Source organism: Erpetoichthys calabaricus, chromosome 5 (assembly GCF_900747795.2).
Source record: "Erpetoichthys calabaricus chromosome 5, fErpCal1.3, whole genome shotgun sequence".
NCBI lineage: Eukaryota > Metazoa > Chordata > Cladistia > Polypteriformes > Polypteridae > Erpetoichthys > Erpetoichthys calabaricus.
The window spans coordinates 19,588,423-19,644,533 of NC_041398.2; the positions used below are offsets into that span (position 1 = coordinate 19,588,423).

At 41.5% G+C, this 56,111-nt stretch overlaps 2 protein-coding genes across 3 annotated transcripts; both read left to right on the forward strand.

The window, feature by feature from the left end:
• Positions 1–4,729: 4,729 nt before the first annotated feature.
• LOC114641684 (zinc finger protein OZF-like) lies at positions 4,730–25,462 on the forward strand. 2 transcript variants are annotated; one of them, XM_028790709.2, is made up of 4 exons: positions 4,730–4,824; positions 8,809–8,930; positions 15,413–15,965; positions 22,851–25,462. In XM_028790709.2, exons 3-4 carry the CDS (start codon positions 15,560–15,562, stop codon positions 24,026–24,028), a joined length of 1,584 nt encoding a protein of 527 aa, XP_028646542.1. In that variant the 5' UTR covers positions 4,730–4,824; positions 8,809–8,930; positions 15,413–15,559; the 3' UTR covers positions 24,029–25,462. The 2 variants fall into 2 exon arrangements, with proteins under 2 accessions (XP_028646542.1, XP_028646543.1); XM_028790710.2 differs by having other exon boundaries at positions 8,809–8,917.
• Positions 25,463–39,540: 14,078 nt separating this feature from the next.
• LOC114644892 (gastrula zinc finger protein XlCGF57.1-like) lies at positions 39,541–51,102 on the forward strand. Its single transcript, XM_051927478.1, has 3 exons — positions 39,541–39,680; positions 43,798–44,368; positions 46,337–51,102. The coding sequence occupies exons 2-3, from the start codon at positions 43,966–43,968 to the stop codon at positions 47,527–47,529; spliced, it is 1,596 nt and encodes a 531-aa protein (XP_051783438.1). The 5' UTR covers positions 39,541–39,680; positions 43,798–43,965; the 3' UTR covers positions 47,530–51,102.
• Positions 51,103–56,111: the final 5,009 nt, after the last annotated feature.

Sequence of the window (56,111 nt, forward strand, 5' to 3'; positions counted from 1 at the left end):
GTTATCTCCAGTGTCCTTGAAGGCTGCAAGTTTGTCTTTGTCCCCGGGCATTTGACCAGGCAGTGCATTTATTACAAAGGACAAGGACCCCTCCATTTGCTTCTTATTTACTTTTATAATATCTTCAGTTTTCTTTGTAACTGTATATTTTTGTGGAGCAATTTGAGCAACACTTGTAAGCAAAGGTGATATAAAAATATTATCAGTGAACAAATATTAAAGGACAGATAAGGAAAAATGTCAGTTTAAATAGAACATATTTTTTATGGAATATTGCTCTGTAACTCTGAGTAGCATCCTGTTCATAAAGCTAAAATAGCATTTTTCCTTTTTTGACAAATTTAATGATTCACTTTTATTGTGTTCAAAACCTTGACTAACATTTTTTTTTTAAATACTAAGGTAAAAATCTGTAAATATATTTGTGTTCTCCTTCCCTAATAGTTTCTAACACCTCCCCTAGTTGGCCATTTTCATTGTAGTTCTGTTCTAGTTAAATGCATTTACCATTTATACATCTTTATGATTACTGAATTTTCAACTCATAATATATATACAGTATATATACATATAAATATGGATGTGTGTATAATTTTTTTTTTGAGAAACATTGTTCACAGATCTTTCACTTTTATTTTTAAACATACCATTTATTTCTTCAATGTATTCAAAAATGTATGAATAAGTGTATTGTATTTCGTTTTTTTTAAGTTATAAAAATGAACTGGCTCTGTATCAATATGGGTGAATAAAACCATTGACATGAGACGAGTCTGCATACAAACAGTGGTGTGTTATGTTGATTAAACTTGTAAGACAGAAAATCACTGCCCTCTGTCCACATGGTGTTCATCATAAACTGAACTATTTCATGCTGTTTAAATTCTGCTCAGTGGAGAATATTTTATTTTACAGCTGTTAAATTCAGTTTTATTATATTAATAGGTAAGTTGGTTTCTCAGCGGGTTTTACAGAGACACCTTGAAATAACATTAAAAACACATCACTAAGAACAAATGTATTACAAGTATGAACGATAGCAGCAAGCACTTACTGTAAAAAAAAAAAAAAAGATCAAATAGATTGATTCAAGTGATAACAGCTCACTTCCTTAATTTAAGTCTGTGGATATAAAGTTAAACTTCTCTGTAAGATTAATAGCCATTGGAATAAATGAGGATTTAAACCAGTGGCGTTATACTCCTGATTTCTTCAGCATCTGACCTGATTGCACGACTGACAATGAATTTTAACAAGTGGACAGTAACAGTTAATACTAAGAGGGACAGTCCGCACAAAGCAATGCAACGCAACGCAGTGTTAATTCTTTTCTTTTTTTGAAAAAGGACCATATATTTCTATAAAACTGGTTGGATACATTAGGTTTTGTAAACCTGATGCCTTAAGACAAATGGCAATTGTATTAATAATAATTGATGTCTAAAGATATTTTTAAACAAACACAATTTGTTCATAAGAGGGAAATTGCAACAATAGATCAAAACGGAAAGGAAATTTTATATGATTTATTACGTGAGTGGGAAAATAAAAACACTACATACTTTATATAACATATATATAGTACATGCCAAATAATACAAAGAGTACACAGCATGTGTTTCAGTTGTGCACACCTAAGCTTCCTCTTATGGCGATCGAACATTGGACATCAACGTTACGATGCAAAGGCTGCTTCGTTTATTTTGCAGGATGAATATTTTCATTATGGTCAACTAATGTGGAAATAAAATGAATAAACCGTAATGTCTAGTGCCCAGAGGGGACTGGGCGGTCTCGTGGCCTGGAACCCCTACAGATTTTATTTTTTTTCTCCAGCCTTCTGGAGTTTTTTTTTTTCTTTTTTCTGTCCACCCTGGCCATCGGACCTTACTCCTTTCTATGTTAATGAATATTGTCTTATTTTAATTTCTTATTTTGTCTTTTATTTTTCTTCTCTTCATTATGTAAAGCACTTTGAGCTACTTTTTGTATGAAAATGTGCTATATAAATAAATGTTGTTGTTGTTGTTGTTGTAGTTGTACTGCATGCACAGTTCCGATCGGGCCGTGCCGTAAAGTGGATTTTTTTGTTTTTAACGTTTTTTTCATTTAGCGCATGCGGTGTGTGTCACTACCTGGTTCCCGTTGCCAGCCCGATCTGTGTTCGTATTGAAAGGCTACATCATCACACACTTTACAGTGCTGCCTAACGGCATGTTAGGCTTTCAATACGCCTGTGCGCGCAAATCGGGTAGGCACGCAGATTGGGTAGCGACACACTCATTAGTCTGCTAAAGTGCTTTGACTCAAAGCGTAAAAACGGTTGTCCCTACTACAGCGGTAAGGTGTGCTGACACGAGTTCAAAACCTAATTGGGGCTCGCATATGGTTCTTGCCTAAAGTTACAATAAGGACTTTGTAAAAAACAGTTATGTAGTACTTGTCTGTAAGTTAACAAATATATTTTGGAGACACCTTTTTCCTTGGTGTGGAATCGTGTCCACGTAGAATCTGTAACAGATAGATAGATGGATAGAGTCATATGAAAAAGTTTGGGAATCCCACTCAGCCTGCATAATAATTGACTATTTTCAACAATAAAGATAAGAGTGGTCTGTCTTTCATTTCCTAGGAACATCGGAGTCCTGGGGTGATTTTTAGTGAAGCAGTATTTAGTTGTATGAAATTAAATCAAATGTGAAAAACTGGCTGGGCACAAATGTGGGTCTCCTTGTCATTGTGCTGATTTGAATGCCTGTCACTGCTCAGTGCTGATTACTTGGTGTGACGAGCTTGTTAACCCTTCATAGACCGGTGTGTCCATCATGAGATATAAAGGTATTTAAGGAGGTCAATTACAAGTTGTGCTTCCCTTTGACTCTCCTCTGAAGAGGGACAGCAGGGGATCCTCAAAGCAACTCTCAAAAGATCTGAAAACAAAGATTGTTGAGTCTCCTGGTTTAGAGGAAGGCTACAAAAAGCCATCTCAGAGGTTTAAACTGTCAGTTTCAAGTGGAAGGAATGGAATCAGGAAATGGAAGGCCACAGGCACAGTTGCTGTTAAACACAGCAGGTCTGGAAGGCCAAGAAAAATACAGGAGCGGCATATGAGCAGGATTGTGAGAATGGTTACAGACAACCCACAGATCACCTCCAAAGACCTGCAAGAACATCTGGCTGCAGTTGGTGTATCTGTACATTGTTTTACAATTCAGTGCAATTTGCACAAAGAACATCTGTATGGCAGGGTGATGAGAAAGAAGCCCTTTCTGCACTCACACCACAAACAGAGTCACTTGTTGTATGCCAATGCTCATTTAAACAAGCAAGCTTCATTTTGGAACAAAGTGCTTTGGACTGAAGAGACACAAATGGAGTTATTTGGTTAGAACAAAGAGCGCTTAGCATGGCAGAAGAAGAACACCACATTCCATGAAAAACACCTGCTACCTCCTGTCAAATTTGGTGGAGGTTCCATCATGCTGTGGGGCTGTGTGGCTAGTTCAGGGACTGGGGCCCTTGTTAAAGTCGAGGGTCGGATGAATTCAACCCAATATCAAGAAATTCTTCAGGATAATGTTCAAGCATCAGTCACAAAGTTGAAGTTATGCAGGGGTTGGATATTCCAACAAGACAATGACCCAAAACACGGTTTGAAATTTACAAAGGCAGTCAGGCAGAGGGAGAAGTACAATGTTCTGGAATGGCCGTCACAGTCCCCTGACTTGAATATCATCGAAAAATCTATGGGATGATTTGAAGCAAGCCGTCCGTCAAATTGAACTGAACTGGAGAGATTTTGTATGAAGAATGGTCAACAATACCTCCATCCAGAATCAGACACTCATCAGAGGCTACAGGAGGACAGCATCTATAGGCTGTTATACTTACAGAAGGAGGCTCATCTGAGTATTGATGTCAAATCTCTGTTGGGGTGCCCACATTTACTGTATGCACCTGTCTAATTTTGTTATGATGTATATTGCATATTTTCTGTTAATCCAATAAACTAAAAGTAACTGCTGAAATCCTACTGTTTCCATAAGGCATGTCATATATTAAAAGGAAGTTCAGCCAATGAGAAACAAAAATCCAAAGAATTAAGAGGGGTTCCCAAACTTTTTCATATGACTGTAGATAGATAGATAGATAGATAGATAGATAGATAGATAGATAGATAGATAGATAGATAGATAGATAGATAGATAGATAGATACAGTCATATGAAAAAGTTTGGAAACCCCTCTCAGCCTGCATAATAATTGGCTCTACTTTCAACAAAAAAGATAACAGTGGTATGTCTTTCATTTCCCAGGATCATCTGATTGATCTGTTTTCCGAAGAAAGATTTGACATGTTTTGAGACTCTAAGGTACTTTAAAACACACTATTAAGAGAAATACTGTCATTTACTGTCCCCAGTTTGGGGTGGGTTCCTTTATTAGTGCTCCTGTACATCCTGCATGAAGAAGGGGCCTGAGTTGCCTCGAAAGCTTGTATATTGTAATCTTTTTAGTTAGCCAATAAAAGGTGTAATTTTGCTTGGCTTTTCTCTACATTCATAATGGCTAACACGGTACAACACCCTAGTACTGTACTACTAATCGAGAAAACCGAGGCGCTTATTAGCAATCTCCCCTCCAGACAGTAGATGGCAGTGTTGATCCAATAACCATCGCTGTTCCCTCTGGTCGCTCGCTGCTTATTTGTTTTTGTTTCTCGTTGTTTATTTCCGTCCTCAGACCGCTTTGATTGCTGTTCGCTTCTTGTGTTGGCGCTTTACAGACAAAAGCAAGAAAGGAGTGAGAGAAAAGACAAGCAGTGGTGAGTAGAAGTGTTGGTGAGCTACGGAAGCATCGGGCGGGAGACGAGCGAAGTAGAAAATGGAGCGGGACGAGGGCAGCTTGGGGAGGTGACAGAAAGGCGAGGGCTCCCTTGGGCATGACGAAAGCGGACAAACTGAGACTACGCCGTGTTCTCATCGCGCTGTCTACAGACTGGAGAATATTCGAGTTCCCGTATCGGAAATTCCAGGTGAACGCCTTACGAAATCAGAGGTACAAATCGAGCAAATTGGAGAAAACAATGCTGCTCGAATTCTCCGAGTTGTGACGTAACGCTGACCGCTCAGCTTAGTCCACTGTGTAAAATACGAAATGTCACCTGTGTGTGGTTGAATTACATTTGGAGCAAATTGATGCACACTTAATGTTGGCAGTGCTTATTTTCACTAGAAAATGTTTTTTTCTTTTTGTTTCTATGAATAGCTGTGAGGGAAACTTTTCATATGTCCTGCACGTCTAGAATCTTCCATTGTATGTCATCTAGTGCCTTCCGTTATCTGTCTGCTGTGAGGGGAACTTACATACTCACATTTTGTTTTGCTCGTACAATTAATGCTACGTCCCTGCCAGAATCAGATTATATGGATTTTATTACCTTGATGTATTACCTTTATGTAACTTAACATTCTTTAATACTATTAGCTAAGCACCTCTTAAGCCGTTGACACACTCTGTAAATGGCACTTGTGTCCAGTCGTGAGTTAAAATGATAAAACTGTCATCGCCATGTTAGGAACCACACACGTCTTTATTTAAATGCAACACACAGTACAAGGGCACTAAATAAATAAAATGTATTATTATTATTAAGGATTGACCCAGTTTTCCAAGACAGAAGACCAAGAGAAGTGTAACTCATGTGTCTGCTTTCTTCTCCACAGCACTGTGCTACTATTTCCACTCAGTCCATAAGTATTTGGATGGCGATACAATATTCATAATCATTTCTCTCTGTACGCCACTACAATGGATTTGAAATAAAGCAACCATTATGTGACTGAAGTGTAGACTTTCAGCTTTAATTTAAGGCATTTACCAAAAATGTCGCATGAGCCATTTAGGAATGACAGCCATTTTTATACATGGTCCCCCCATTCCCAAGGACTCCAAATTACATGTATATTTGACTGACCAGCTGCCCCATAGCCAGGTGTCAGCAGGTTCCTCATTATTTCATTAAGCAGGTTGAAGGTCTGCAGTTGATTCCATGTGTTGAATTTGCATTTGAAGCTGTCGCTGTGAACTTTCAATATGAGCTGCCCATACAGGGAAAAAACAGGCCATCATTAGGCTGAGAAAACAAAACAAACAAACAAACACATCAGAGAGACAGCAGAAACACCAGGAGTGGTCAACTCAACCTTCTGGTAGATTCTTAAAGAGAAGGAACACACTGGTGAGCTCACCAACGCCAGAAGGTTTGGACAACCACAGAAGATGACTGTGCTGGATGGTCACATGGTGAAGAAGAACCCCTTCATGACATTTAGCCAAACCAAGACCACTCTCCAGGAGGTAGACCTGTCACTGGTAAAGTCTACAATCAGGAGAAAACTTCAGGAAAGTAAAGACAGAGGAGAGGGTTTACCACAAGGTGCAAACCACTGGTAAGCCTCAATGATAGGAAGGGGAGATTAGGCTTTGATAGAAAACATTACAAAAAATAATAACAGTCCAGTTCTGGAACAATATTCTTTGAACACATTAAATTAAGATCAATATGTACCAGAATAAAGGAAAGAGAAGAGTATGGAGGAGAGAAGAAATGGCTCACAATCTGATGAGCACCACATCACCTGTGAGACATGGCGGAGGCCGTGTTATGACCTGATCATGCATGACTGCCAATGGAAGTCGCTCACTGGTATTTATTGATCATGTGACTGCTGGCAGAAGTCGCAGGATGAATTCTGAAGTGTAGAGGGCGCTATACTGTCTGCTTAAATTGAGACAAATGCTACAAAACTGACAGGACGACACTTCACAGTACAGATGGACAAGGAGATAAAACACACTGGGACAGCAAATCAGGGGCTTTACAACACAAAGTAGTGGAATATTCATCAATGGCCAAGTCAGTCAACTGACCTCAACACAACTGGACATGCAGATCACTTACTGAAGACAAAACTGAAGGCAGAAGTCCAACAAACAAACAGCACCTGAAGACAGCGGGCAGTAAAGGCCTGGCAGAGCATCAGCACTGGAGATGTCCAGGGGTTCAGACTTCAGGTGGCCATTGACTGGAAAGGACTTTCAACCAAATATTGACAGTGAGCGTTATATTTAGGATTCGTTTAGTATGTCCAAATACTTTTGAGCCCCTGAAAATAAAAGGACGTCTATAAAAATGGCTGTCTTTTCTGAACATGTCATACAATATTTTTGTTAAACCTTTCAAATTAAAGCTGAAAGTCTACACTTCAGTAACATCTTGATTGCTTTGTTTCAAATCCAGTTTGGTGGCACACACAACAGAAATTATGAAAATTGTATTATTGTCCAAGTACCAAGCTGGCACAGGGAGAACATGCACACTCTATGCAGATAGCAAATGGGAATGCTATTCAAGGCAACGACAAGGGGCTATTAAGCATTTAAGAGTAATTATTCTTCGTCTATACAGAAGATGGCAGAATTTCTCCTAACCTCTATGCCACTGTGCAATTTCACAATTATTTTAATAGCTAGATACTTTATTAATCCCCAAGGGGAAATTCACATACTCCAGCAGCAACATACTGATAAAGAACAATATTAAATTAAAGAGTGATAAAAACACAGTGCAAGGTGGAGACTGCGAGGCAGGTATACAGAGCAGACAATAACTTTGTATAATGTTAATGTTTACCCCCCCAGGGTGGAATTGAAGAGTCGCATAGTTTGGGGGAGGAACGATCTCCTCAGTATGTCAGTGGAGCAGGACGGTGACAGCAGTCTGTTGCTGAAGCTGCTTCTCTGTCTGGAGATGATCCTGTTCAGTGGATGCAGTGGATTCTCCATGATGGACAGGAGCCTGCTCAGCGCCCGTCGCTCTGCCACTGATGTTAAACTGTCCAGCTCCATGCCTACAATAGAGCCTGCCTTCCTCACCAGTTTGTCCAGGCGTGAGACGTCCCTCTTCTTTATGCTGTCTCCCCAGCACACCACCGCGTAGAAGAGGGCACTCATCACAACCGTCTGATAGAACATCTGCAGCATCTTATTGCAGTTGTTGAAGGACGCCAGCCTTCTAAGGAAGTATAGTCAGCTCTGTCCTCTTTTACACAGAGCATCAGTATTGGCAGTCCAGTCTAATTTATCATCCAGCTGCACTCCCAGGTATTTATAGGTCTGCACCCTCTGCACACAGTCACCTCTGATGATCACGGGGTCCATGATGGGTCTGGTCCTCCTAAAATCCACCACCAGCTCCTTGGTTTTGCTGGTGTTCAGTTGTAGGTGGTTTGAGTCGCACCATTTAACAAAGTCCTTGATGAGGTTCCTATACTCCTCCTCCTGCCCACTCCTGATGGAGCCCACTATAGCAGTGTCATTAGCGGACTTTTGCACGTGGCAGGACTCCGAGTTGTATTGGAAGTCTGATGTATATAGGCTGAACAGGACTGGAGAAAGTACAGTCCCCTGCGGCTCTCCTGTGCTGCTGACCACAATGTCAGACCCGCAGATCCCGAGATGCACATACTGAGGTCTGTCTGTAAGATAGTCCATAATCCATGCCACCAGGTATGAGTCTACTCCCATCTCTGTCAGCTTGTCCCTAAGGAGCAGAGGTTGGATGGTGTTGAAGGTGCTAGAGAAGTCCAGAAACGTAATTCTTACAGCACCACTGCCTCTGTCCAAGTGGGAGAGGGATCGGTGTAGCATGTAGATGATGGCATCCTCCATATTTTGATATGTTAATGACTTTTTTTTTTTTCTACTCGGTGAACAATAACTCTAACCCTTTATTTTTTCCTACCAGTATCATAAACTGACACGTGTTAGACTGAACATCCAGAAGAGTAAGGTGCAAGAGAAGTGATGAAGTGTTAGGACGTCGTCTTGCATATGGCAGGAGGGATGCCAAGAAGGTCAGTAAACATGGTGGGTATTAACATAGCAAGGTCAGCTACGGTCCTGTAGGCACCAAGCAATTAGTTTATGAACTGCTAGACGTCCCTCCATTATGAGCGACTCTCGATTCTGTTCAGGGTTACTCTGGACACAGACAGATTGGGGTGCAAGGCAGGAACCAACCCTGGCAGGGATGCCCATCCAACACAGGACACGTGTAGCTGTCGATGGACTGGACACACATGTGTTTGAGATGGAAGAGGAGAACTGCAGGACTGAAAGAAGAAACCTCAAACCATGAGTGACCAGGCCAGTGTTAGAAATGGGACATCTTGTAGATGTGAGGAGAATAAAGTGTGAGTGGGATAAACCTGTGGGATGTAAAATGTGTTTTGAGTGAGAGTGTTGGGTTATCGGCTGCAGCCAGAGGGAGCTCAGTCCATGGGTCTGTAGAGCAAAAACAGGGCCGCCTCTGATTCAGAGAAGCCACTTTGGGGTTAGCTGAAAGTGACTTCTTTGGGGATATTATAGCCGTCTGCAGGTGTATCCAACAGGGGGGCATGTGCTTTAGTCAAATTGTTGCTCATGCTGGATCCTGTACAAATCCCTTGCCAGAAACCATGGTGGAGATTTTAAGCCAAGAGAAATGGGGTACAAAAGTAAGGAGAGATTGAACTTGCTTTCAAATACAGTTTTCATTCCTAGTATACGTTACAGTGTGCCATATAATAAATACGAGGGGCAGTCAAAAATTTCCTGGAATTGTGATACAGTGGGAGAGTGAGAGATCATTGTTGTCGCTGGCTTGGGGGGAGTGCAGCACGTCTGAAGACCGGTTACGACAGGTCTGGATTGGGTTCGGTGGGTGGCATCGTTTGAATTACCGTTTTGAGTTAGATGTGTGCGTTGTCATTCGCCGCAGTATCACAGTTTGAACAACGTGCTAACATCAAGTTCACGTGCAAATTGGGGACTCCTAAGTTTGCACGTGAACTCGATGTTAGCACATTGTTTTACCGTTTTACCAATTTTGAACATCCAGTGAGCCCTTAGCAGGTTCTGCTAACCAATGACTAGGGTTCCGTCCACCAGCATAACACACTAGCTGGGTAAGCCCGTACTGTAAAAGGCCCGGGCTCCTTGAAACTATTGAAATTGTCAGGAAAAAAAAAAACTGAAATGCAGAGTCGGCGGTTTCATTTAGCGGCTGTGCTCACACCCCCTTGTCTGTCAGTGGCTAAGTGAGTTTCTCTCTCCTCGAAGGTTTTGTTTTGCCGATGTGCTCGCCTCGCTCATGTATTACAATACAATACAATACAATTTATTTTTGTATAGCCCAAAATCACACAAGAAGTGTCGCAATGGGCTTTAACAGGCCCTGCCTCTTAACAGCCCCCCAGCCTTGACTCTCTAAGAAGGCAAGGAAAAAACTCCCCCCCCCCAAAAAAAAACCTTGTAGGGAAAAAATGGAAGAAACCTCCGGAAAGGCAGTTCAAAGAGAGACCCCTTTCCAGGTAGGTTGGGCGTGCAGTGGGTGTCAAAAAGAAGGGGATTAATACAATACAATACAATACACAGAACAGAACAAATCCTCAATACAGTATAAAAATTAAAAATTTAGGAGTACGGAGCAGAATTTAACAGTAGATGATATCACATAATATGATTTGGATTTGTTTAGAGTCCTGGAGACCTCATTCATCAAGCTGTCTCCCTCATTTAGTCAGTGCTGGGCCAGCCAATCCGATGAAAGGACCCTTCTTTCCCATGCTTCCTGCGATCCTCCATCAGGGATGACTTTACCTTAGGCAGGCAAAACAACTTGACAGGTGGGCTGTGGCACCAAGTGCCACATTTGAGTACCAAGAAAAGAAACAGAATAGGTGAGGGTTAGTATCCAATTCTAACTCTCATGTTACTTATGTTTTAGTGCTAATGACTAACAACAGAGATGCAGTCTGTAAAGTTAATCAGCAGCTCTAGTCAGGGTGTGCTAAACTGAAGTTGTGAGATTTAAAAGCTGAGACCGAAGGAGCATCTCTTATAGTAGCAGGCAGACCATTCCACAGTTTAGGGGCCCTGTAACTAAAAGCTCGACCTTCCACTGCTATTTTATTAATTCTTGGAATCATAAGCAGACCGGCATCTTGAGATCTTAATGTGCGCTCTGGTTTGTAAGTCATGATAAGTTCAGTCAAGTAAGCCGGGCCTTGGCCATTTAATGCTTTATATGTTAAAAGGAGGATTTTGATATCTGCCCTAAACTTAACCGGGAGCCAGTATAAGGATTTAAGAACTGGAGTTATGTGTTCGTATTTTCTAGTTCTTGTAATAATTCTTGCAGCAGCATTTTGGATTAACTGGAGGCTGTATAAAGAGCAGTTTGAACATCCAGTGAACACTGCATTGCAGTAGTCAATCCTACTAGAAATAAATGCATTAATTAATTTCTCAGAATCCTGTTTATTAGCGGCTGAGCGAGTTTCTCTCTCCTCAGAGGTGTCATTTTGCCAATGTGCTCACTGCGCTCATATATTAGCGGCTAAGCAAGTTTCTCTCTCCTCAGAGGTTTCGTTTTGCCAATGTGCTCACTGCGCTCATGTATTAGCGGCTAAGCGAGTTTCTCTCTCCTCATTGGTTTCCTTTTGCCGATGTGCTCGCCCACTTCGTCTGTCAGCAGCTAAGTGAGTTTCTCCCTCTTTGGTAGTGTCACTTTGGCTACAGAATCGCTTTCTTTCAGCTTCATGCTGTAGTCTCATACTTCTTTCTTCTTCCGACTCGTTAACTTGGGGCCAACGCGCTAGCTCTCTGAGCTTCATGCTGTAGTAGCCTCGCACTTCCGGGCCAGACAGACAGATGCAGACACTTCCATGTGTAGACGTTTAGTTTTCTGTTTCCTCTGAGGTGGAGCCCTTACCCCGGCTCCACCTCGCACTTCCGGGCCGGACAGACAGACGCACACACTTCTACACGTAGACATTTTTATATAAGATGCCATCATTATCTGTGGGGGAATGCAACTGCTCGAATCACAAAATGTCTCTCCATCTCCCAGTCCTCACATTGCCAGTGAAGATTCTTCACATTTTAGCAACTGCAGATTACCGTTGAAAAGTTTTAGAACACCTCCGTTTTTATGGAAGTGCATGCAATTTAATGTTTTCATCTTTCATGAAATCAAGGCATAGAACAAATAAACAAATGCAAATAAAAAAAAATAATACGTCAAGGAAATTTATGAAGTGTGCAAAATTGTATTCATTCATCAAAGTAGCCCACACCTGTTGCTGATATAACAGCCAAACTGTGGTAACCCTTTTCATTCAGAATGCTAGTCACTCTATGCAAGCCACCAACTCTGCCCTCCAGCAAATACCCCCAGACCATCACACTTCCTCCTGCATGTTTGACAGCTGGTGTCACACACTGAGGGACCATCCTGTCACTAACTCGACAAACACCCTGCGTGATGAACCGACAAGTTCAAATTTGGTTTCATCAGTCCATAAGACTTACTTCCAGTCTGCAGTAGTCCCCAGCTGGTATTTCAAGGCCCCTATTGTGTCCTTTAAGGAATGGCTCTCTTCCTGCCACTCGCTCTGTCTCCTCTTCACAGTCCAAACTGACACTTGCTTTTGTCGACGTGAAGTGTTGTGCTGAGAGGCGCCCTGTGATCACGCAAGCCGCTGACCCTCAGAAATGCGTCTTCTTCTTTCAGTTTCCAATGGCCTTTGGATCATGTAGGAGACCACTGGACTCACTGGCACTTGGATTTTTTCTTTTTTTTTTTTTGCAATTTCTCTAAATGAAAGGCCTAGAGTTGGGAGAGTAAAGGTTGCTCAGACCCATTACATTTGTTCATGTTAGCCAAAGAAGCGCTCAGCAGATTTGGAGTAAAAATCTACTTGATATGGACGCAAAGCCTAGCTGGTTGAAAAAAGCCAAGAACAGGAAAAAGGGGAAAAAATTATTTTTATTCACTATTTTATAAACCATTTTATACTTGTACTACTTGTCCAGGTAGTACTTCTCAGGGTGTAGTGACATAGACAGAGTGTTTTTAAGTAATCAACACAAGTTGGGACACCTGAGCAAACTGTTTGTTTCCACTTGCAAGGCGTCCATTACTTTAATGGCTGCAGAACATTTGCAGGTTGTGACCTATTACTTGTTACCTGCAGAAGGCCCATATGTAATTTTCTGAAATTTCTGTTTTTTCCGTTTTTGTTAACCTAAAACTCAAATTTAAACCACTGGCAGTTTACTGCTTGCCCTTTCAGCATTCTAGGCTATTCATTGCATTTACCGTATATACTCGTGTCTTGAAACCCAAAAAATGGATCATAAAATCAGACCCCAACTTATACGCCCGTTCAAAAATACGACACTTAATTTTGTTGTTTTTTTTTTTTTTACATCTTCTTGCCTCCTCCAATCTCACACCAGTTTCTCAGACACATTGAATTTTGTTGCAGCAGCGCAGTTACTGATTTCTTTTGCCACTTCAACGACTTTTCATTTAAAACCAGCTTCATATTTTCTTCTGATTGAAGATCTTACAATAAAGGTGTGTGAGATACCAAAAAAAACACAAATCAGTGCAAGCATCGCTTTGGAATAGTTCAAGTATTACCGTTGTCACGTAGGCACAATACATAGAAACAAAAAGGCCGTGTACTCCGTGGTGATTCTCTCAGGTGGGGAGTTAGCATATCATAATCTCTGGGACCAATAGTGTGAGATTTCAGCATTCGACTTATATGACCAACATTATAAAATACTGGAAATTATATGGGAAAATTAAGCCCGTGGGAGAACTTAAACGCGAGTATATACAGTAAATTGAAGAAAAACTAAGGTGTTTTAAAACTTTTGACCAGTAGTACTCTAAACATACAGTACGTATATTAAGCTCGCAAGTCACTGTATAGTTATTTCTTAGCTCTGGATGCACCATTCCTGAAGAATTTAGTTTTCAGACTGGAGAGGTAAGTTGCAGTGCAGGGTCAACAGACAAAGAATAAGAGAGAGAGAGAGAAAAGAAGAGGAGTGACAGGAGGGGCTGCATTGGTAGAGAAGCGGGTGGAAGAGCCGCCTCCGTCATAACAGATGGAGATCATCTGCTGTTCAAACAGGCCCACCGAGGCGGTAAACTGGCTTGTTTGTAGTGCTAATGGCTGTCTAACAGGACCCAATATGTGTTTGTGCTTAACGTGTTTTGTTCCACTGGTATCTTTGTTGGTTTCACTGTAATTGACGTGTGGCCTAATCAAGACGTTCCAGGCAGAGTCTCTTTGTGAATTTCCCCTTGGGGATTAATAAAGTTAGGACTATTCTGTCTGTCTGTCTGTCTGTCTGTCTGTCTGTCTGTCTGTCTCTCTGTCTCTCTGTCTCTCTCTCTCTCTCTCTCTCTCTCTCTCTCTCTCTCTCTCTCTCTCTCTCTCTCTATCTATCTATCTATCTATCTATCTATGCTTTGTGAAATACAGCCAGAGACGCCACAAAAAGGTTTGGGATAGCCACTCCCATATACTTGACAAAGGGTTGGTCTGTCTTTACAGACTTGAGTCCAGAACAGAACTGGTTGTTGACACAAAATGGCGTCTTTTTTTAAAGCCAGTCAGAGGAAGTGATGTCATCTGGCCCAGAACTGGAATTTCCTGTATAGGGTCTGCAGAAGAAAGATAGAAAGGGTTAGCGCGCTCTGCCATCCCATGGCCCAGCATGGAATTACCCTCTTTCGGGCCCTTTAGCTGCACGTGTGTGACCAGCTTTTGTTTTAGTTTAAATGCAGCTTTGGGTCTTCCACTATTCCACTTGAGTCAGCTTTGACATATACTGCCAGTTGTGAAGCCACCGGGGCGCATACAGCCACCCTAACCCGGACACAGACAGGTAGGAGACAGATTTTGCCACACAACACACGTTAATTTTCAGTTGGGGAGCGTTTCACCCTGCTCCCCACAGCACAGTGCACCAATCAACAGACAACGCACCACAACAGTCCCTTCCTTGCCACCAGTCCATCCACCTCCACTCCTCCTCAGGCTTTGTCCTCTTCCTTACGACTCTGGCCCCTTTTTATAGGGCACCCGAAAGGACACCAGGTGCCCAATGAACTTCTTCTGGCCACACTTCTGAAATGAGGCCTTGGAAAGGTCCAGGTGCCACATGCTGGAACGCAACGGGGATGCCCTCTGTTGGCCTAGGGGAGAAACTGTCCCAAAAACACTCTCTCCTTTGGTCCTTCCACAATCTGGGTGTCCCGGTATGGCAAGAATTCCAGTCACACAGTATAATATTGTTTAAAATGATTAAAAAAAAGAAACAACACCAAGAGGGTTTTCACTCCAAATGTGCTGGGAGCTTATGAGGATGGTTCACAACATTTGAAATCTCCCATAAAAACTTTATTTTTTCCTCCCTCTGTGTGTGTGTTCAGTTAACCCTGGGATGTGCCGATGTTTTTTCAAAGACTTTATGAAGTCATTCTGTCACTTTTATTCTGACAGATTAAAAGAAGCCTCCTTTCCTGTTCACATGTGCATGCAGTGAGGTGTCTAATGGCCTGCAGGCTCAGTCTGCCCATGTGAGAAGGGAATCTTAGATGAGAAGAGCAAACACTTAAGGGGAGAGAGAGAAGAGTTTTACACGGAACAATGGCCTCAGCCAAAGAGGATGACGTGAATGAAAAGCTGGCACACATGAAGCAAGAGATTTGTGATTGGACTGCGGCAGACGATTTGTGTGTGAAGCTGGATGATCACGAAAGAAGAATGACAGGCATTAAAGAGGAGGAGTGCAAGGGGGAGATTGTTGAAGTTAAAGTGGAGGATTCGGAAGATTTCTCAGTTATCCTTGAACTGCCAAACCCTGAAAGTGCGACTGTTTTTAAACAAGAGATTTGTGAAGACTCTCAGCCCTGGGTCACGAATACAGGACAACTCCCTACCCAGCAGAATTGTGTGGAGCTGAAATCGGAGTTTTCCGAGTCTAAAGAGAAAATGAATGAAGGAGATGGGAGAGAAGTAGAGGAGCAGCAGTCATCTGAGAGTGCTGGAATAAGTAAGTAATGTGATGAAATGTAAGAGAAAGTACAACTGGTAACATTTTACAGTTTCTACCTGTGCGTTTGTCTTGGTGTTTCTAATAGGTAGAAATGAGAGTGAGATACTCAAATAGAGAGACAAGGTGCTCAAGTGTATAATGACTAACAATAGATAAGCAGATAATTAATAAGAGGTAAACATTTCTGCAAAGTCCAAAAAGCTTTACACATCCAGCAAATGATATTCACATGTAAAGCTCTTATTTTAGCAATATTTTAACAATGTTGTGTTTCATGAAATTAAACAATGGTATCTTCTTAAAATTATGTATTCTGTCAACTTTGCTCCAGGTAGGAAACAAATGTGCACACAAAAAACTCTGTACAGTTAAATGTGTAGGAGCGATTCTAGTTAAAAGGCTTCTGTCATGTTGTAACACTGTCCCCAGTGTTGTTCAGATGGAGTGACTTGTGTGTGCTGATCTTGTCCACAGACAGACGTTGACTCTGAATGTGGATTGCTGAAACTTGATAAGTCCATTAAGAATTTCCTTGGACCATAGCACTAATCTTACACCGGTTATTATACAGTGGGGGCAAAAAAGTATTTAGTCAGCCACCAATTGTGCAAGTTCTCCCACTTAAATAGATGAGAGAGGCCTGTAATTTTCATCATACGTATACCTCAACTATGAGAGACAAAAATGAGAAAAAAAAAATCCAGAAAATCACATTGTCTGATTTTTGAAGAATTTATTTGCAAATTATGGTGGCAAATAAGTATTTGGTAAATAACAAAAGTTCATCTCAATACTTTGTTATATACCCTTTGTTGGCAATGACAGAGGTTTCTGTAAGTCTTCACAAGGTTTTCACACACTGTTGCTGGTATTTTGGCCCATTCCTCCATGCAGATCTCCTCTAGAGCAGTGATGTTTTGGGGCTGTTGCTGGGCAACGCGGACTTTCAACTCCCTCCAAAGATTTACTATGGGGTTGAGATGTGGAGACTGGCTAGGCCACTCCAGGACCTTGAAATGCTTCTTACGAAGCCACTCCTTCATTACCTGGGCGGTGTGTTTGGGATCATTGTCATGCTGAAAGACCCAGCCACGTTTCATCTTCAATGCCCTTGCTGATGGAAGGAGATTTTCACTCCAAATCTGACGATACATGGCCACATTCATTCTTTCCTTTACACGGATCAGTCGTCCTGGTCCCTTTGCAGAAAAACAGCCCCAAAGCATGATGTTTCCACCCCCATGCTTTACAGTAGGTATGGTGTTCTTTGGATGCAACTCACAACGAGTAGAGTTTTTACCAAAAAGTTCTATTTTGGTTTCATCTGACCATATGACATTCTCCCAATCCTCTTCTGGATCATCCAAATGCTTTCTAGCAAACTTCAGACGGGCCTGCACATGTCCTGGCTTAAGCAGGGGGACACGTCTGGCACTGCAGGATTTGAGTCCCTGGTGGCGTAGTGTGTTACTGATGGTAGCCTTTGTTACTTTTGTCCCAGCTCTCTGCAGGTCATTCACTAGGTCCCCCCGTGTGGTTCTGGGATTTTTGCTCACCGTTCTTGTGATCATTTTGACCCCACAGGGTGAGATCTTGCGTGGAGCCCCAGATTGAGGGAGATTATCAGTGGTCTTGTATGTCTTCCATTTTCTAATAATTGCTCCCACAGTTGATTTCTTCACACCAAGCTGCTTACCTATTGCAGATTCAGTCTTCCCAGCCTGGTGCAGGTCTACAATTTTGCTTCTGGTGTCCTTTGACAGCTCTTTGGTCTTTGGCCATAGTGGAGTTTGGAGTCTGACTGTTTGAGGTTGTGGACAGGTGTCTTTTATATTGATGACGAGTTCAAACAGGTGCCATTAATACAGGTGACGAATGGAGGACAGAGGAGCCTCTTACAGAAGAAGTTACAGGGCTGTTAGAGCCAGAAATCTTGCTTGTTTGTAGGTGACCAAATACTTACTTTCCACCATAATTTGCAAATAAATTCTTTAAAAATCAGACAATGTGATTTTCTGGATTTTTTTTTCTCATTTTGTCTCTCATAATTGAGGTAGACCTATGATGAAAATTACAGGCCTCTCTCATCTTTTTAAGTGGGAGAACTTGCACAATTGGTGGCTGACTAAATACTTTTTTGCCCCACTGTATAACTAGCTGTTGTGACAGGTAGGGGGCGCTATCACTCCCTTGAACCCTCAGATCAGACGCCAGACACCAGATAAAAGTCCAATATGTTGACTTTTTATTATAATAATGTGCACCAAGCACCCTCCACTCCACAATACTCATACAATAATCACAATACAATTCTCAATAAACAATCCTCCACTCCCAGACGCTTAGTCACCTTGCCTCCCAACTCCGCTCATTTGTCTGGGATTTCCCAGAGTCCTTTATAGTCCTTGACCCGGAAGTGCTGCTGAACCCTCAGTCCATGTGACTTCCGGGTCAGATCAAAAGCTCTTCTTTTCATCCCGGAAGCACGTCATTTCCTCTGTCCCTGTGACCAGGATGTATTTCCGGGTTATAGGGCAAATACAAGTCTCTGAGCCTCCCCTTGCGGCCCCCATGGTATCCAGCAGGGCTGTGAAGGAAAACTCCAATATCTATGATGGCCCTGCTGGAATTCGGGGCACCTCCATGCTGCCAGAAGGGCTCCATCTAGCGGTGTTGGGGTATTGGCCGGGATGAATGGCCGGCCATATCTCACACTGTGTAAGACTATGCTGTAAAAAGCCCGGGGTCCTAGAAATTACTGAAATCGTCAGGAAAAAAAAAAAATAGAAATGTAGAGATGTCAGGTAATTGAAATTAACTACTCTGAGCGTCTCTCACTCCTAGGTTTCCTTTTGCTTGTGTGCTCACCTCACTTATGTATTAGCGGCGGGAGGAAAAGTAAAAGGGATACCGGTTGGCTGATGTGCTCGCCTCTCTTCTGTATTGGCGGCTAAGCGATTGACTCTTTCTTCGGAGGTGGAGCCCTTACCCCGACTCCACCTCTCACTTCTGATATGTCTGCCTTATTCAGCCTTGAACACGCCCCTCCACGCCGCTCGTCCAATCGTCACTCCTGCTGCGCTCATCCGCTCTCCGTCACACCATGTGACACTCTCAGTGCTGCTAACTCGCCCTTCAGCGCAGTCGGTTATAATGGCAGGGCAGAAAAGCAAGATGATCTACTCAAGAGCGTCGTATTTTAGATCGCGATAGAAAAACAGTGCCAAGAGTTGACCGTTCGTTTAAAATGAAACATATCCTGAATTACATTGGAACTCGCTGTTCAGCAGCGCTACAGATAAAATAATGTTTGGATTTTTGTTTTTAGTATTGAGTTTAAGCTGTATTTTTCAGTTACTGCAGAGAAAATGTCAGAGAATAAACTTGGAATGTGCTTGTGGACAGATAAGTCGGGTATACCATGATGATATCATCCTTTATAAGCCTGCAGATCCCACCAAATTATAACATTCCTGCCACTTTTTTTACACTGAAGGAATCCCCATGACCATCACGTATTAAAATTCAACCCCTGCATTGTAGTTTGATATTTATGATAATACCAATCCAGGTAATGACTTGATGGGTATAGAGTGGCTGGGAGCATACTCCTGGATTGGGACCCAAGTGCAGTGGGTGACACCTCAGCACCACACTAGAACAGTCCTGCCACCAACCTCCAAGTGTTCCCTGTTAGTTGGGGGACCTGCTTGCATGGCTGGATACAGATTAACGTCACATCCAAGACAAAGCAATTGCAGGTTAAGGGTCTTGCTCCAAAGCCCAATGGGGTAGAGTCACTCCTGCCATTTATGTAATTTGAACTGGCAACCTTCCAATTGTCGGCGCAGATCCCTAGCCTCAGAGCCACCACTCCGCCTTCTCTGGGTATAGCACTATTTTAAAATTGCTGTCATTGTTAAAATTTATGTATTGTACATCAGGCATGTCAAACTCACTGCCATTGGTGGGCTGCTTCGACTGCCATACGTGCGTCAGCGGGCCGCACTGTAACATACTGAAAACTTAAAATGTAACACTTAAGTTTAAAGAAAAGCAATTTATTTCCATACAATCTCCGTACAACAGTGTACAATTAGAGTCTTAGCCTCTTAGCTAGGTCCTTATATTATATTATTATATTCATTGCTTATATAGGAGCCTTACAGTGTGAGATTTATTTCTTTTGTCCCGACACTTGGCATCTCTTGTTAGTAACCAGTCCATCAATATCAGGCTTGAAATCTTGTGCAGCTGCAACTTTTATGAGGGGTGAACGGTGCTCGACGGTAAGTCTAGAGCGATGTGGGGTTTTGGTAGCTTTCATTAATGAAAACAATTGCTCATAAAGGTAAGTGCTTCAGAACTTAGACAGTACTCTTGATGCCAACTTACGCATCTGCACATACAAGGGTGGCAGGTAAGCATACAAGCCTGGCACACCAACTTTGTTGTATTTTCCCTTTAGAATAGACTCTGACTGCAGTTCAATCAACTCCATTTGGATATTCTCAGGCGCATTCTCAACGCTGTAAGAGTACGGTGATGTAAACGGCGCAAAGTCCTGTTCGTGTGAACTGAAATCACGAAAACGCTCACTGAATTCATTGCTCAGTAATTCAAGTTGGAAAACAAATCCTCCAAAAATCTCATTTTAATTTACTAAGTTTACTTCAAAGTTTATATTGTAAAATCAGCTGACATGCAAAAAGCCCCCTGACCTACACTAATTTTACAAACTCAAAATCACAACAATTTGTTAATAAACAACTCACCAACTTCTCGCGTCAACTTCAGATCTTGTAGTCTGCACTAACTGTTTGTTACAATACTGGCACAAAATTACATAAAACTAGAGCAAACAAAACGTGAAAATATGCAAGCTATTACTACTCGTGATGGTCAGTTCTGCCCAGTGGCCAGTCTCAGCAGCCCAGCCAGTAGTGTAGCCTGCCAGGGGCGGCTGTAGGCTCGTGGCGACCCTGGGCAGAGAAAGAATCGGTGGCCCCTTCGCCCACCAGTGTCAATATGGTATCTTACGCACGGCGGATGGCCACGTCCGTTGCGGACACTGCATAGCCGCCTCGTGCTCATGACACGCTTCTATATGTGCGTGTCTGTAACTTGAAAACCAAGTGGCGGCCCGTGATATTCTCATTACGGCAGAACGGTATAATACTACATATAGCTTACTGCTCCGACTCGAGTGACATTAGTAAATACAGCGTACTAATTAACAAGAAACACAAGGTTATCAGCCACATTGCTGTCAGCTGTGTCGTTATTCTCTCTTTCTGTTTTATATTCAATATATATATTGGCGTGGCGGCCCTGTGCAGCTGCACAGTTTGTAGATGCCTAAGGCCGCCCGCTGCTGCAGCCTAGCACTTCAGTTGCGACGTCGCGGCTCATTAACTTTGGACAAGGCTCGTGGCTATACTAGCAGATGATGTTTCTGGTACCGTAATGCCATAGGGAAAACGCACTTTTGTCAGAAGGCAGAAGTAAGAAAAGTCAATAAGTAACGCCGAAGATGAAAAATGATTCAATCACAAACGATAGTAATCATTTTGTACAAGTTTAGTGCTAACTAGGATCTGTCATGCGGGCTGCACAGATTTCTGTTGCGGGCCGCATGTGGTGTTTGACATGCCTGTTGTACATCCTATTTCAAAAAAAGGGTACAATATTGTTTACCTGAATAAAGGAGGTACTTTTAATGAAAAGCCACTAAATTGCATTTCTGTTTTGCTGTAGTATCAAATACAAAGATTCTGGTAACATGACGTCCGTACTGAGGGCACAGGCAACATTTGAAGTAAGGCAGACATCAGCTTGAGAATGGATGCCAATCATCTAGGGCAGGGGTAGGCAACGTCGGTCCTGGAGTGCCACAGTATGTGCAGGTTTTTGTTCCAACCCAGTTCCTTAACGAGAACTCAATTATTGCTGATGAAGCACGTATTGCTTAAGTGACATTTTAATGCTTCATTTTAGTGGTCTCGCTTGTTAAGGTTCTCCAACCTTAATTGCTTATTTCAATCTTAAACTGCTGCATTCAGTGTTTTAATTGCTCCTTATTAGCAATAAGATGTAAAAGACAAAGCAGCCAGCAGTTCTCCAGCTAGCTTTTTTCCAATTACATCTGTGTGTGTTCATCATGCACGGTTTGATTTAATAAAACACTTAATAGAAAAATGTGACAGACTGAAAATGATCTGTTTTAGGCTTCAAATCATTTGGATGATATCCTTGGAAAGGAAAAAAATCTACGATATAAAAGCCTTACATTGCACAGACTAACAAGCCATAAAATTAAATAAGGTCTGAGATTGGCAATGATTGGTTTCTAATTAAGCAATTGGGTTGAATGAAAACCTGTAGCCACTGCGGCTCACCAGGACCGACATTGCCTACCCCTGTTTTACATCTTATTGCTAATAAGGAGCAATTAAAACACTGAATGCAGCAGTTTAAGATTGAAATAAGCAATTAAGGTTGGAGAACCTTAACAAGCGAGACCACTAAAATGAAGCATTAAAATGTCACTTAAGCAATATGTGCTTCATCGGCAATAATTAAGTTCTCGTTAAGGAACTGGGTTGGAACAAAAACCTGCACATACTGTGGCACTCCAGGACCGACGTTGCCTACCCCTGATCTAGGGCACACACAGTCACACCAGATGGTGTTTAACACAGCAGACACAACTGTGGAAGATAAGAGGAAGATGCAGAAGCTGAACGGACAGCACACACACAGTTGACAGACCTGGAATGGGATTAAGGTGTGAGGCAGAAACACCAATCGGCCTGATGGAAGGATCTTTATGATTTAATAAAAAATATAAAATAAATAACTGAACTGTTTGTATTATTGCAGATTTCCAGGAGAACGTTGGCTTTTCTTCATCATCATTTGCTCAAACGTCTCTTCAGTGCAGATTGCAACAAGACAAGGACAAGGTGAACAAATCAACAAAAGGATTAGAGAATTTAACCTCAGCCTCTTTCCAGTGCCATTATCTTCCTGCTGCCAAACAGATACAGACAGAAGCCATAAGTAAGGATCAACAAGTGCTTAACGCCGACCAAGAGGCATTGTATATCAACAGAAAGTGTGGAAAAACTTTTAAAAACAAATCTGACGGTAAAGATATGTCAGCTCATGCAATTCAGAAGCCTTTTGCCTGTTCTGAATGTGGTAAACTATTTCCTCTCAGAAAAGGTCTGCACAGACATAAAAGGATTCACACTGGAGAAAAAACCCACTGCTGTCCCGAGTGTGGCAAACGATTCCCCGATAACAGTGCTCTTCAGCGGCATGCACGAGTGCATACGGGAGAGAAGCCATACACCTGTGCAGAATGTGGCAAAAGATTTTCCCATAACAACAGTCTTCAGAATCATAAAAAAATACACTTGGGAGAAAAACCCTATTGCTGTTCTGTGTGTGGTAAAGGATTCTCATTTTTAAGTAATTTTTATAGCCACTTCAGAATTCACAGTGGAGAGAAGCCCTATTGTTGTAGTGAATGTGGCAAACGTTTTGCACGAATAAACAATCTTAGGACACACACAAGAATCCACACTCAAGAAAAGCCATATTGCTGTCCTGAATGTGGTAAACGATGTGCTAATCGTAGCAATCTCCAAAGACATATGCAAGTGCATACTGGCGAAAGGCCCTATTCTTGTTTTGAATGTGGCAAGCAGTTCTTTGAACGTAGTGGTCTTCAGCGGCACTCACGAATTCATACTGGAGAAAAACCTTTTTGCTGTTCTGAATGTGGCAAACGATTTTCTGACCGTAGCTCTCTCCAAACACACACACGGATTCATACCGGAGAAAAGCCGTACTGCTGTTCCGAATGTGGAAAACGGTTCTCTCACCATGGCTCTTTTCGGCAGCACACACAAACTCATACAGGCGAGAAGCCGTATCACTGTTCTGAATGTGGTAAACGATTTTCACAAAAATGTGGCCTTAAGTACCACTCAAAAATTCACACTAGAGAGACGAGAGTCACAGCTGAGCTAGCTGTGGAGCAAAACAACTGAAACTATGTCGGCATTGTGAGTTCAGCTGGTTATCAAAAGAAATTCCAGGGTTTCTCGTCTCCCTATCAATTACCATCACTCTGTACCGGCTGCAGAAAGAGACTTCATGAGGAACAGTTCATATGCTACCACAAGGCCTTGCTGCATATTTACAGGAGTAACATTCATGATAGTGCAAGAAAAATGTCCAGATTGAAGTGTGACTGTGAATTTCTCCGAAAGGGGTTTGAGCACTGAGAGAAGAATTCTCATTGGTGTTCAGAATGTGGGGAAGAGTTTCTTACAGAATGGTACACTTCAGCAACACATAATAATTAATATTGGACGGAAACTGTTTTCAGAAAAGCTGGATGCTTTTTGGTCCATAGTTCAACTGTTACATAGTCTCCTTAGTGTTATGACGACTTTCGTACAAAACAGCCGAAAGTGTTGATTTTTTGCAACAGAAAAATGCAAATACCAAAACTTCAACATAATCAAAGTAGAAAAGGCATGTCGAGTGTCCACTGCTATACTGATGTAGACTTAGTTACGAGCTTTGTGTGATTTATTTTGAAACAGTCACCCATACACATAGGCACCATTCAAGCAGATGTCAAAAGATTTGTTTGTAATTTTTTTGTCTGTTGCTTGTACATGAGAGGGTAGAATGTTGGTGCCCAGTCCACAGAATCCATGCACCCCTTGTGGTTTTGTAGGCTACCCCAGAGCCACGCTTAGTGACTTCCACATTTTCCCTGACAGGAACTGACAGTTGCAGCACTGAGAGCAGCGTTTAGGAGGCAGACATCTTTCTTGTACTTCTACTCCTTTGCAATCCTTTTACCTTTTTGCCACACGGCTGCTAAGTGTTCATGTGACCGGAGTCATTAGGAATGTTATGACGATATAGCTGTACAGTGCCGTATGCTTCAGTTTTCTTTTAAAGTAAGATCTCGAGCAGTTTAGGTGAGGTATAGAAACTGTCCACCATTATACAGTTGCCTTGGTCAAACAAGGGGTCTGCTAGTGACAGCACAGATGATGTAGCAAATCTATATTGACTGTACTTGCTATTGATGGACTGTTAGAATACAGGCATAGATTATAGTGTGAGGTTTCTAAACGCTTTTTGGATTCCACCCAACGGGTCGACACGCTGAAGAGCATCCCGAAGCGCCATTGCCACGTCTTTGGAAGACAGCATATCCATTGCCGGGGCAAACGCAGGTTCGCAGTGAAAGCAAATCCGAGCCGACCACATTCACGCTGTAAGTGCCTGTAGTCCATGGGTGATGAAAGGAGCATTATAAATGCAGGGAACAGTATAACTTGACCACGACCCTGTCTGACTGCTGTGTCTGTGTATATGAGAGTGGTAGATCCTGCTACAATAAATGACTGTGCTGTTCCTGTTTCAGGCTGAATAAAAGCTGATTTTGCTAAAGGACTGAAACCCGGCCTTGTGTTTTGGGCTACAAGACAGGAACTCGCACGTCACAATGGTAATTACTAAATACAGAACTGGCGCACATATAAATGGAGATGTGTTGAGGTCGAAACCAATGAGATGAACGAGGACGAAACCAATTAAACCAACAATTGATGAACTACAGCCAAGTGACAACAACGGATATGTTAAATTATAAAAGAGAAGGTCAAAAACAAAGCCACAGTCCTGGGGTCCTTGGCCAGCTGGCTGCCTGCCTGCTCCTGGGTTTTCTATAGTGGAGCTTGTGCTGGCCACTCAGTCATATGATTCTAACAGGCTCCTTTCCATACACAGGAGAGCAGTGGCATCAAGTGCCAGATACTGAGAAGAAAAACAGAATAGAGGAGAGTTGGTAATGGGTTAAAAATAGAGTGATATGTATATTTCAATACAAAAAGACTAACAAACAAATGCAGGATCCTAAATTGTCCCTAGTGTGTGCTTGGTGTGTGTGTGTGCCCTGCGGTGAGGTGGCACCCTGCCCGGGGTTTGTTCCTGCCTTGTGCCCTGCGCTGGCTGGGATTGGCTCCAGCAGACCCCCGTGACCCTGTGTCTGGATATTGTGGGCTGGAAAATGACTGACTGATTGACAAATGCAGTATGCCCAGATAATCAGCAGCTCTAATCGGGGTATGCTGGACTAAAACAGTAAGCCTTCACCCTGGATTTGAAAGCCGAGACTGAAGGGGTGCCTCTTATATGAGCAGGCAGATCATTCCATGACTTTTTTGCTGTTATCTATCTATCTATCATATAATGCCTTTCAGATCGATCGATCTATCTGTTATATAGTGCCTTTCAGATCTATCTATCTATCTATCTATCTATCTATCTATCTATCTATCTATCTATCTATCTATCTATCTATCTATCTATCTATCTATCTATCTATCTCATAGTGCTTTTCACATCTATCTATCTATCTATCTATCTATCTATCTATCTATCTATCTATCTATCTATCTATCTATCTATCTATCTATCTGTCTATCTTTCTTATAGTGCCTTCCATATCTCTATCTATCTATCTATCTATCTATCTATCTATCTATCTATCTATCTATCTATCTATCTATCTATCTATCTATCTTTCTTATAGTGCCTTCCATATATCTATCTGTCTGTCTGTCTGTCTGTCTGTCTGTCTGTCTCATAGTGCTTTTCATATCTATCTATCTATCTATCTATCTATCTATCTATCTATCTATCTATCTATCTATCTATCTCATATAGTGCTTTTTCACTTCTATCCATCCATCCATCCAAACCATCTATCTATCTATCTATCTATCTATCTATCTATCTATCTATCTATCTATCTATCTATCTATCTATCTATCTATCTATCTATCTATCTATCTGTCTGTCTGTCTGTCTGTCTGTCTGTCTGTCTGTCTGTCTGTCTGTCTGTCTGTCTGTCTCATAGTGCTTTTCATATGTATCTATCTATCTATCTATCTATCTATCTATCTATCTATCTATCTATCTATCTATCTATCTATCTATCTATCTATCTATCTATCTATCTATCTATCTATCTATCTATTTTTCTTATAGTGCCTTCCATATCTCTATCTATCTATCTATCTATCTATCTATCTATCTATCTATCTATCTATCTATCTATCTATCTATCTATCTATCTATCTTTCTTATAGTGCCTTCCATATATCTGTCTGTCTGTCTGTCTGTCTGTCTGTCTGTCTGTCTGTCTCATAGATAGATAGATAGATAGATATGAAAAGCACTATCTATCTATCTATCTATCTATCTATCTATCTATCTATCTATCTATCTATCTATCTATCTATCCCATATAGTGCTTTTTCACTTCTATCCATCCATCCGTCCATCCATCCATCCAAACCACACACCAGGGACAATTTGAAAACACCAGTCCACCTAACCTGCATGTCTTTGGACTGTGGGAGGAAACCCGCTCAGACACGGGGAGGAGAAGCGAACCCAGGTCTCCTTACAGTGAGGCAGCAGCGCTACCACTGCGTCACCGTGCCGCCCTGAAACATAATTTACTTTCAAATGATTACATTTTACTATTTTTTTACTATAGTTAATTACTTTCTGTAATGTAAAATAGTTACCTGTATTATGTATATGTAACAATTCCCATGAAAATAGCAATCTGTTTAAATTGTACATCCGCTTCCCCATACGTGAGCAGCAGAGCCGTGAAGTGGCTAGCATGTAGTGCAGGCCCAGAGGTTGGCGAGCAGGTGGCAGAGCCCCCCTAGTCATCATTATGTTCTACAAATTATTTCTATTTCCCTGTGAGACTGAGCTTACAATGGCTTGCCACTGATGGATTCCCCAACTCATATTTTAATATAATTTCTACGGTATGTAATTTTGGAAAATAAAATTACATTCTTTTACATATTACATAATTACTTCAAGATGCTGAGACATCAATAGCGCCACCTCTTTATTCTCTGCTGCTGTAACATGGGGTGACATATCCACATTGACTTGTTTCACTGTGGTGACCCTTCTCTCTCAGTACTTTCCCAAACCATCCCTTCACAGTGGAGAGATCGATATGTTCTTATGATAGCACTGTATATTTATTTATTTGTTTGTTTTTTTCTCCACTAAATAAACAAATCCTTTCCCTGAGCCAACCTCTTAAAGAGCTTCATTTGTATGAATTCCCACACATGGAGGTGTAGCTGTGCAATGGCACTTGTCATAAACAGAAGTGGGAAAGCAGCAGCACCTCATTCTCACTGGCTGGTTGGTTACTGGAAGTAGCTGTGAGGGGTCCTTAATGTTTGGAAGCTAGGCTCCAAGCATTGATTATCAAGAATGGGAAGCTGCCATCAGTCAGGATTTGGCCAAGAAGTTGACTGCCAGCCTGCCAGGGTGAAATGCAGATGCCTTGAAAAAGAAAAAAAGGGCCAACACTGCAAGTATGGACTCTGAGCATAAACTTCATGGGATTGTCAATAAAAGCCTTTGAAACTTCTGAACTGCTTGTCATTCTACTTCAGTGTACCAAAGAAACATCTGACACAAAGATCTCAAAACACTGAAGCAGCCAACTGTATGAAAACCAACACTTGGTTTCAGTCTCAGAACCTTTGGCCACGGCTGTACATTAAAGAACCATCAACAACAAATCAAATCAAATTAATAATATATTGAACAATTATTATTAAGGTAAAGTTGAATAAATCGGACTAAGCAGCTGCATGAATAAAAAGGTAAAGTACCACTTCTGGTTAGTGGAAAGAGACCAAAAGTTGATAGAAAACTATGTTTTGTACCGAATACCTGAATGCAAAATTTAGTTAACCGAAGTGAAAGTGAACTCAAGTTATCGTGTTTACACAGACACACACACACACACACAGACAGACAGACAATTCCAAAAATTGTATTTTCTGACTCAGGGAGGTCTAAAACATTAAGATTCATTAAAATCTTGAAAAGGAATTTTCAGATGATTACAATACTTTCCCTATACTTTGTATACGAGATGGTAAAAATGACATCCCCCCTGGCACCTTTATTTTTAAGAGTGCAGAATGGAACTAACCCACCCGTATTCCACTGTCAACAAAGTGAATCTTGTTGAGTCTTTATGATGTAAATTGTTTTCCAAAGAAATTCCCAAACTAACACCCACACAACCCCTGACCCACAACCACCAGCCCATAACAGGCTGCAAAAACATACAGAGAGCATCGTTCAAATCTTACATTATCTCAGATTGGCTTCACTCTCCATTTTGGAGTGCACTCTTAAACACAGTTTGGATACCAGAAGCACTTATATATATATAGTGACAGATAAGGGTGCTGTTGATCCCTTGAACCCTCAGACCTCACGTCAGACACCAGATAGAAGTCCAAATATTGTTTTATTTATAATAACAATGTGCACAAAGCACCTACACTCCACAATACTCAATAAATCACACCAATACACAATAAACAATCAATCCTCCACTCTCCCAGACGCGTTGCCACCCTTCCACCCAGCTCAGCTCAACGTCTGGGATCTCCCATCATCCTTTTATAGTCCCTGACCCGGAAGTGTTTCCAATCCTTCAGTCCATGTGATTGTCTTTCACCTCCGGGTCAGATAAAAAAGTTCTCTTCTTCATCCCGGAAGTACGTCATTTCCCTTGTCACTTTGCCTACGACGTACTTCCGGGTTATCGGACACATACGACTCTCTGGGCCTCCCTGCCACGTCCTCTGTTGGCCCCTGTGGTATCTAGCATGGCTGTAAAGGAAAACTCCGTCGTCCAGGATTCCCTGCTGGTATTCGAAGGCATCTCCATGCTGCAGGGATAGCTCCACCTGGCGGCCTGGGGGTATTGGCCGGGATGATAAGCTGGCCATAGACCACTATATATATATATATATATATATATATATATATATATATATATATATATATATATCCATCCATTTTCCAACCCACTGAATCCGAACACAGGGTCACGGGGGTCTGCTGGAGCCAATCCCAGCCAACACAGGGCACAAGGCAGGAACCAATCCCGGGCAGGGTGCCAACCCACCACAGGACACACACAAACACACCCACACACCAATTATTATTTATTATTATAGGGCCAATTTAGAATCACCAATCCACCTAACCTGCATGTTTTTGGACTGTGGGAGGAAACCCACACAGACACGGGGAGAACATGCAAACTCCACGCAAGGAGGACCCGGGAAGTGAACCCGGGTCTCTTAACTGCGAGGCAGCAGCGCTACCAATGCGCCACCGTGCCGCCCCTATGTATATATTTGAAAACTCATCAGATCTCAATGAGAAACAAAATCCTGCTGTCTATCTCTACTGATATGGACTGGTAATGTGTTAGGATGGCACATCATGTGATGGAAATGAAAATGATGAATTCAAAGTCACCCCAAAAATCAAAGGGAAAAAAAGGGGTGACAGGCAGGCAGGTGAGTCCACTTTGCCGAAATTTCATTGCAGCAACTCCAAATCGTAGCACTTCACCACTTGCTTGTATGCCTGCCTGACAATGTCCTAATGAGATGACGGATGGTGTCCTGGGGGATCTCCTCCCAGATCTGGACCAGGGCATCACTGAGCTCCTGGACAGGCTGAGGAATTGGATGGACCAAAACATAATGTCCCACCCAGAGGTGTTCTACTGGATTGAGGTCAGGCAAGTGAGTGGGGGGGGGGGGGGGGGGGGGGGGGGGCTAGTCAATGGTTTCAATTCCTTCCTTCTCTCACAGAAACATGAGGCCGGGCATTGTGGTGCACCAGGAGGAACCCAGGAGCCACTGCACCAGCATAGGGCCTGACAAGGGGTCCAAGAATTTCATTCCAATACCTAATGGCAGTCAAGGTGGTGTTGCCTAGCCTGTAGAGTTCTGTTTGTCCCTCCATGGATATGCCTCCCTCCCCAGATATACCATCACTGACCCACCACCACCACCTTCCTTGCCCCCAACCCATCCCCCCCATCCATCTTTACGGCAGTGCAACCAGGTATCTTCACTGACTTGTATAACATAAAGCGACAGCCTCCCTAATGGAGTGGAGGTCCGCAGGCAGGGTCTGTCACTAAACGATTTGCATGTGCACCCATATTGAAAGCCTAACGTGCTGTAAAGTGTTCACACATGCGTTAAACAGATTGATACGCAGATCAGGTAGCGACATTGTCTATTGACAGAGCTCCACTCCACTGAGGAATTTGTCGCTTTGTATTATACGTCAGTAATAATATCTGGTTACACTATCATTAAAAGGGGGTATCTGATGCAAGTCAAGTTAACTAAGTGACCAATAACCTGCAATCCAATTGGCTGTCCAGCGAAGCTACTGATTCATGGAGCTTTGGAGCAGCAGGACCCGTCTCACCTCTGGAGATCCACACTTCATTTCAAGTGTATATTTTTGCAAATGTTGAGTCTTCAGTTGGTTAATTCCCAGTACTTGGAGCTCCAGGATGGAAGCTGCGGGCTGCAGATATGCCAAGCTCATTCATTTTAACAACAGAATAAGTAATCAACTTGCTTATTTCACACCAACTAACATATCCACAGCGACTTTCGAACAGACCGGTTTTGAATGCTGTGAATACTGATTCGCAGAGCTCTGCAGCCGGACCCGTCTCACCTCTGGACGTCCGCAGCTTGAGTCTATTGCAGTGGTTCCTAAACTCAGTCCTGGGGACTATGGCAAGCCAAATTATCATTTAGAGATATCTTTAAAACATTTAACGATTTCTCCAAATCTTTTGAAGATATCTTTAAATGCAATTAAGATATCTGTAAATCCTTTAAAGATATCTTTATGAAATGGCATTAAAGATGTCATTAAATGACTTACAGATATCTTCAAATCAATTACAGATATCTCCAAATATCACTTTGCCTCAGCATATTTTACTCAAACTTGTTACTTAAATGAACACTTTGTATTTAAACATATCTTTAAATGATTTGCAGATATCTTTAAATGAGTGCTTGCATACTTACAGATATCTCTAAATGACTTAGAGCAGGGGTTGCCAAGTCCGCTCCTGGACAACCACCATGGCTGCAGGTTTTCATTCTCACCCTATTCTTAGTTAGTGACCCGTTTTTGCTGCTAATTAACTCCTTTTACATTCTTTTTAATTGACTTGCTCTTGAATACTCAGACCCCTTAATTCAGGGATCTCAAACTCCGGTCCTGGAGGACCACCATGGCTGCAGGTTTTCATTCTCACCCTTTTCTTAATGAGTGACCCGTTTTTGCTGCTAATTAACTCCTTTTACATTCTTTTTAATTGACTTGCTCTTGAATACTCAGACCCCTTAATTCAGGGATCTCAAACTCTGGTACTGGAGGACCACAATGGCTGCAGGTTTTCATTCTCACCCTTTTCTTAATGAGTGATCTGTTTTTGCTTCTAATTAACTCCTTTTACATTCCTTTTAATTGACTTGCTCTTGAAGACTCAGAGCCCTTCATTGTTTCTTTTTCCTTATTTAGCAGCCAAAAAATAATGAGATACAAAATGAGCCAAAACAACTTTTGACCATTACACAATATCTGAAAAGAAAGATGAAGGTCTCAGGAATGTTGATCTACTCAGGTCATCAAAACATTTGAACGGTGCTCTTAGAAAAGAGAAAATCAACAATTTCAGAAATGTCTGCTACTGCACCACGAGAGCAGCAACAAGCCACAGAATTAAAGAATGAGTTTAATGAATAACAAGACTCAGTGCCTCATTAAGCAGCTGGTTGGAGTTTGAGGCCCTGACTTAATCAGTCTTCTGTCGGCTCACTGACTTCACATTTCATTTCTATTTGGGTGCCTTTTAAGGAAAGAAATGAAGCAATTCAGAGCAACAATGAAAAGAAATTCAGGGGAACAAATCTTTAAAAAGCAATTCAATTAAAATGAATGTAAAAGGGGTTAATTAGCAACACAAACAGGGCACTCATTTAAAAAAATGGTTAGAACAGTGGTTCTCAAACTGTGCAAAATGTACTTTCTCAATTTTTTTATTTTTAATAAATTTGCAAAAACCTCAAGTAAACTTTTTTCACGTTGTCATTATGGGGTGTTGAGTGTAGAATTCTGAGGAAAAAAATGAATTTAATCCATTTTGGAATTAGGCTGTAACATAACAAAATGTGGAAAAAGTGATGCGCTGTGAATACTTTCCGGATGGACTGTATGTATCTTCTGTCAGAATGTCTAATCTCCCAGACATACCACTGTTTATAAGGTATTATAGTATATAACTTCTCCCCACCTTCCCTTCTATATCTATAGGCAATTAGGTGTAGTAAAAAGACAAGCAGGAGTTAAGTTACAATTTAAACAACATATTATTGATAATATTCATAAATAATAACAATATGCAAAGTACATTTGAATATTGAAAACCACACAACCTGATAAATGGTGAAGTGTAGTTTCAGGCGGCACACAGACTTGTTAGTTACTTTAAAATGTCTCTAGTTAAGGCATCATTGGTGCTCAGCTTTCTTCAGAACAGGCCACAAGTCTGTTCAATATGGCTGCCGAGCTGTGCTCTCCATTGTGTTGTCTACTTCAGGTCATGGTGTGATGGTCTTCATCAGTTTAGTAAGAGAGATATGCTTCTTCATGATCAGAGGTTAGCAAGATAGAGAGAATGTAGTTGAACAAGCAGATTTATAGATTCTCTGTCCAACCCCTACAGCCAATAGGACATCATGGTACTTAAAAGCTTCTGATCCAAGCCAATTCCACACTGCCATACTTCAGACCAATGGGGACATACAACATCTTAAAACCTGCCACCCCCAAGACCATATGTCTTTATGGCTTTCTTGCGAGGGTTGAAAGACTTTAGCAGAGAAACACTTGGCAAACTGGTTTAAGGCACACACCAACCCCCCCAATCTCTGTCATAAAATTCAAAAAGATCCATTCCTAAAAGGGGGGGGGGGTGTAAACACTCACTAATGTAACACTAAATTACATTGCTTTGCCTAAATTACAAATAAAGACATACAAAATATTTATCAAGTTATATGCAAAATCTCACATCACAACAATACCTAAATTTGGAATAAATAGGAAACTAAAAAAAACTTCACGGTGAATTAATAAAGATTTAAAAAAGAAGTTGCAAAGGGAAAAAACTGCTTTATAAGGCATATAAGACTAATGACTCTAAAGTGAATCATAGAGCGTATGAGAACATGAGGGCAACCATTAAGAAGGATATCAGGAAGGCTAAAAGACAGTTGGAGAGGAATATAGCAGATAAGGTGAAAGACGACCCTAAGAGATTCTTTCAGTATTTTAGTAGTAAAAGAACAGTCAAGGAGGAGGACAAGTGCATCAGGAATAGTAAAGGGGAATTAAAAGATACAGACAGTGAGATAGCGGACACACTAAACTTACATTTTTCTGAGGTTTTCACAAGTGATAAGTGGATAACCTCAGAGCAGTAACAGGGACTACTAAGGAGGTACTGAGGGATTTGGAAATTGTAGACGGGGAAGTGCTGCTGAGATTAAATAAGTTGAAATCAAACAAATCACCAGGACCAGATCATATTTACCCTCAAATTCTTAAGGAGACTAGCGAGTACAGATAGAAACCCTTGATGCATATTTATAGGAAGTTACTGCACACTGGAGAGATTCTGAAGGACAGGAAAATGGCAAATATCATCCTGTTATATAAAAAGGTGACCGGGCACATCCAAGCAACTATAGGCCAGTAAGCTTAATGTGCATCACAGGAAAAGTAAAGAAAGGAATTATTAAGGATAAGATTGGACAACATATGGCAAGGACAGGAGTTATAATGAACAGTCAGCATGGGCTCAGAAGAGGGAGGTCGTGTTTTACTAACATGCTGGAATTCTATGAGGAGGCAACAAAAGGATACGATCAAAGTGGAGCACATGAGATTATTTATTTGGACTTTCAGAAAGCATGTGATGAGGTGCCACATGAGAGGTTGGGCATCAAACTAAAAGAAGTGGCAGGTCAGGGTGTGGTGGGTAGGTGGGTGCAGAATTGGCTCAGACACAGGAAGCAGAGGGTGATGAGGGTGTGAGGAACCAACTCAGAATTGGCCGAAGTTAAGAGTGGTGACCAGCAGGGGGCAGTGTGGGGCCGCTTCTATTTTTAATAAATAGACATGATTTAGTTAGGAATATAAGTAACAAGCTGGTTAAGTTTGCAGATGATGCCAAGATAGGTGGATTAGCAGATAATTTGGAATCCGTTATGTCATTACAGAAGGACTTGGATAGCATACAGGCTTGGGCAAATTTGTGTCTGATGATATTTAATGTCAGTAAATGTAAAGTATTACATGTAGGAAGTAAAAATGTGAGGTTTGAATACACAATGGGAGGTCTGAAAATTGAGAGTACACCTTATGAGAAGGATTTAGGAGTCGTAGTGGACTCTAAGCTATCGACTTTCCGACAGTGTTCAGACGCCATTAAGAAGGCTAACAGAATGTCAGGTTATATAGCACCTTGATGTGTGGAGTACAAGTCACAGGAGGTTCTGCTCAAGTTTTATAACACACTGGTGAGGCATCATCTGAGTCATGTGTGCAGTTTGGGTCTCCAAAAAGGACATAGCAGCACAAGAAAAGGTCCATAGGAGAGCGACAAGGCTGATTCAGGGCTACAGGGGATGAATTATAAGGAAAGATTAAAAGAGCAGAGCCTTTAGAGTTTAAGGAAAAGAAGATTAAGAGGAGACCTGACTGAAGTGTTTAAAATCTTGAAGGGAATTAGTCCTGTGGATCGAGATGGTGACTTTAAAATGAGTTCATCAAGAACACGGGGACACAGCTGGAAATTTGTGAAGGGGAAATTTCACACAAACATTAGGAAGTTTTTCTTTACACAAAGAACAATAGATACCTGGAATAAGTGACCAAGTAGTGTGGTAGACAGTAGGACTTTAGGGACTCTCAAAACTCGACTTGATGTTTACTTAGAAGAGTTAAGTGAATAGGACTGGCAAGCTTTGTGGGGCTGAATGGCCTGTCCTCATCTAGAGTGTTTTAATGTTCTAATTTTTAATTCTTTAATAAACGAACAAATATTGGAAACCAATCACAGGAAATGATGTGATTTTTGAATAATTAATACAATGTTTATAGATAGATAGATAGATAGATAGATAGATAGATAGATAGATAGATAGATAGATAGATAGATAGATAGATAGATAGATAGATAGATAGATAGATAGATAGATAGATACTTTATTAATCCCAAGGGGAAATTCACATTTCTCTGTAGGTTCTGACATTTTTCACCAGCGCAGATTTAAAGATATCTGTAGTTCGTTTTAAAGATAATCTTTAAATAAAGAGGAAGTTATTTGAAGATATCTGTAAATCATTTAAACATATCTTTAAATGCACAAGTATTTATTTAAAGATATCTTGAAATAGTCTGCGGTGGGTTGGCACCCTGCCCGGGATTGGTTCCTGCCTTGTGCCCTGTGTTGGCTGGGATTGGCTCCAGCAGACCGCCGTGACCCTGTGTTAGGATTCAGCGGGTTGGAAAATGGATGGATGGATTGAAATAGTTAGAGATGTCTTTAAATATTTAGAGATATCGTTAAATGTTTACAAGATATATTTAAATGTTTTAAAAATATCTCAATGATAATTTGGCTTTCCATAGGGGACCTCCTGTAGCTGGAGATTTTTGTTCCAACCTAATTTACAATAAGTGATAATAATTGATCTCGTTTATTTAGCTGGTGTTTTCTCTTATTCTACATTCAGTAAAGCACAGTAATATGACTTTTAATCTGTACGATATTTAGAAACACTTCTGTTTGTTTGCTATATCTTTAAATGCTTGACTCGTGTTTATTGTTTTCTCCTTATTTTTCTTTTATTCTGTGTAGTCTGTGTAGTAATTATAAACAATCAACAGACACCCGGGCAAACAACACTAAATGATGAAAGGCTGCAACTACTTTGTCATCAAACAAACTAATTGGTCAATAATGGAAAGGCAGAATGGAAATCAGGATAAACATAAAAAAAAGTCAAACATAATCCATGCATACATAACTGCTTCCTTTTATTAAAATGTATTTACACACTTATTTTGCAATTTCTTCATTCACCCTAAAACTCGGAAATAACAGTTCACTTAATTAGGCTAGGAGTCCAATTAAAAAACAAAAGTTTTTTTGGAATAAAAAAACTGTCGTCCCTGGGGGTCTCCAAGACCGAGTTTTCGAGTCACTGGTCTATTGTAAAAACTAGACGTCTCGATGCATGCTCAATAATCCAGGTAAGGAAATCCTAGAAATTTGATTCTGTTCATCTGGACAAAGTTTTTAAGTGGGAGAAATATTTCGAGACTTATCCAAGTCTCTTCCTCAGTCTCAATTGACTGCAGGTTTCCCCAACCTTATAAACAGTACCTTTGCTTAATCACAGAGACTAGCACCATTGACAAAGGGCCAGTTGATCAGTGATATGCAAATTGTCCACTGATTAGTAGACGTGTGAACCATTCATAGAGGGTTGAGGAATGGCTGCAATCACAGCATTGTAAGATGGCGACAGATGTACCCTTAGGCCCCCTCCTCTGTTCAGAGATGGTCGTTCCTTTTTCACGTAAATGGCCTCCTTGATTCCTCTCTCAAACCAGCGCTCCTCCCTGTCCAGGATGTGCACCTCTTCATCTTTAAAGGAGTGACCACTATCCTGTAGATGTAAATAGACTGCGGAGTCCTGGCCTGATGAGGAAGCTCTTCTGTGTTGTGACATGCGCTTAGCCAGTGGCTGCTTGGTTTCCCCGATGTACAATTCACGGCACTCCTCCTGGCACTTAACTGCGTAAACTATGTTACTCTGTTTGTGCCGTGGGACCCGATCCTTGGGATGGACCAATCTTTGGCGTAGCATATTTTGGGGTTTGAAAGCCACTGAGACCCGGTGTTTCGAGAAAATGCGCCTCAGCTGTTCCGATACTCCTGACACATACGGGATCACTAAGGGTTTTCACTTAGGCAGTGGATGTCCTTCCTCTCTCATGAATCGCTTGGAGCGTTCTTTAGGTGTCCTCCCTGCTTTGACAAAGGACCAGCTGGGATATCCACATTTACTCAGGGCCTTTTTGACGTGGTGTTCTTCTGCTTCCCTGGCCTCTGAGTCTTTGGGAATGGTGTTAGCTCTGTGTTGTAGAGTCCTAATGACACCTAGTTTGTGCTCTAGTGGATGGTGAGAGTCAAACCTTAGATACTGGTCCGTATGTGTGGGTTTACGGTACACATCCACTTTCAAATGTCCCCCGTTGACGATGGAAATTTCACAGTCTAAGAAGGCTAGCTTGTTATTTTCCATATCCTCTCTGGTGAACTTGATGTGTTTGTCCACCCCGTTAATGTGGTCTGTGAACTGTGGTACCTCCTGAGATCTGATTTTCACCCAGGTGTCATCCACATATCTGAACCAATGGCTCGGTGGTGTTCCAGGATAGGATGATAGAGCCCTCTTTTCCACTTCTTCCATATATAAATTGGCTACTATAGGTGAAACAGGGGAACCCATGGCACACCCGTGCTTCTGCCTGTAGTACTGGCTTTTGTATATGAAATATGTTGATTGAAGACACAGTTCCAAAAGCAGGCACACTTGGTCTGCGTTGAAAGAGGTTCTTTTACTGAGCGTGGGGTCATTCTGTAATCTCTTACGTACTACCTCCACTGCTTCAGTCACTGGGACACAAGTGAATAGAGATGTAACATCAAATGAGACCAAGGCTTCTTCTGCCTTTATAATGACCTCTCTCACTTTCTCCACGAAATCCAATGTGTTCTGAATGTGGTGTTTTGAGCTGCCTACCACTGGGTTAAGAACAGCGGCCAGGAACTTGGAGATGTTATACGTGACTGTATACGTGAATTGTACATCGGGGAAACCAAGCAGCCACTGGCTAAGCGCATGTCACAACACAGAAGAGCTTCCTCATCAGGCCAGGACTACGCAGTCTATTTACATCTACAGGATAGTGGTCACTCCTTTAAAGATGAAGAGGTGCACATCCTGGACAGGGAGGAGCGCTGGTTTGAGAGAGGAATCAAGGAGGCCATTTACGTGAAAAAGGAACGACCATCTCTGAACAGAGGAGGGGGCCTAAGGGTACATCTGTCGCCATCTTACAATGCTGTGATTGCAGCCATTCCTCAACCCTCTATGAATGGTTCACATGTCTACTAATCAGTGGACAATTTGCATATCACTGATCAACTGGCCCTTTGTCAATGGTGCTAGTCTCTGTGATTAAGCAAAGGTACTGTTTATAAAGTTGGGGAAACCTGCAGTCAATTGAGACTGAGGAAGAGACTTGGATAAGTCTCGAAATATTTCTCCCACTTAAAAACTTTGTCCAGATGAACAGAATCAAATTTCTAGGGTTAAAAACTAGACGTTTACGAACAATCCTCCCTCCGTCCGGTAGATGGCAGTGTTTACCTAATTAACATCACTGTGCTTAACCTTTTTCCTCGTGTCGCTCTCTGCTGACTCGTTTTTTAGTTTCGTTGTTTATTTCCGCTCCCCAGACAGCTGCGAGTCTGCACCTTCGAGACAAAAGCTTAAAAAAGTAGAGAAAAAGAGCGTCGAGAAAAAGTAGGAGTGACGGTGAGCAACGGGAGGATCAGGCAAAAGGTGAGAATACCGGGTAAAAGACACGTGGAGCAGGACGTGAGCAGGCATGTCGTGGGGACAGAAAGGCAACAGCAGCTTGGGGACGACATGAGATAAAGCCGCGGTGTCGTGCTGTCGGCAGGCGGCCAGTCTGAGTCGGACATTAAAGACATGGAGCTCCGACTGGAATTGTCTCAGCTGGAACGTAACGGGAGAGCTCGACTCCGCTCAGTTAACTGCGGAAAATAAGAAACGGAACCCGAGCGGGCAGGAAACGAACTGTTTCCGTTGAATTGCAGTTGGAGCGAAGTGATACACAGTCCGTGCCGGTAGTCTGCTCTTCGTTTCAAGCGTACGGTATATCTCTGCAAATGGCCGAGTCTTCATTTGGTCAATTCCGGGTACTTGGAGTTCCAGGATTGGAGGCTGCGGGCTGCAGATATGTCAAGCTCGTTTATTTTAACAGAAAAATGAATCAAGTAATCAAATTGCTTATTTCACAACGACTAACATATCAACAGCCACTTCCGAACTGTGAATGCTGGTTTCCTATCTGTGTACGCACAGGTACAGTGGCGTGCTAAAATATTCAATCCCCTTAAAAGTCACCATATACTCTGCATGACGAAAGGTTTGTACGCACATTTATCCATTCACGATTTAGAATGTGAACTCTTACGCAGTAACAATACATTTCCCAAGTTCAACGAAACCATTTTCTGTAGATATTGAACAGAAGAAGAAAATCTCCAAAGTTTGTGTTTGCATGCGTATTCCAGCCCTACGTCCACCTTCACCCTTTTGCTGCCATAACAGCTTTCGTTCTTTTGGGGGTACGTTAAGTATGTCCCAAGTTTTGCACGTTGTTCGCATGTGATTCTTCCCCGTTTCTTCTTCTAGAGCCCCTCTAGGTGGGTGGGATGGCACCTCCTGGACAGCAGTTTTCAAGTCGTGTCACAGATTCCCAATCAAGTTAAGATCAGGGCGTTTGACTCGGCCAGTCCAAAACATTCCCCCTTTCTGTTTGTGAGCCATTCCACTGTCACGTTGGCCTTCTGCTTAGGGTCATTGTGTCACTTTGGCCTTCTGCTGAAGTTCATCGTCATGCTGAACTGAAAGATGACTCTTCTCCCGAGCTTGTAAGTTCATTGCAGACTGGAACAAGTTCTCCTGCAATATTGTGTGGTATTTGTGCCCATTCATTGTCACTTCCACTCTGACAAGATCCCCATCGCCTGATGCTGCCACCACCATATTTCACCGTCAGCCTGCTGTTTCTTGAGGCCTGGCCAAGTGTACGTTTTGCGCCACACATACCTCTCATAAGTCTGGCCAAAGAGGTCTATTTTGGTCTCATCTGACCATAGAACCTTCTCCCCACATCTTAAACTGGGGTCTTTCTCATGCTTTGTAGCAAATGCCATATGTGCTTTTACGTGGACCTTCTTAAGGAATGGCTTGTTCTTGCTCCCCTCACCCCTGAGGTGGTTTTTCAGTTAAATATCTAAAAAAAAAAAAAATGGTCTGACTTTAGCAGTGGCGTAGCATGCAAGGGGGGACATCTGTCCCCGGGCGCAGCATCCAGGGGGCGCCAAATTGATGTTGCAAACAAGAGGGGGCGCAAAATCTTCAGTTGTCCCCGGGCACTGAAAACTCTAGCTATGCCTCTGGACTTTGGACATGTTCTTGTTACAGCGTAAGAGTTCACATCAAAAATACTGAATGGATGAACGTGTGGACAAACCTTTTGTCATGCAGAAAATTTGGATGACTTTCCAGGGGGTTGAATACTTTTGCATGCCAGATAGATTGACTGAACTTTATTTCTCCCCATGTGGAAACCTTGGCTGTCTTTACAAAAGCTCTTTAAATAAATACTGTACAAAAGTCCAGAAAAAGAAAAGTGAAGTATAAAACGTCAAAGTGCCTTTTGTTATCTGTCGACTGTGAACAGAAACTCATCTGCTCATGTTGGCTTATGCTCTTGTAATTAAAGCTACATTATATTGCCAAAAGTCCCCCCCCCCCCCCCCCCTTTTAAATAATTGAATTCAGGTGTTGCAATCCCTTCCATGGCCACAGGTGTATAAACTCGAGCACCTTGGCATGCAAACATTTATTTCTATAGCACATTTTCATACAAAAAGTAGCTCAAAGTGCTTTACATAAAGAAGAAAAGAAAAATAAAAGACAAAATAAGAAATTAAAATAAGACAACATTAGTTAACATAGAAAAAGAGTAAGGTCCAATGGCCGGGGGTGGACAGAAAAAACAAAAAAAAAAACTCCAGACGGCTGGAGAAAAAAAATAAAATCCGCAGGGGTTCCAGACCACGAGACCACCCAGTCCCCTACAAATGGCCTCTACAAACATTTGTGACAGAATGGGTCGCTCTCAGAAGCTCAGTGAATTCAAGGCTGGTACCCTGATAGGATGCCACCTGTGCAATAAGTCCATTCATGACATGTCCTCACTACTAAATATTCCACCGTCAACTGTATTAGAACAAAATGGAAGCAACTGGGAACAACAGAAACTCGGCCACGGAGTGGTAGGCCACATCAAATCACAGAGCGAGGACAGAGCATACGGAGGTGTGCAGAAGTCGCCAACTTTCTGCAGAGTCGATAGCTACGGACGTCCAAAAACTCAAGAACAATGCAGCATAGATAGAGTGAGCTTCATGGCCGAGCAGCTGCAGCCAAGCCTGACATCACCAAGTGCAATGCAAAGCATCAGATGTAGTGGTGTAAAGCCCACCAGATACCCCTGGACTCGAGAGCAGTGCAGACGTGGAGTGACGAATCACACAATCCGATGGACCAGTCTGGCCAGGAGAACAGGACTTGTCTGACTGCATTGTGCCAAGTAGAAAGTTTAGGGGATTATGGTCTGGGATTGGGCTCGGCCCAATAGTTCCAGTGAAAGGAACTCTTAATGCTTCAGCATACAAAGCCATTTTGGACAACTTTGTGGGAACAGTTTGGGGATGGCAACATGACCGGGCACACACACCAGTGCACAAAGCAAGTGTGCACTAGAAAGACATGGAGGAGTGAGTTTGGTGTGGCTGTGCAGAGCCCTGACCTTAACCCGACACCTTTGGGAGACGGCGAGCGAGCCAGGCCTTCTCATCCAACACCAGCGCCTAACCTCACAAATGCTGTCCTGGTCACTGATTCCCATCAACACACTCCTACACCTTGTGGAAAGCCTTCCCAGAAGAACTGAAGCTGTCAGAGCTGCAAAGGGTGGGCCGACTCCATATTAAAGTCTGTGTGTTAAGAAGGGGATGGCATTAAAGTTCATGTTTGTGTAAAGGCCGGCATCCCAATACTTTTGGCAATGACAGAATCCTGACTATTTGGATTTTAATATGAATGAATCTTGTCTACTACCAGTCATCAAAAGTTTTAGAACGCCTCAATTTTTCCAGTTCTTCAAATTTAATCAGTTGAAATGCAATGAATGGCTTCAAATGGTGAAAAGGGAAGCAGTAAACTGCCAGAGGTTTAAATTTAAAATTTAGATTAGCAAAACCTGAAAGAAACAGAAATTTCAGAATATTTATATATATATATATATATATATATATATATATATATATATATATATATATATATATATATATATACAGTATATATATATATATATATATATACAGTATATATATATTATATAACATCAGGGAACAACTAACAGGTTACAACCTACAGATGTCCTGCAGCAATGAAAGTAGTTGAAGCAAACAATTTGTACAGGTGTCCCAACTTGCGCTGATTACTTCAAAACCTCTCTGTCTGTCCTAAAGCAAATGGTGTCACTACACCCTCTGAAATATTACTTGGACAAATGGCATGAGTATAAATTGGTTTAAAGTGAATAACATGAAGCATTTAAAGTTTTGTTTTCCCCCCTTTTCCTGTTCTTGGCTTTTTTAACCTGCTAGGCTTTGTTTCCATATCAAGTAGATTTTTACTCCAGAATCTGCCGAGAGCTTCTTTGGGTAACATGGTCGGTTCATAACATTTTAAATCTCGCATTAAAAACTTAATTGGTAGGTTTTGTGTTTAGTTCATGTGCTCAAGTCATTTTTAAAGACATTATGAAGTAATTCTATCACTTTTATTTGAACAGATATAAAGGAAGCCCCCTTCCCAGTTCACATGACCATGCAGTGAAGTGTCAAATGGCTTCCAGGCTGGGGCTGCCCACGTGAGAAGGGACTCTAAGAAGAGAAAAGCAGACATTTGAGGGGAAAGCGAGAGAGAGAGAGAGAGAGAGAGAAGAGTTTTCCACAGAGCCATGGATTTAGTCAAAGAGAATGGCGTACACGAGCGAGTGGTGCACATTAAAGAAGAGGACTGTGAGTGGGGTGAACCTGAGTATGTGTGTGTCAAGCTGGAGGATTGCGAAGGAGGAATTTCAGTTTTTAAAGAGGAGGAGCTCAAGGGGGAGACGGTGGACATTAAAATTGAGCATCCAGAAGAGTTCTCAGTTCATGCTGGACTGCAAAGACGTGAAACTGGGAACGATTTCAAGCGTGATATTTATGAAGAGTATCCTTCCAGTTTACAGTCCTGGTTCACTGATTCAAGACAACTAGCTGCCCAGCAGAATTCTGTGGAACTGAAATCCGAGGTGTCTGAGGTGGAAGAGAAAATCAATGAAGGAAACAAGACAAAGGAAGAACAGAAAGTCGGAATAAGTAAGTAATAGGATTCTTCTTTTGGCTGCTCCCGTTAGGGTCGCCACATCAGATCATCTTCTTCCATATCTTTCTGCCCTCATCATCTTGCTCTGTTAAACCCATCACCTGCATGTCCTCTCTCATCACATCCATAAACCTTCTCTTAGGCTTTCCTCTTCTCCTCTTTCCTGTCAGCTCTATCCTTAGCACCCTTATCCCAGTATACCCAGTATCTCTGCTCCGCACATGTCCAAACCAACACAATCTCGCCTTTCTGACTTTGTCTTCCAACCTGAGCTGACCCTCTAATGTCCTCATTTCTAATCCTGTCCATCCTCGTCACACCCAATGCAAATCTTAACATCTTTAACTCTGCCGCCTCCAGCTCTGTCTCCTGTGCCACCATCTCCAGCCCATATGACACAGCTGGTCTCACTACCATCCTGTAGACCTTACCTTTCACTCTTGCTGATACCCGTCTGTCACAAATCACTCTTGACACTCTTCTCTACCCACTCCACCCTGCCTGCACTCTCTTCTTCACTTCTCTTCCACAATCCCCATTACTCTGTACTGTTGATCCCAAGTATTTAAACTCATCCACCTTCACCAACTCTACTCCCTGCATCCTCACCATTCCACTGACCTCCCTTTCATTCACACAAATGTATTCTGTCTTGGTGGTCCTACTGACCTTCATTCCTCTCCTCTCTAGAGCATATCTCCACCTCTCCAGGGTCTCCTCAACCTGCTGCCTACTATCACTACAGATCAGCAAACATCACAGTCCACGGGGACTCCTGTCTAATCTCATTTTTTCATCATCATCATCATCGTTTAACTTAAAACCAATTAGGGATAAATTAAGAGAGGTGACTATTAGAGTACTGAAGGAATAGGTGCTGACAAATGGAGCCTTTCACACCTATGTGAATGATAAAATAAAAGTCAGTCATTTCACGGAGTAATTGCCATTAATTCAGTTTAGTTGAGTTTATTTTGGTATTGTGCTTTTTACTTAGTGCTGGCCCTGAGCTCTGTGACAAGTTTTCAGGCAAAATGCAAATGAGTACACATTAACAACACTGCTTTGTTTAAACACGCAGATAACAAGTAGAAACTGAGTATCGTAAATGGATACGGTCACCACCTGTCCTCAATCAGCATAGTCGCTCTTCTCTGGACCACCTCTAGTGCTGCTGTGTCCTTTTTGTAGACCCAAACTGCACCCAGCACTCCAGATGAGGCCTCACCAGTGTGTTATAAAGCTTGAGCAGAACCTCCTGGGACTTGTACTCCACACATCAAGGCGCTATATAACCTGACATTCTGTTAGTTTTGAAGTCGAGTTTTGAAAGTCCCTAAAGTTTTACTTTCCACCCAACTACTTGGTCACATATTGCAAGTGTCTGTCATTCTTTGTGTAAAGAAAAACTTCATGTTTTTGCGAAATTTACCCTGAAGTTTCCAACTGTATCCCCGTGTTCTTGATGAACTCCTTTTAAAGTAACGCTTGTTCAGTGTTATATTTTCACCCATTAAGTCTTATTATTCACCCCAGTGATCATCATCTTATCTTTAGACACAGAAAATGCATTTCTCATGGTTGAATGGGACTACCTATTCGCCACATTGCACAAATTTGTGTTCAGCCCTAACATATGTGCATGGATCAAACTGCTACTGTGTGTCTTTGTGTGTGTGTATGTGTGTATATATTCATGTTTTTTCTGTAAGTAGGGGCATTTTTTTGTTTCTTTTTCTTTTCTGCGTAAGCAAAGTTATTATAGTGGAGGTGGTTCTGTTATAGTCCCATTTAAATTATTTGTTTTTTCATCTGGGATGTTCTAAGGGGAAATATGGGCAAAGTTAGGTTTGGATTTATCCAATATATGTACTGTTTGTTTCACTGAATGAACTGGTCTGGTTCATGTTGAAATTTTATTTATTTTCAATCATTTAAATAAGCTCGTTGTATCATTCCAGAATTTGAAGAGAGCAGCAGCTTCTCCCCATCGTTATTTGCTCAGACCTCTCTTCACTGCAGACACAAACAGGACAAGGAAGAGATGAACAAATCAACAAGAGGATCTGAGAATTTGATAGAAGCCTCTCTCCAGTGCAGTGCTCTTCCTCAGAGAGAAGCCATCAGTTCTGACCTACAACAAGAGCATAGCACAGGTCAAGAGGCTTTGCCTGCTGGCAGTAAGTATGGACAAACTTTTAAAAATCCCAAGTCAATTCAAACAGGAGAGAAGTCATATGGCTGTTCTGAATGTGGGAAAATATTCTTACATAAAAGCAGTCTTCAGGTACACTTAAGAAAGCATACTGGAGTAAAACCTCATTGCTGTTCTGAATGTGGCAAACGATTCTCTGACAATTACAGTCTCCAAACACATTCAAGAATCCATACTGGAGAAAAGCCCTATGGCTGTGCTGAATGTGGAAAAAGATTCACCAACAGTGGCCGCCTTCAAACCCACACAAGAACTCATACTGGGGAAAAGCCGTATTGCTGTTCAGAATGTGGCAAACGATTTACAGAGAGTAGTGCTCTTCAGAGTCACAAAAGAATTCACACAGGAGAGAAGCCGTATTGCTGTTCTGAATGTGGAAAGCAGTTCACTGTCAGTAGCAACCTTCAGAGTCACAAAAGGATTCATACAGGAGTAAAGCCCTTTTGCTGTTCTGAATGTGGTAAACGATTTACCAGAAGTAGCAGTCTTTACCAGCACACACAAATTCATACCGGAGAGAAACCATATTGTTGTTCTGTATGTGGCAAAAGACTGAGAAGTAGGAGAAGTCTTTGGCAGCACATATCAATTCATACTGGAGACAAACCGTATTGTTGTTCTGAGTGTGGGAAAAAATTCACTGAGAGCGGTGCTCTTCAGAGGCACAAACAGAGTCATACAGGAGAGAAGCCATTTGTCTGTTCTGAATGTGGCAATAGATTTACCCGAAGCAGTAGTCTTCGTCAGCACACACTGATTCATACTGGAGAGAAGCCGTATGGCTGCTCTGAATGTGGCAAGAGATTCACAGAGAGTAGTGCTCTTCACAGGCACAAAAGAATTCATACAATAGAAAAACCTTATTGCTGCTCAGAATGTGGTAAACGATTTTCTGATAGCTGTGGTCTCCAAAAACACACAAGAATCCACACCGTATAAAAGCTGTATGGTTTTGCTCAATATGGGAAAACATTCACCGAAAGTTGCCAACTTCAAAGCCGCTCAGGAATTCATAATGGAGAAAAGTAATACATGTGTTCTGAATGTGGAAACACCAGAAGCAGACATCTTCAGAAACATACAGTGCATCCGGAAAGTATTCCCAGCGCATCACTTTTTCCACATTTTGTTATGTTACAGCTTTATTCCAAAATGGATTAAATTCATTTTTTTCCTCAGAATTCTACACACAACACCCCATAATGACAATGTGAAAAAAGTTTACTTGAGGTTTTGGCAAATTTATTAAAAATAAAAAAATTGAGAAAGCCCATGTCCATAAGTATTCACAGCCTTTACCATGAAGCTCAAAATTGAGCTCAGGTGCATCCTGTTTCCCCTGATCATCCTTGAGATGTTTCTGCAGCTTCATTGGAGTCCACCTGTGGTAAATTCAGTTGACTGGACTTGATTTGGAAAGGCACACACCTGTCTATAGAAGGTCCCACAGTTGACAGTTCATGTCAGAGCACAAACCAAGCATGAAGTCAAAGGAATTGTCTGTAGACCTCCGAGACAGGATTGTCTCGAGGCACAAATCTGGGGAAGGTTACAGAAAAATTTCTGCTGCTTTGAAGGTCCCAATGAGCACAGTGGCTTCCATCATCTGTAAGTGGAAGAAGTTCGAAACCACCAGGACTCTTCCTAGAGCTGGCCGGCCTTCTAAACTGAGCAATCGGGGGAGAAGGGCCTTAGTCAGGGAGGTGACCAAGAACCCGATGGTCACTCTGTCAGAGCTCCAGAGGTCCTCTGTGGAGAGAGGAGAACCTTCCAGAAGGACAACCATCTCTGCAGCAATCCACCAATCAAGCCTGTATGGTAGAGTGGCCAGATGGAAGCCACTCCTTAGTAAAAGGCACATGGCAGTCTGCCTGGAGTTTGCCAGAAGGCACCTGAAGGACTCTCAGACCAAGAGAAAGAAAATTCTCTGGTCTGATGAGACAAAGATTGAACTCTTTGGTGTGAATGCCAGGCGCCACGTTTGGAGGAAACCAGGCACCGCTCATCACCAGGCCAATACCATCCCTACAGTGAAGCATGGTGGTGGCAGCTTCATGCTGTGGGGATGTTTTTCAGCGGCAGGGACTGGGAGACTAGTCAGGATAAAGGGAAAGATGACTGCAGCAATGTACAGAGACATCCTGGATGAAAACCTGCTCCAGAGCGCTCTTGACCTCAGACTGGGGCGACGGTTCATCTTTCAGCAGGACAACGAGCCTAAGCACACAGCCAAGATATCAAAGGAGTGGCTACAGGACAACTCTGTGAATGTCCTTGAGTGGCCCAGCCAGAGCCCAGACTTGAATCTGATTGAACATCTCTGGAGAGATCTTAAAATGGCTGTGCACCGACGCTTCCCATCCAACCTGATGGAGCTTGAGAGGTGCTGCACAGAGGAATGGGCCAAACTGGCCAAGGATAGGTGTGCCAAGCTTGTGGCATCGTATTCAAAAAGACTTGAGACTGGAATTGCTGCCAAAGGGGCATCGACAAAGTATTGAGCAAAGGCTGTGAATACTTATGAACATGTGATATCTCAATTTTTTTATTTTTAATAAATTTGCAAAAACCTCAAACTTTTTTCACGTTGTCATTATGGGGTGTTGTGTGTAGAATTCTGAGGAAAAAAATGAATTTAATCCATTTTGGAATAAGGCTGTAACATAACAAAATGTGGAAAAAGTGATGCGCTGTGAATACTTTCTGGATGCGCTGTATAACACCACACATTGTTCCGCAGTTGTGTAATGTGGCAGGTGATTTTTCCTAACCAGTGGTCTTTGCAATCATTCAAAAGTTCATATTCAAGAGAAACGTTATTGCTACGCTAACTGTGATAAAGGTTCTCACTTTTAAGTAATTTCCATGGGCACTTAAGAATCCACAGTGGAGAGAAGTCTTATTATTGTCCTGACTGTGGTAAATGATTCTCAAATAGCAGTGGATTTCATAACCATAAAATATTTCACAATGGCAAGAAGCCTCAAGGCTTTTCTGAATGTGTCAAGTGTTTCTCACACAGCAGGAGTCTTATTGGCACATGGCAAGTCACACTGGAGAAATTCTGAATGCGTAAGTTGGTGGGTGAAGAATAAAGAATTGGATGGAGGACTGAAATGTAGCTTTCCTAACTGTTCAAGTCTTGAGGACCAACTTCATGTGGTGGGCTTTATTTTATAAGATTGGTGGCATAACTCATGAAGATAAAAATACTTTAATAGTAGGAATGGACACCCAAAAGACTCCTTTTGGCCCTATGTCACCCAGGGTGTACATATGTGCCCACTCCCTGCTGCAACACAGGAGTAGGTGAGGGTGGTATTAATAGTGGGATATTGTTAGATTAAGAGAAGAGAATCTTCAGTGTGCTGATAGTCCAGATGGAAAGTGGAACAGACAAGACCACAAATGTGAAATATGAGCAGGAAACCAAGAGGGCTTGGACACCAAGCAGTGGTCAACTGAAGAGAAAGAAGAGGTCAAGAATGGCTACTGTTAAGAAAGAACTCCAAAATTAACAGCTTAAGGATATGCCAGGAGGACTCACAGAAAACTAATCCTGACGTGCAGATTCTTACTGAGTCAAACCTAAGATCTCTAATTGGAACAATTTAAAAAAAGCAATTAAATCAAGAGGAATATTGTCCATGTACAGAAATGGATTAACTAGTATAGCTAAAGAAGTACAACCAGAATTCTTGAAAACTGAGCAGGCAGAGACCTGAGATGAAGAGATGAGGTGGACCTCAAATGCATTTGAATTCATGACAACATGAACGCATTAGCAGCAAACAGTGTAAAAAAAAATAAATGAGAGCAGCAACAGACATACTTAAAAAGAAATTCAGTAATAAACACCCAAATACAGTTGAATGCAGATGTTTCTATCCAAACTCCCTTTTATATAAGCCCTCTGCAGATTTTATACTAACAAATTCTAAATCTGGCATATCATTTAAGATATCAATTTTGTGCAGGACAAAAGTAATTGTTTCCCACAATGTTCACAGACCTCAAAGTATTATGTGAATTTCCCCTTGGGATTCTCTCTCTCTCTCTCTCTCACCTTGACTACATCACACTTCCAGTAGGTCACAAGTTTACAGACACTTTGTTAATGTTTGGCAGCATTTCTATTTAAATTGTTTTACTTGAGCCAAACATTTTGGGTCACCTTCCACCAATGAGTTGCTATAATTCTGGCCCATTCCTAAAGACTGAACTGGTGTAACTGGTACAGGTTCGTTGGCCTCCTTGCTCTCGCATGCTTTTTCAACCAGATTTAGGTCAGGGCTTTGTGATGGCCACTCCCAACGCCTTGACCCGTGTTGTCCTTGAGCCATTTTGCCACAACTTTGGAGGTCTGCTTGGGGTTCTTGTCTATTTGGAAGGCCCATTAGCGACTGAGCTTCAACTTCTTCGTTTGAGATGTTGCTGCAGTGTTTCTCCATCATTTTGTTTCCTCATGGTGCCATCTATTTTGTGAAGTGCACCAGTCCCTCCTGCAGCACCCACATGATGCTCCCCCCCCCCCCCATGCTTGATGGTAGTTCTTTGGCTTGCCAGCCTCACCCTTTTTCCCCCCACAAACATATGGGTGAAGAGTTCGATCTTGGATTCATCAGACCAGAGGACATTTCTCCAGAAGGTGAGCATTTTTGTCCCCATCTGCCATTGCAAACTGCAGTCTGGATTTCTGATGGCTGCTTTGGAGCAGGGGCTTCTTCCTTGCTGAGCAGCCTTTCAGGTGATGTCAATGTCAGACTTGCTTTACTGTGGATATCGATGCATGTCTACCAGTGTCCTCCAGCATCTTCACAAGGTCCTTTGCACTTTTCATGCCAAAGTCCGTTCTTCTGTAGGAGCCAGAATGTGTCTCTTTCCTGAGCAGTGTGACGGCTCTGTGGTCCCATGGTGTTTATACTTGCCTATTATTGCTTGCAGATGAATGTAGAACTTTCAGGTGTTTGGAAATTGTTCCCAAAGATGCAACAGATTTGTGGAGGTCCACTATTGTTTTTCTGAGGTCCTGGGTGATTTCTTTTCATTTTCCCATTAATGTCAAGCAAAGAGGCAGTGCGTTTGATGGTCGGCCTTAACATCCATCCACATGTTGACTCCAATTAGGCTAACTGGCCATCAGAAGCTAATTATCTAAATTTTGATCCACATAATCCACATAATTTTGTGGAATTTTCTAAGCTGTTTAAGGGCCTAGTTAACCAAGTGACCCACTGGAATTGTGATGTGATTAATAAAAAATTAAATACTCGGAGGGCTGTGAACATTGTGGGAAACAATTACTTTTGTCCTACACAGAGTAGACCTCTTAAATGAAATGGCGAATGTATAGTTTATTAGTCTAAAATCTGAGGAGGGCTTATGAAGTGAGTTTGAATGAATTCACCCGAAGTGGATGGAAAGTTCTGACTTCGTCTGTATGTGTTATGTTTCAGGCGGGGTTCCAGCCCTTGCTTTTGTTTTAACTGCTTATGCACAAAGTGTCCCATCTTTCAAAGTTGTTTGTGTATGTTGCAATAAACTCACAAGTCAATCCAAACCAATTGTGATATTTTTTACATGCCCAAAGGGTGTCTACCTTCAAATAAATATAGCAGTCTTCATGTTGTCTGCTCTTTTATTTGTAAAATATGTGGTATGCACAAGGAGTTTACCAAGTCCAGCAGCACGTCACCACTCAGTGAGTCTGCTTTTATCAAAGATCACAGTCCGTGAAGCACTTGTGGCCATTGGAGAGCTGACTTTCAGACCTTGTCCATGATGTGACTGTTTGTACTGCTGTGCATAAAGAACAGAAAATGAACTGCGTATGCAAGAGCTCATCTTTATACACAAAGCTGCTGTGAGAGTGCTTGGGGACCGTTTGATGTGCAGTAAGAGTTGATTTGTGTGCTTCTTCAAAAAGTGCATAAATTAAAAATAAAATTATTTTTCTTAAATAAAAAATAAAGTACATAAATTGTGTATGTGACAGCTCATCTTTACGCATAAAGCTTCTGTGAGAGTGTATGGGAATTGTTTGATGTGCAATAAGACCTGAGGTCTGTGCTTCTTCAAAAAGTGCATAAATTAAAAATAAATAAAAACGTGGTTTTTTAAATAAAAAAAATATATTAAGTACATAAATTGTGTATGTGACAGCTCATCTTTATACACAAAGCTTCTGTGAGTGTGCATGGGGATTGTTTGTTTGATGTGCAGTAAGACTTGAAGTGTGTGAAAAGTACATACATTAAATTAAAAATAAAATTGAAAATATACATTAAAAAAAAAAGGTTAAATAAATTATGTACATTGTGACAGCTCATCTTTATACACAAAGCTTCTGTGAGAGTGCATGGGGACCGTTTGATGTGCAGTAAGACTTGAAGCGTGTTCGTCTTCAAAAAGTGCGTAAATTAAAAATTAAATTATTTTATTTTTTTTAAATAAAAACTAAATGAATTAAGTACATAAATTGTGTATGTGACAGCTCATCTTTATGCAGAAAGCATCTGTGAGAGTGTATGGGAATTGTTTGATGTGCAATAAGACCTGAGGTCTGTGCTTCTTCAAAAAGTGCATAAATTAAAAATTAATATAAAGTCTTTTTTTTTTAAATAAAAATTAAATTAAGTACAGAAATTGTGTATGTTACAGCTCATCTTTATACACAAAGCTTCTGTGAGAGGGCATGGGGACCGTTTGATGTGCAGTAAGACTTGAAGCGTGTGCTTCTTCAAAAAGTGCATAAATTAAAAATAAAATAATTTTATATTTTTAAATAAAAACTAAATAAATGAAGTACATAAATTGTGTATGTGACAGCGCATCTTTATGCAGAAAGCTTCTGTGAGAGTGTACGGGAATTGTTTGATACAGTGGTGTGAAAAACTATTTGCCCCCTTCCTGATTTCTTATTCTTTTGCATGTTTGTCACACAAAATGTTTCTGATCATCAAACACATTTAACCATTAGTCAAATATAACACAAGTAAACACAAAATGCAGTTTTTAAATGATGGTTTTTATTATTTAGGGAGAAAAAAAATCCAAACCTACATGGCCCTGTGTGAAAAAGTAATTGCCCCCTTGTTAAAAAATAACCTAACTGTGGTGTATCACACCTGAGTTCAATTTCCGTAGCCACCCCCAGGCCTGATTACTGCCACACCTGTTTCAATCAAGAAATCACTTAAATAGGAGCTGCCTGACACAGAGAAGTAGACCAAAAGCACCTCAAAAGCTAGACATCATGCCAAGATCCAAAGAAATTGAGGAACAAATGAGAACAGAAGTAATTGAGATCTATCAGTCTGGTAAAGGTTATAAAGCCATTTCTAAAGCTTTGGGACTCCAGCGAACCACAGTGAGAGCCATTATCCATAAATGGCAAAAACATGGAACAGTGGTGAACCTTCCCAGGAGTGGCCGGCCGACCAAAATTACCCCAAGAGCGCAGAGACGACTCATCCGAGAGGTCACAAAAGACCCCAGGACAACGTTTAAAGAACTGCAGGCCTCACTTGCCTCAATTAAGGTCAGTGTTCACGACTCCACCATAAGAAAGAGACTGGGCAAAAACGGCCTGCATGGCAGATTTCCAAGACGCAAACCACTGTTAAGCAAAAAGAACATTAGGGCTCGTCTCAGTTTTGCTAAGAAACATCTCAATGATTGCCAAGACTTTTGGGAAAATACCTTGTGGACTGATGAGTCAAAAGTTGAACTTTTTGGAAGGCAAATGTCCCATTACATCTGGCGTAAAAGGAACACAGCATTTCAGAAAAAGAACATCATACCAACAGTAAAATATGGTGGTGGTAGTGTGATGGTCTGGGGTTGTTTTGCTGCTTCAGGACCTGGAAGGCTTGCTGTGATAGATGGAACCATGAATTCTACTGTCTACCAAAAAATCCTGAAGGAGAATGTCCGGCCATCTGTTCGTCAACTCAAGCTGAAGTGATCTTGGGTGCTGCAACAGGACAATGACCCAAAACACACCAGCAAATCCACCTCTGAATGGCTGAAGAAAAACAAAATGAAGACTTTGGAGTGGCCTAGTCAAAGTCCTGACCTGAATCCAATTGAGATGCTATGGCATGACCTTAAAAAGGCGGTTCATGCTAGAAAACCCTCAAATAAAGCTGAATTACAACAATTTTGCAAAGATGAGTGGGCCAAAATTCCTCCAGAGCGCTGTAAAAGACTCATTGCAAGTTATCGCAAACGCTTAATTGCAGTTATTGCTGCTAAGGGTGGCCCAACCAGTTATTAGGTTCAGGGGGCAATTACTTTTTCACACAGGGCCATGTAGGTTTGGATTTTTTTTTCTCCCTAAATAATAAAAACCACCATTTACAAACTGCATTTTGTGTTTACTTGTGTTATATTTGACTAATGGTTAAATGTGTTTGATGATCAGAAACATTTTGTGTGACAAACATGCAAAAGAATAAGAAATCAGGAAGGGGGCAAATAGTTTTTCACACCACTGTAGATGTGCAGTAAGACCTGAGGTGTGTGCTTCTTCAAAAAGTGCAGAGATTAAATTAAAATAATTTTTTTTAAATTAAAATTAAATACATTAAGTGTATAAATTGTGCGTGTGCAAGCTCATCTTTACGCACAAACCTTCTGTGAGGGTGCATGTGAACCGTTTGACAGGCAGTACAACTTGAAGCATGGGCTTCTTCAAAAGCTGCATAAATTAAATTTTTTATTTTTTAAAATGAAAACTAAATATATTAAGTACATAAATTGAGTATGTAATTCTTTGCATTTATAGAGCGCTTTTCTCACTACTCAAAGCGCTCAGCGATTGCAGGTTAAGGGCCGGACAGAGCAGAGTCCCTATTGGCATTTACGGGATTTGATTCCGATTGCCAGTGCAGATCCCAAGCCTCAGAGCCACCACTCCGCCTGGTGACAGCTCATATTTACGCCCAAACCTTCTGTAAGAGTGCATGGTGACTGTTTGATTGATGTGCAATTAGACTTGAAGTGTGTGCTTCTTCAAAAGTGCATAAATTAAATTACAAATAAAATAATAATAATTAAAATAAAAGAAGTGCATCAATTGCATATGTGACAGCTCATCTTTACACACAAAGCATGTCGGACCGTTTGATTGATGTGCAGTAAGACTTGAGGTGTGTGCTTCTTCAAAAAGTGCCGAGATTAAATTAAAATAAAATATTTTTTTAAATTAAAATTAAATACATTAAGTGTATAAATTGTGCGTGTGCAAGCTCATCTTTACGCTCAAACCTTCTGTGAGGGTGCATGTGAACCGTTTGACATGCAGTACGACTTGAAGCATGGGCTTCTTCAAAAGCTGCATAAATTAAAAATATATTTTTTATTTTTTAAAATGAAAACTAAATATATTAAGTACATAAATTGTGTATGTAATTCTTTGCATTTATAGAGCGCTTTTCTCACTACTTGCGATTGCCAGTGCAGATCCCTAACCTCCAAGCCACCACAGCTCATATTTACGCCCAAACCTTCTGTAAGAG

Coding starts and splice junctions, on each gene's coding strand:
- LOC114641684 (XM_028790709.2), top strand. CDS start 15,560: ATGGCCTCAGCCAAAGAGGATGACGTGAATGAAAAGCTGGCACACATG. Junction 15,966..22,850: donor ATCTGAGAGTGCTGGAATAA/GTAAGTAATGTG, acceptor GTATTATTGCAG/ATTTCCAGGAGAACGTTGGC.
- LOC114644892 (XM_051927478.1), top strand. CDS start 43,966: ATGGATTTAGTCAAAGAGAATGGCGTACACGAGCGAGTGGTGCACATT. Junction 44,369..46,336: donor AGAACAGAAAGTCGGAATAA/GTAAGTAATAGG, acceptor GTATCATTCCAG/AATTTGAAGAGAGCAGCAGC.